The sequence below is a fragment of the Amblyomma mixtum genome, chromosome 8, assembly GCF_055824585.1.
Source record: "Amblyomma mixtum isolate Tamu chromosome 8, ASM5582458v1, whole genome shotgun sequence".
In the NCBI taxonomy this organism is placed as follows: domain Eukaryota; kingdom Metazoa; phylum Arthropoda; class Arachnida; order Ixodida; family Ixodidae; genus Amblyomma; species Amblyomma mixtum.
The window spans coordinates 104216834-104288922 of NC_143019.1; the positions used below are offsets into that span (position 1 = coordinate 104216834).

The 72089-nt window shown below is 46.2% G+C and overlaps 2 protein-coding genes across 2 annotated transcripts; both read right to left on the bottom strand.

Moving 5' to 3' along the window:
- Nucleotides 1–3740: 3740 nt before the first annotated feature.
- Nucleotides 3741–7948, bottom strand: LOC149333753 (uncharacterized). Its single transcript, XM_089557794.1, has 4 exons — nucleotides 7189–7948; nucleotides 6407–6604; nucleotides 4758–4762; nucleotides 3741–4001 (listed from the first exon to the last, which is right to left on the bottom strand). The coding sequence occupies exons 1-4, from the start codon at nucleotides 7499–7501 to the stop codon at nucleotides 3741–3743; spliced, it is 777 nt and encodes a 258-aa protein (XP_089413920.1). The 5' UTR covers nucleotides 7502–7948.
- Nucleotides 7949–12725: 4777 nt separating this feature from the next.
- LOC149333754 (uncharacterized) lies at nucleotides 12726–40395 on the bottom strand. The gene is made up of 3 exons (XM_089557795.1): nucleotides 39674–40395; nucleotides 39211–39391; nucleotides 12726–13203 (listed from the first exon to the last, which is right to left on the bottom strand). Exons 1-3 carry the CDS (start codon nucleotides 40371–40373, stop codon nucleotides 12726–12728), a joined length of 1359 nt encoding a protein of 452 aa, XP_089413921.1. The 5' UTR covers nucleotides 40374–40395.
- Nucleotides 40396–72089: the final 31694 nt, after the last annotated feature.

Below are 72089 nucleotides of genomic sequence, written 5' to 3' on the forward strand. Positions count from 1 at the left end.
CGTTGCCCAGCTTTCGCTGGTCGCAAGCCAGAGAATGGGTCGGAGCCAAAGGTTCACAAAACAAAACAAGGTTTATACAGCGATGAGACGATACAGAGGTTTAAACAATCACTAGTACAAACACATACAAAGTGATTAACAGAACAATGCAACTCGTGCAAAGTTAAACTCGAGAGAGAATACAATTCAAAGGAAATATTACCCCTAAAGTGCACTAAAACAAGAGAGAGAGGTAAACAAACAAAACACAATTTGTTCACCGGGCACTGCGGCAGTCCGATGACCAGAGTTCCACGACGATGCCGTCCCGCAGACTGGCGAACGTTGCCTCGTTGGTCCGTGGCTGGCCGAGTGGTGTTTTCCCCGGGAGTCGAACGGGCGCGCTTCTCCGAAGCTTAAACGGCGGTCCAGACTGACTGATAGCTGTCAGCGTCCTTCTTTTATAGGCTCGCTCTCACGTCTGTTCGTTCTACGCGCCAAAGTAGGCGCGCACATACACGCAGGATCTCCCGTGTAGTTTCCCTTCCTTTCTCTCGCCGGCCGCGCGTCCTCATTGGTTAAAGTCAGGAGTCGTTTCACGAAGGTTCCAGCGTGTTCTAGCGTGGCGCCGTCGTGGCGGCGTCGCTGTCGTCCGAGTGCAGAGGAGGGGGACGTGGCTTAGTGCACGCAAGGCTACGCCCTTTTCCTCCGGTCAGCAGAAGAACCGACTCGCATGTTCGAGAATCTTCGGCGCGGATGACTCATTCCTTCGGCGCACGCCGCGGCGGCGAGCGGCGGTGGAGGGGAGAGAGAGGCACGTGCTCAGCGGGGGCCTTCCCTCTCTCCCGCCGGGCCCGCGCCGGCTAGACGCCCTGCGCGCGGCGGTTTTTCTTTATTTGTTTTTAAAATGCGCCGAATTTTGTGACAGTAGGAGATACGTGATCTCATGGACCACTAGGCGCGTCAAACATGCTTATACTTGCACCGCATAATTTTCCGCAGCTTCCGCAGCTTCCAAGATTGCCATAAGTTTACTTCACTGCCCGCCACTATGCATCGAAGCAATCCATAATCGTGAATATTTTTTTTTAGATTATTTTTATTCATGAGTCATTACTACAGACGACTCGCTTTATCAGCACTTTTCCTTGCTAACCAAAGTGTCAGTTTTGATGAGGTACAACCGTACAGGCCACTGCGTAATACTCCTTTATTCACACAGGTACCAGAAGGCCCACATAAAGACACGCAACAGCATCGAAAGGGCCTTTGGAGTGTGGAAGCGCCGTTTCCCTTGCCTCGACATGGGGCTGCAGCATAAGCCAGAGAATGTGGCCTGCATAATAACAGCCTGTGCAGCACTTCATAACTTTGGCTGCTCTATGAAGGAGCCGCAGCCCCCTGTCACCAGAGCTGCGCTCAGCCCTACCACCACGACAACGGCAAGGAGACCATTGTACCTGCCACCTGTGGACGACCTCATCGACAGTGCAACGGGCATGCAGGCACGGCGGCTGCTGATTCAAAAGAGCTTCACATAGGTAAAAAATACAGAATTCTCCACAATGTTTCGTGCAACTGGAGTCAAACATGCTTGTAAAGTGGACCTTTGTGTACCTACATCATAAATTTCATTCTGCAATGATTAAAAAGCATTGAGCGTCTCAGCTTGTGAGGATCTTGAGTATCAAGCTTGTCCCACTTTACAAAGCGATTGTTCCTTGTTAGTGTTCCTTGACATTTTTCTAATGTCATCATTCAAGAGTGTTGCATTGACCTTGCAGGAGGCGAGTACAAGCATACTGCTTGCATCATCGTCATCATCAGCCTGACTACACCCACTGCAGGGCAAAGGCCTCTCCCATGTCTCTCCAGTTAACCCTGTCCTTTGTCAGTTGCCGCCACTGTATCCCCGCAAACTTCTTAATCTCATCCGCCCACCTAACTTTCTGCCGTCCCCTGCTATGCGCTTGCTTTCTCTTGGAATCCACTCCGTTACCCTTAAGGACCAGCGATTATTTTCCTTGCACAGAAGGCCAAATTGATGCTTCAAGCTACTGAAATCCATGCTGTCATCTTGCGATGTGCTGCATTTTTTTTTATCGTGCCATTCATCTTGTAACGACCGACGTTTCTGGATAGGGCCTTGGTATGGTGCTTCAGCAAAATAATGGCCATTCCCTGTAAACCGCAGCGTTTGCCTCCTGTACGTTGACAATGTGGTTTGTGACTTGATCCGCATACCTTTTCCAGTTCGGTCTTGTATGACAAAGGTGCATTACAGGCAGTGGCTAGTCATACACAGAAGATTGCTGTCATTGCTATGTTGTGGTGAAGCCATGGTTTGTGGTCAGTGGAACTTGTTAATTTTCAAATGAAAGGTGGAGGATGTGAGGGTATATTTCTATTTTGTTGAGTTCTCTCGGCGTCATGAGAGGCAATACGACTGCCAGTTTTTGTCGAACATCGATCAGTCATGATGTACCACCATAGGCTAAGTTGAAGCCTCTGGAGTATGAGTGAAATTGTCTTTTGTAGGGCAATCAGTGATTTGCGATCCGACTAGACAGTTACTTCTTTCACATCTTTCAGGTTCAAGCACTTCGACTGGCTGTTCTTGTGACTTGTACCTGCAGGTACTGGCTGGCTGTCAGCTGCTATAAAAGCACAGATTTTGCCTTTTGGTCTGCCTTCTTGCATTCCACTCCACAGGAACGACCAGCTGCTTAAATTGTTACTGATTTTGGTCGATAAAAATAATGAAACATGGGTGCTGTCAACAAGAATTCGACGTTGTATACTTTAGAGTCGGCTCATGCCTGGTGCGGTTTGTCGTAGAAGTGCACTGGCTGTGTTTGCAGGGATTTTGTCACTTCGACATCATATAATATTTGGGCCTTATGTTGGACAGACTCAAGAGATGGGCCCGCACAGTAACAAGCACAGAACGAACTTTCCTAGTTACATATGAAGTGCTGGCTGCAGGACCTGGGTTCGATGGAGAGGTGATGCCACATTTACATTGATTTGCAACTGCCTTACTTGTGCACGTTCACAGTATGCATGACATGTTTTTGTGCACATGTGCAATGTTCCCTTTCACGTGCCTTCACTTGTTAGCTGTGATGCCCACTTTTGGCTATGTGACGTGCAATGTTACCTAGAGCCTGGTTTCGGAAGCTGATTTTTACGAGCACAGTGCCGTTTGAACACGGTGAGCTGTACGCTCCACATAGCCGTACCAGCAGGAGGCAGAGTACTGCACAACAATCCTACCTCTTGCCTGTTGTGCAATAGCTTGTCAGACACGCAAGGAGGTGAGTGACAGGACTGAGTGTTTGTGCACATTGAGGCATTCATTTTAAACCATGTATGCATGTAAACAAACTGCAGTTGTGTATATTTGCCGCACGCAATACTTGTGCAAGGATTCAGTCAGCATACCAATTTCCTTCATTGTGGGGACACTGTTTATTTTGCAGCGTCTCTCAGCCTGCGCAGCTGCTCAATTTTTATATCCCTCCCGATCTCGAGAATTTCTGCCTCTAATCTTTTTTTCTGCACCTCGAGGTGCTGGATTGTTTCAACCTCCACCTTCTTTTTCTGGAGTTCGAGTTTATGTATTTCTTCAGCGAAGAACATTTTTTGCTCTCTTTTTTTGAGGACACTGTCATGATCCTCCCGAAGTAGCTGCAATCTCACTTCATGCTCTTCACGGAAGAGAGCAGCTCTGGTGATATTCTCATCTTCCAGAGTTTTTTCTAGAAGGGCCATCCGCTCTCTTGGCACTCTGCCACTGTCGCCAGCAGCCACTGCTCCAGCAGTGGTGTGGCTAGCAGTAGCTCCAGAAGCAGCAGGAGCATTGCTGGAGACTGCTGCAGCAGTGTCGCAATCAGCATCAGCCTGCACAAAGGCACTGTAGTCGTCGGCTGCTTGCGAACCTGGCGCAACTGTGCAAGCAACAGCCGCTGATGGCTGGCTGTCAATGCAGCTGTAGTCATCCCACTGGTCATCTTGGTCATCTGTAATAAACACAGCAAATGCAATGCAAAATAACTATAAGCTCATAAAAATACTACCTGTCTGGTTTACTGGGGTTTAACGCCCCGAAGCAACTCAGGCTACCTTGTTATCTGCACGTATGTGATACAACCGCTATGGTGGGGCACACAAAAGAGAGTGAAAAATAAAAGTACGCAACCCATGCCACAGTCTGTAACAGGCGCATATGTTGCTGTTTCTCGTGAGCTAACATGGCAGTCCTGAACCAAAAAGTGACTGGAAACTGCTGCAGTGTACTTTTGATATGCTACCATAAGCAGTGTCATTTCTGTAGCCAGTATTTCAGCTATCAAACAGTGCATTGCACAAATAAAGTATGCATAACTGGCAGTTGTGTACTTTCATGATTATATGTCAGTGAAATAAAGGACAATAACAGATGTTTTGCTGCCTACATGAATGGTACTGCACAGTTTGCCTGAGTGCACACCATTGTCAGCGCAAAGGTTTTCCAAGCTCATTGTACATACACAAGATAAGCAGCAGCCTGCTACAGAAACAAGTACACTTGCCGTCAAAAGTTAATGAAAGGCGACTTTGTCAAAAAATTTAATTTCTTTGAATCTAAATCGTAATGGTTCATGTTTGTTGGTGCACAGTGCAATTTGCACAGTCACAATTAGGCGGCACATATGTATTCAAGGATGCATGAATGGGGGGGGGGGGGGCAATGATTTAAATTTCTTCATTAATATTGCTTTCCATTTACTTCTGACGGCACCTGTGCATACACAGGCAACAAAATTCAAAGCCACAAAAAATACGGATCTTTTGAGGAAACCAACACCACGTGCTTGAAACTAGCAGCCGGAAAGGGTGAGCATTGCAAACAAGGTTAGCTTGCCTGTGAAGCCGCATGTTGTACAAGCACATAAAGATGTCACAATGTATGTGGAGGAGTGGACGCATAATGAAACTACATTTAGGTTGGAATTTGTGGAAAGTGATGCAAAGATGCCAAAACCGAATGCAAAAATGACAAATCTGGTGAGAATATTGCAGTGGATGCAGTTAAGACTGCAGCACTGGGAAGACCTGCTACCACACCACCACCCGAAAGCTTGCTCTCTCCTTTCCACGGCAGAGAAACAGCATACCACTTACAAACATGGCGTTTACACAAAATTTCATTTCATTTCATTTATTTCATGTACTGAAAGGACATGAGGGGGCGAGAGAAAAAAGCTGCCTTACGGGCAGCTTGACAAGCCCGCACCCCCTATTACATATGGACAAGGGCAGACACAGTACATGCGCGAAACATCAGGAATTACATATTTTGTAAAGCCATTAGAGTAACTATATAACAATTATTACCAAAACAAATGACAACTCTATAAATACTGTAATAACATACAAATTTGACAAACCAGAGAGTGGCAATTTTCCATTGCCGTGTAAAAAAATGTCGACATAATACCACTTTCACACACACATATACACATTAACTGCATTCATCATAATTCATATACCATAAATAAAATCAACTGTACAAGACGTCAAGGTTTCTAATATGTTCATGCATTGTATGGCCTTTATTAAGATTATTTAACAGTCTTGGAATTACATTACACAACATTTGCATTCCATAGTTTGTTCGGGATGAGGGAAATTCCCAGAGTTCTGTGTGCCTTGTGTGATATGGGTGAATGTTGTGACCTATATTTGCTAACTGCAAGAGGAAGTTACTTTGTTTCTTATCTTTCACTAGGGCCTTGCATAAACAGAAATCATAATAGTGTTCCACGTTTACTAAGGTAAGTTCTTTAAGGAGTGCAATAGATGAACATATTGGAGGTGAGTTTGTTATAATTCTTACAATTTTCTTTTGAACGCGACCAAGTTTAGCAATATTTTTACATGTACAATTTCCCCACACGAGAAAACAGTAACGTACAGTGGACATGAAAAGTGTGTGGTATAGCAAAATTCTGACGTTAAATGGAAGTACGCCGCGATGGCGATAAAGCAAACCTGTGGTGCGAGCTAGTTTAGTTGTTATGAAGTCGAATTGCAAGTCCCACAGCATGTGCTCGGAAAATATAATTCCTAGAGTTTTGAAGTTACTCACGATATCTATAGGTTTTCCATAATGCCCTCAAATGCTATCAGATTCGGATGCAGCTTGAAGCGAATCATCCTCTACCTGCAAAAACATTCAGCAACCCGGTGTACACGGTGTTATAAGTTATCTCAGTTTTATACTATCCACCGCAGATGCAAGCTTATAATCCGCACAGTAGCCCAGAACAAACTTGAAATGCAGCGTCGGGAAATTGTGCACTGACATCGAAAAAAGACATTCAGAGGAGAGAAATCCTTTTCTTCCTACAATGGTTTATTCCAGATATTCAAAACACCCTACCTGTGTACTCGTAAGCAGTGCCACCGGATCCATCTACCATGGGCTGCAGAAGCCGCACAACTGGCAAAGTTTCGACTGGTGGCAAGCCAACTGCCCCATCTGAATCGTAATCATTTCTGATACGAGTGGCAATATGGCTTGCAATGGCCACCACCCGCTCACTCTGGGGAGAACGGGGGGAGGCTGCTGGTCCTCCTCCTAAACAGAAAAAAAAACTATATTAGCATAAAGTGAAGCCAGTTTCTATCATTACAAGAATTTTCTCCATTGCGTTTGCTTCCTTATGAATTGTTCCTAAACTAGTCCCACACAAAAGCTATTCAGGACACACCAGTGTGAGTTTTCGCTAAATTTTTCTGCCACTCGTAAGTGCCTACCCGACAGCATCGGGAACCAGTAAAGGCCCATTTGCTCTATCTACAGCCTCCCGGACCTTTGGGCGAGAATATCACGCAGCAGTCGATCGCGCGGCATAATGCCTCAAGAGCACGATGTCCGCGTCGTTTTAACTACGGTGCAGCACGATATTGAAAACTGCTCGAGACTGCTGGAATAATTAACGCAGGTTGCATGCGTCTGCAACGCGGCCTACATTATACAGTAGGTCACGGTCTGCAATCGTAAATAAAGTAGAAACAGTACACTTCGCAGAAAGCGTGATTCCGAGCGCACCTGCTGCTTGAACCCAGTTTATGCAAAACAAGCGGAATTTTCACGCACTTTTATCCATGGCGTACAAAGCATGCAGAAGGATTAGTGCACGACTTGCAAGCTGCGCATACCTGTCTTGTGGCAGTCCCTCTGTTGCTTTGAGAGATGGTCTTTTGATTTTTGTTTCATATTGTTCCAGCACTTTTTTAGCTGGCCGGGGTCGCGCCGGGTCACTCCATGATGCGAATTGTATCGCCTAGCAACCTCGATCCACGTCGCGTTCTTCTTCGCTAGGGAGGACACGTCGGTTTTCTTGCACTCCAAAATGTGCTTCTGCTCATCCACCAAATTGGTGACCAGGGTATTCTCCTCTGGAGTGAAGCGAGGCGCTGCCTTCCGCTGGGAGGGGACATCTTCTTGCGATGACGCCGACAGTAAAGACATTTTTTAGAATCAAGGGCACCAACGATAAACTCGCAAATGATGCTGCTGTTGCCGATGAGACGGAATGCACGGGAGCACGGGCTTTGTTGAACTTCGCGACTCGGCTTGTCTGTGGTGCAGGTTGCTAACCAAACACATCATTCGGGCGAAAGCGGCAGGCAGCACTGATATGTACTTTTCGTTGATGGTATTTTTTCAGCATAACCAACTCGCATACAGAGTTCATTTATAAATTCTAAGCGAAATAGTTAGTTTTATTGGCGTACAGTGCGCATAAAAGAATAAATTGTTCGTTAATCTCGGCCACAGACGAGCCATGTGCCTTCGCGTTCAAGCAAGTGCTTGACTTGGCGAAGCAAGTCAGCCTGAGCATCTATGAAACGCGAACGCCGACTTCGGCGTTTTGAAGTCAATTTTGTACTTCGGGCCTACTTCCCCAAGCCAAGCTTAAGCCCGAGCCAAGTTACATTTCTGCATTCGGGGGCAAGTGTGGCGCGCGTGTGCGGCGCGCGTGTGTGGCGCGCGTTGTTCGTGCGCGTTGTTCGTGCGCGTTGTTCGTGCGCGTTGTTCGTGCGCGTTGTTCGTGCGCGTTGTTCGTGCGCGTTGTTCGTGCGCGTTGTTCGTGCGCGTTGTTAGTGCGCGGTTTTCAACCCGGCATGCTTCCCCCGCGTATGGACCCACCAGAACTTTCTTGGATACTTTTCGTTTTTGGACACTTACGTTCCCTGTGAGTGTGTGTGCATAGGGCGACATCAGTTGCCGCAATGTATCTTGTTTTGTAGAGGGACGGATGTCCCTTTTTTATCGGCAGTCCAAATAAACTTCTCTTATGTGCATTACAGTGGGATTGAGCTCGAGCATCTTATATCTCCTGAGTAGAGCGCTCGGATCTCGAAATCTCCTTTAAATTGATTAGTTTTTATTGAGGCGAGAAAAAGGTGCCGCCGGCTCCGTTACTTCCTAATGCGAAATTTCAAATTCAAATTCAAATTCAAATTCACTTTATTTCTGGTAGAAAGCAAGTATACATCATGAGCAAGAGAGTTTAAAAGGGGATTATTCTACCAAGGAAGACGAGGCAAAAGGCGTTTCATCTACGCCTGACAAGGCCTCGCCTCCTGGCGAGATACATTGCACTCTCTATGCTACAAAAGCCGTTGAAAAAAAAATATATTGCACCATTCATTACGTGCAGAAAACAGAAGCATTGCGGACAAGCATTATATGAAATTAAAACCGTAAGTACTACAGAAAACAAAAAAATGTTTCCTAAAAAAAAAAGCTTACATCACAACCTGTTAGTTATTATTGTGTCAAAAGGTAAGAACCACAGTTGCATAAATATTTATCTCAACAAAAGATTAGCTCCTAACCAGAAAATTATTAGTGTCAAAAGCATGAAAAAGCAACATTTGTATCGACATATTTCAATAATCTAACAAGGAACACAGCAATACAAACGAAACACAAACCTAAATGAGATAACAAGGAGACAGGTCATTTTTTTTCTACCAGGAGTATTTTTTTTATCCGTGCTTTATAAGTATACGGTGACTGTACATTCACTGCGATGTCAATAAGCTCTGGAAACAAATTTAAAAGGACAGGAATCTGGTAGTCTAACGATTGTGTACCATAGGAAGTTCTGACTTTTTTCTTAGCAAATGAATTTGCCCTAAAGTTATAGCCGCATTCTTGACGTCGGTGCTTCCCAAGAAATGAATTTAGGTTACTTTTTATATGAGTGAATATGTTCAGTGCCAAGCGCGGTCGAAATATACTTGTAATTGCAAGTATTTCATTTTTTACGAACAGTGGAGCTGTGTGTTCTCGCAACGCTGCATTTTCTATGAATCGGATGCATTTCTTTTGAAGAATATGAAGACGTTCCAAATTACCAGTGGTAGTGGTGCCCCAAACTAGTATGCAGTATCGCAATCTTGAATTAATCATGGTATAATAAAGCTGGCGTTTGAACCACGCTGGGAGCATAAACTTAAATCTATTTAGCATTCCAATAGTTTTCGCGAGGTCCATAGTCAAATAGTTTATGTGGTGTGTCCAGTTCAAGTTTTCGTGGAAATGTACACCCAGAAATTTCTGAGCGCTAACACGGTTTAATGTTTGCCCCTCGAAGACTAGTTTAAGTTTAGTGTCAATCGCCTTATTTTTAGCCCGAAAGATAATGTAGTTCGTTTTGTCTGTATTGAGTCTTAACTGGCTATGCTGCAACCACGTCGATAATTCTTCGAGCCATGTATTGGCATTCTTCATTAGGGTTATTAGACAATTGCCATGGAAAAACACATTAGTATCATCAGCATACAACACTATTTCGGGGGTTTGGGGTATTGATAGAATGTCATTAATATATAAGAGAAACAGGAGAGGACCTAAGATGGAGCCTTGGGGTACGCCATATTTAATTACCTGTGCTGTTGATCTGCTGTTATGAATGCTAACGAACTGGAGGCGGTTGTATAAATAACTTTTTATCAAATGAAGAGCTGTGCCGCGGATTCCATAGTCGTAAAGTTTACTAAACAATATATCGTGTTTAATGGAGTCAAATGCCTTCCTGAAATCTAGGAATATACCTAGAGTATATAGCTGTCTCTCTATGTTTGTTATTATTTTTTCCTTAATATTCAGTAGTGCTGATTCAACGGATTTTCCTTTTTGGAAACCATACTGTTGGTTTGAAATTATACCCTTAGAGGACAAAAAACTACTGATTCTAGTGTTGATTATTTTTTCCGCCACCTTCGCGAAAACTGGAAGCACGGATATCGGGCGATAGTTACCAAGATTGTTCTTTGCCCCGCTCTTATGTATTGCGCACACTCGGGCGATCTTCATTTCATCAGGGAATGACGCATGACGCATTATGCAGTTGCAGATATGACAAAGTGGTACGCTCAAAATGTCGCATGATCCTTTCACCGGACGGACTGCAATATCGTCATGACCACATGCGCAAGTATCTTTGAGGCTTTTGATGACTGTTTCGATTTCACTTGGCGTGGTTGGAGACAAGAATATAGAACTAATTTCTATCTTGGTTATGTAACTCCTAGATGAACAGCTCTGCGTGCTCTGTGACGCACCAGATGCTAGAAAATGACCATTAAATTTATCTGCCAGTGAAGGACCTGAATAGGTTTTGCCATCAATGACTATTTGCTGGGGAACAAAATCTTGATTTTTACACACAAGAGAGCGCATAAGTGCCCATGTTTCTTTCGGACAGGTATAAGCTGCTGTAAACTTGTTCATGTAGTACGATGTACGGGCTTTCTTTAAGTCAGCGTTTAACTTATTCCTAACCTTTTTGAACTCTAGGAATTTAGAGCTATCTTTAGTCGCAATAAATGAGTGGAACAGGTTATTTCTATAGTTCAGTCTATTGATGTATTCATCTGTAATCCATGGTTTTCTCCCTTTCTTATTTCTTTTTATTTGCTTGAGAAGGAAAGCAATATTATATAATTCTTTTACTGTACGAATGAATGAGTTATACGCATCGTTCGGGTCGTCGGTGCGCAAGACGTCATACCATGTTGTTTCTGATAGAAGGTTACGGAATTGCGCAATGCCATTATCGCTGATAAATCTGCGCGATGTTTCAGTTTGGGGCCCGCTATGTCTTTGGATGATAGGTAAAAGACAAAAAAATGGCATGTGGTCACTAATGTTCACTGAAAACACTCCAGAGCACACGGTGTCCTCTAAACAGTTTGTAGGGCATAGATCAATTAACGTCTCGCTGTCTGGTGTTACGCGTGTTGGGATACCAATCACATTAATAAGTCCTATCGAATGCATCGTCGCGAGGAAAGCATTGCAAGAATTGTCGAAAGAAAGCATGTTTATGTTGAAATCGCCAGGCATGACGAATGGAATATGTAATGAGAGCAGGTATTCGCCGAGTTCTTCAAAGAAGCTTAAGAATGCGGAAACAGACCCTGAAGGTGGACGGTAAATAACAGCTACTGCAAAAGCATGACTTACAACTTTTAGACATTCGTAGTCTTCTGTGATAAGTGTATATTCTGGAATAACAGTGTACACGGTCGTCCACTTCTAGTTTGAACACGGCTCCGGGCGGCCGGCGCTCCGCGCTGCGCCTCTCTCGGTCGCCTGGGTAACTAGCGCACAGGCGCAGTGGAATCCATAGGCGTGGCTTTCGCCGCGTCGTCTGCTACAGCGCGCCAGCATCGCCGGGTGAACCTCGCCTTGCGGTGAAGAGCACTTTCGCACTGAGCGCGCAAAGCGCCCGTATGATTACAGTTTCCGACGCAGCAGCAACTCAGAAGCACAGCACCTGCGCGTGGTCGAGAACTGCATCCGCGGTGGCTAAGGCTTTTCCTTGTCGCTGTCGGCTTACTCTGGCTGCTGTGGACGAATAGCTTAAAATGATAAAATGTCGCAGCTAAGTAATGGTAGTGGCCTCAAAGTAAACCGCTTGAACTCCCACTTGCACGATGTCTTTCTCCGTATCAGCGTATTATTATGTGTTGATTGCAAGAAGGAACGATAAGGAAAAGCCTTAGCCACCGCGGATGCAGTTCTCGACCACGCGCAGGTGCTGTGCTTCTGAGTTGCTGCTGCGTCGGAAACTGTAATCATCCGGGCGCATTGCGCGCTCAGTGCGAAAGTGCTCTTCACCGCAAGGTAAAGTTCACCCGGCGATGCTGGCGCACTGTAGCAGACGACGCGGCGAAAGCCACGCCTATGGATTCCACTGCGCCTGTGCGCTAGTTACCCAGGCGACCGAGAGAGGCGCTGCGCGGAGCGCCGGCCGCCCGGAGCCGTGTTCAAACTAGAAGTGGACGACCGTGTACATAATATCTCTGCTGATATAAAGTGCCACACCGCCACCCCTTTGCCGCTGACGACACAGTGTTTCGCAGTTATAGTTGTCGAAGTGCACAGCATCTTGTGCGTTTTCGAACCAAGTTTCCGTGAACGCTAGTATGGAAAAATTGTGATTCAGTGCGTCCAAATATGTACCAACATCGATATGCTTATTTTGCAAACTTCGGGTGTTAAGATGGAATAGAGATATAGATTTCCTCCGTGGTTTCTCTTTTATAAATTTGTTGAAAGAGTTTGTGCCATGATAACAGCAGTTACAAGACTGTCCAGCCATGATATAGGCGCTCCTCTAGACACGTGACTTATTCAAGCGATCAAGCGATTTGCGTGATGTCATCTTCTGACTTTATGTGGATGGCCGCTTCACCTTGCTTTTTCCTGACACGGATCCTGCCATTTTTTGCCAAGCAAACTGGTACGAACGTTCCTTTGCCCTCATCTTAGCCAGCCGCAGCAGTTTCCGGTTTTGTGAAGTCATGTTGTCAAAAAAACTGAGGTCGGGAAGTTTTGTTCGGAGAAGTGCTTTTCGTTCGGACCATTGTTCTTTTACGGCGCGTGAAGCAAACCGCACAAGGACAATGGGTGTCTTCGGGGGTTTGGACGGCAGCCTGTGTACGGCTCCTATGTCCCTGGGTGTGACTTCTTCAATGTTCAGCTCTCGTGCAATGTCGTTCAACTTGCTCAACAAATTCTCATCATCAGTCTGTTTGAGGCCCTGAATTTCAAGGTTCTGTCGGCGGTTATATTGGTCCAGGTCGTTTAGTTGCTGTTTAAGTTCTTTGATTTCTTCAGTGTTGTTTGTGCTTCTATTTTTTCCACTCTTTCTTTGAGGTCGTCAATGTCCTTTTTTTGTGAGTCAACCATTTCGATAACCTTGTCGTACTTATCAGACAAAAAGCTGATGCTTGTCTCAATGCTTTCGACAGTTTCTTTGACTGACATGAGATCATCAATTTTCTCAAGAAGTGGGAGTAGGGTGGTGATGTTCCAATTCATCACGATTAGTCTAGCCGCAATATCAGCATCTTGTTCAGGTTTACCCTTTGCAGAGCTTGGGCCCCCCCTCAGTTTAGAAGCTTTACATGTCGGGCAGAGCCACGACTTTCCTATATCCGGTTTGGATTTCACTGCTGCTTCCCCCACTCCTGAGCAGTTGCCAGCATGATAAGAGACTGAACACTCAGAACATTTTATAGCCGTAGATTCCTTCGAAATAGTCTGCTGGCAAGCCAGGCATACGTCACAAGGCATAGCGTCTAGGAAAACACCGCAACACAGCAAACAGAAAACACAGCAGCAGCAGCGGCAGCAGAAAAAATTTCGCAACTACTTTGTCGTTTAGAGCTTATTTCTATCTGAGCAAAAAAAAAGAAAAAGAGCACCAACCTGTAAAACACGGTTTGAAAGGATTATGTATAGTCGGTCACAGGCCGTTGCTGCCGCTGCCACTACGTGCAATGATGCGAAGCTCGGTGCGTCAACCGCTTCTTATAGCCGTCCATGTGCTGTCACTGATGACGTTGCTCCGGACGGGCCAATCGGGATACAGGCAAAGATGCAGGTCATGCAGTGTTGTCGGGCCACACCGCCAAGCAGCTGTAAAACACGGTTTGAATGGATTATGTATAGTCGGTCACAGGCCGTTGCTGCCGCTGCCACTACGTGCAATGATCAGCCAGCTCATCAGCTCTTCCAGCTTTTCGATAGATTGATGGAAAGAATTCGAGCCAGACATGTATGTACAGTTACAGACAATTTATTTTTCACACATTTTCCTTCATCAAGAAACACTCCACTAACAGTTCTTGATTTTCATGAAGGAAGCTTTGTGGTCGGAGAAATAGATGAATATATGCTCTACTTGCTGCACCAATGATTGGTTCTCAAACACAAGGTCAGTGCAAGTATTTCGCGAGGTTGTCGCAGCTTTGAGAAGCGTTACGAGCGAAAGGAGGCTTTACGAGCTAGAGGAACGGGGTGTTCTCTCGCATAAGGGGTTGTTTCTCTTTATATGTACATTAAAGTCCCCACCCACCCTACCATCCTGCCAGGTGGCACTTAATGGTTGATCGCAATAGTTAGCTCGCCGTTGTGAGCACATGCACATGTTCTTATGATTCTTGATGCTTCCAGCAAGCAGCACAATATTTTTACGAGACACAAACGAGATCATGACTATGAGCTATAGCGCAATAAACAAGATAACAAATAACGACAAAAGTGAGAGCGCAAAAACAGCTACCGTGGAAATCAGTAAAAAAAGCTCGTTTGAACCTAAGCGCCCCTCGCCAAGTATAACACAAGCAAAAGAAACGAAATAGAGTATTTCTTCTCTGCCACTTGTCTCACTTCGGCAAGCTTTAGACCTTCTGCTGAAGTCTGAGCCAAACTCGATTATCAAGCTCTGAACATTATCCTTTATTTCGCCATCTCTCTGTCCAATGAATCGTTTTCTATTCTTTCGCCATAAGCGTCGTCCCGCCTTCACTTTTATTTGCGTACGAAATTAATGCCTGCATGCAAAAGATTTCCTACGTCGTCAAGCTTAAATGTTGTGTTATTTGCGGCCACATATTCATTCACATTGCTCCAAATTTGCTCTCTAGGATTGAATTCGCAGTGATATGGCGCCATTCTTAACGCATCATGACGAGCTGCTTCGGCGGGGCTTTCAATTTTGTATCCTTGTGTTTCTTCCCCGCAGGGAGGCGTCTGCAGCATGCAGACGTTGGTGAGTGGCGACACCACGGGGTTAACCCGAGCATCCGCAGGGACATTCCCGCAGGGGGATGATGGTGAACAATGCGTCACCACGGACCCGAGCATCCGCGCTTAGCCGTGCGTGGCATCGCCGTGTCCGGGGAAAAGGGAATCCTGGTGGTTGAGCCGATGCCGAGCGTTTGGACCCTTAAGGCCCCTCGGCGGAGGCAACACACCACTTTGGCCCCAGCTTCCTGTAGACGGCACCTCCGGCCTGACCCGACCGGGGGAAATCGGCAGTCGCCTTTTCCTGTTCTCCTCTCCATCTTTCACTGTCCTATCTCCTTTCTTACAACTTTCCTGTATCCTCCTCTCTTCTTCATTTTTTCCTCTTTTTCCTGGCGGCGAGGGTTAACCGTGTGTGACCAACTACCCTGGGTTGAGTCATATTAGGTTATAGTTAAGGTGTACAGCTGGCGTGGGCAGGACTTTCTTTCAAGTTCCTGTCGCGTCCCCTTGTTGGACTCCGTGGTGGGTGGCTGGCACCATGACCGAAAAACATCAATTTTTATGGCTCCCCCCCTTTCCAAACTTGATCGCTCTCTTAAAAGAGTGCGGAAGGAAGCAGCAGACTTTTTCATGAAAAAGAAACCGACTTTCACTAAGTTCCATGTTATACACAGTAACTGTGAAGAAAAGCAAGCCCGAATCATATCCCCATTTCTTGTTACCAAATGCCTAACAGATACCTTAGGGCCTGGCTACAAGGTATCCAAAATGTCCAGCGGCGACCTACTCCTCGAACTACGCGAGAGCATCCAGTGCTCGAAACTTGCAAACATTGCTTCTATAGGGGACATCTCTGTCTCCGTGACTCGCCACCGATCCCTCAACTCAGTCAAAGGCGTTATCTCAGAGGCTGACTTTATCCACCTCACAGAAACCGAAATGCTTCAAGGACTCTCCGACCAAAATGTAATTGACGTCCACAGGATCAAAATCCACAAGGATAACAAGGAAATAGACACTAAACACATGGTCCTTACATTTAACACCAGCACCTTACCCGAAACAATCGAAGTAGGATACCTGAAAGTCAACGTAAGACACTGCATACCCAATCCCCGTCGCTGTTTCAATTGCCAGAAATTTGGCCATGGCTCACAAAGCTGCCGCGGCCGCAAAACCTGCGCGAAATGCGCATCAAAGGACCACCAGTCTGAGGAATGCGACGCAGCACTACGCTGCGCAAACTGCGAAGCCGACCACGCTGCGTACTCCAGGGCGTGTCCGTCCTGGAAAAAGGAAAAAGAAATCATCACCATTAAGACCAAAGAAAACATTTCATTCAAAGAAGCCAGAAGGCGTTTTGCACTTAACAACACATTCTCCTTCACAGCGAAACCAAACTTCGCTGATGTGGTGCGCAGGGGCGTAGCACCACACAGCACGCCGGCACCTGCCGCGGCCACTTCCACCGCGCCTGTGGCAGTGCCATCCACGCCCCAGGCAGAGGCAGCGAAAGCTGCTCTGCCAATTACAAGCCAGGGAGTGCCGGCCCACGGGTCAACACCCCGCAGGACTTCCCCCCGTCGGGGGAGGCCCGACACCCACACACCTGCGGAATCTCCGCGGTCGTCCAGCACCTCTTGCGAGGTGATGGACCAAACTCCCAGCCCGCCTGCTTTACAGCGGCGGAACAGCTCTCTTGAGCGGAAAAAAGGCAGGGCCACCATAACGGCCCCAGAACATAAGTAAACTCTCAATCGTTCCTATCCCAAACATAAATATGGCTTTCCTAGTTCAGTGGAACTGTAGAGGAATGTTGAGGAACTACAATGACATAAAAGATATCCTAGGGTCAATCTCGCCCGTAGTCTTATGTAGTCAAGAAACAAATCTAGGTCCACAACATACAAATATCCTGAAACATTATAAAACTTTTAGACGCGATCGTGAGCAGGCAAATAGACTATCTGGAGGCGTTGCGATCGTCGTGCAAAGCGGCGTCCCTGCTCGAGAAGTCACACTCAAAACAAAACTTGAAGCCGCCGCGGTCAGTGTCGTCAGCCATAAAACAATTTCTATCTGTTCTGTATATATTCCTCCACATTTTACATTAACAGTCCACGATTTACAAGAACTTATCAATGAACTTCCAGAACCGTACCTAGTAGTTGGGGACTTCAACGCTCACTCTCCTTTTTGGGGAAGCGAGCGCTGTGACTCTAGAGGTCAAATAATAGAAGATTTTATCATCACAAACAATGTATGTCTTTTAAATACAGGAAAAGCCACCTACTGCTCCCCTACCTCGGGAAAAATGTCCTTTTTAGATTTGTCATTTAGCTCACCTTCTGTTTTTAATGATTTTAAATGGGATATCATAGATAACCCATATGGCAGTGACCACCTCCCTATACTAATCACTTTAACATCCCCACCGGAAATAATCCCCACAAGGCCACGGCGCTGGAAGCTTCATCTTGCCGACTGGTCACTTTTTAGAGCAAAGGCAAATTTAGAAAATATACTTTTAGATAATCTCTTCATCGACCAGATAAATGAAAAGTTCACTAATTGTATCATATCTGCCGCCCTCACAGCTATTCCACAGTCGTCAGGAGTGGTGCAACAAAATCATAAAATATGGTGGACAAAAGAGTGCAAGGAAGCAAAAAAACTACAAAACAGAGCTTGGGGTAAATTTCGCAGGTATCCGACACATGAGAATCTCATAAATTTTAAAAAAGCAAGAGCTAAAGCTCGGTACGTCCGTCGTAGTGCCGAGAAAAAATCATGGCAAACTTACGTCTCTTCTATAAACAGTCACATCACATCTAAAAAAATGTGGGAACATGTGCGAAAATTAAATGGTAACTTTTCACCATTCACAATTCCTTTATTGACAACACCTGGCACACAAACAAGCATAGGGGAACAGGCAGACATATTGGGGGAACATTTCGCAGCAGTTTCAAGTTCATCACACTATGCACAGTCTTTTTTAAAATACAAAAACACAGCCGAAAAACAAAGACTTCCAACTAGTGGAGGGGCAAACCAAAAATATAACAGTGTGATTACCCTCCAAGAAATAAATACAGTACTGTCTGCTGGTAAAAAAACCGCTCCAGGATCCGACCGAATCCACTACGAAATGCTGGCCCATCTCTCTCAACCTGCCGTAGAAGCACTTTTAAAGTTCTTTAACACAGTTTGGATATCGGGAAAAATACCTGAGGCCTGGAAAAAAGCTATTATTGTGCCGCTTCTTAAACCTAGTAAACCCCCAACCTCTCCTAGCAGTTATAGACCCATAGCCCTGACCAGTTGCCTCGCCAAATCCTTCGAAAGTGTCCTAAATATACGACTAACATTTGTTCTTCAATCCTGTGAACTTATTGATATCCACCAGTGTGGTTTTAAAAAGGGATGCTCAACTACAGATCACCTAGTCCGTCTCGAAAATACAGTCAGACAAGCTTTTATGCACAAACAACACTGTCTTAGCGTCTTTTTTGATTTAGAAAAAGCATATGATACAACCTGGAGGTTCGGAATTCTTCAGGACTTAGCTGAACTTGGCATCCGGGGCAGAATGCTGAACTGCATTAAAGACTTTTTATCTAACCGCTCATTTAATGTCCGTCTAGGCTCAACCCTTTCGAGGGATTTTATTCAGGAAAATGGAGTGCCTCAAGGATGTATTTTAAGCACAACTCTTTTTATTGTAAAAATGAATTCTCTTAACAAAATAATACCAAGGTCTGTTATGTATTCACTTTATGTAGATGACCTCCAGATAGCTTACACATCCTCGAACATATCAACATGTGAAAGACAAATACAGCTAACAATAAATAAACTGACAACATGGGCAGACAAAAATGGTTTCCGATTTTCCCCACAGAAAACAGTGGCCATTCTGTTTTCACTCAAACGAGGCTTACAGGCAGACCCCAACCTACACCTTAACGAAATAGATTTACCAGTAGAAAATGAACATAAATTTCTAGGCATAACATTTGACAGAAAACTCACTTTCCTGCCTCATATTAACACGTTAAAAAAGAAAACTTCCCGATCACTGAACATACTCAAAGTCCTTTCACATAAACACTGGGGTTCTGACAGGGCAGGCCTTCTAAATATTTATCGCTCTGTGGTACGATCCTCATTAGACTATGGTAGTATAGTATATGGTTCAGCAAGGCCATCGTACCTGAAACGACTGGACCCAGTGCACAATTTAGGTTTACGTCTTGCAACTGGCGCTTACAGGACATCACCCATAAATAGTCTTTACGTTGAAACAAATGAACCATCTCTTACAGATAGAAGAAGCATACTTACATGCTCATACGTTCTAAAAATCCGTTCCCTACCAAAACATATCTGTTACCCTATTGTTACAAATTGCCCATTGAGAACACTGTTTAATAGCAAACCACTAGCTATCAGACCACTCCTCCTGCGTTTTGAAGAGATGTGCCAAAACCTCGGCCTACAAGATGCATTACCCGACATTGCTCGAAGACAAGACCCACTGCCTCCATGGTAGAATTTTCCTAAAATCTGTGATTTCACCCTTACTCAATTTCATAAAAAACAAACTCCACGACAACATATACTACAAGAATTTCTTGCACTCGAGCAAAAATACAGTAAGTTCACAGATTTTTATACAGATGGCTCAAAAACAGATTTTTACATAGGAAGTGCAGTGGAGCGAGGTAATTCGGAGAAAACAGTAAGACTTCCAAATTGCGCATCCATCTTCACTGCAGAATGTTACGCAGTCTGGCTGGCCATCGACAAAATATTAAAGGAGCACCTCACAAAACAGTATAATCTACACAGATTCCTTAAGTGTGCTTACAGCTCTCCACGCTAGAAACGCTACCACTCCTATTCTTGGTGACATTATACACAGCATAGTAACAGCCGCAGCTAAAAGACAAAATATAAAACTCTGCTGGGTCCCGAGTCATATCGGAATAAAAGGGAACGAGAAAGCAGACTTGTGCGCTGCTCAAGCTCGTAGGATGGAAACAAAAAAAGTAAACATACCTTTTAACGATTGCATAAAATTAGTACAACGGAAATTAAGGAAGAAATGGCAGTCGTCTTGGAACAGTGAAGTCAATAATAAACTACACTTAGTAAAGCCGGTTTTAGGGGAATGGAGGTCGTGTGACCACCAGGAACGCTTCAAGGAAGGGATTCTCTGCCGTCTCCGAATAGGCCACACTCACCTTACACATAACTTCCTGCTAACAAAACAAAACAAACCTGTTTGCGAAGAATGCGGAGATGAACTTACCGTTAACCACATTTTATTCTCTTGTGCGAAACTGGAAAAACTAAGAAAAAAATACTTCACTGAATTTTATAATGAATGCATTCCTTTTCACCCAGCACTGCTTTTAGATGATAATGCCATTGTTAACATACCTTCTCTTTTTAGCTTTTTAAAAGAAGCAGGCGTGCTTGAAAAACTGTAAATTTCGATCCGCTAGTTCACTTTATTAGGTGATACACTTCAGCTACTTTCTCATTCATGAGAAGAAGGCTGAGGTTTTTATTTGTCTGGTTGGGAGCCTCGGGATCCTTGCCCAGGCAAGGATAGGCGCTGAGACTACCTGACCTTCTTGATGTTTTTAACATTAGCCATGTCTAAATTTCGTTTCTTCCATTATTACTAGGTAGTACAGTATTATTAGGCCATCTACACCAGCGATGATGTTTAACATTTTTGAAAATTATACAGAAAACTCATTCTATACCTTGAGCTTGGCGCATGATGGCCTTAGCTGCCTATGTGCCATAAAACCCAACACAACACAACACAACGCCTTGTGTTTCTGCTCATTCACAAGCGCAAGCATCCAAGCCTACAGCTGCTCAGTATTAAAAAGAATGCCCTTGCTTCTAAACTACGACTGAATAGCGCCCTTTCTAGTTGACGAAGGTGGCACCCTTTCAAGCTGAACGCTATGGTAACTGCAACTGTCGACGACACTAACAACTGCCGGTTAAATGTCGGTAGGTGGTGGTGGTGGTGACAATATTTATTAGGAAGAGACCGGAGGTATGCTGGGATGAGCCCGTAAGGAACCAATCTTTACAAGCACTAGGTGGAGGTCCTCTCCAGTCCTCCCTGGTTGGATTGGGGATGGGAGGATGGTACACGGTCGCGGTAGTTCACAACAGCAACACAGTTAACAGCCTCAACACAATTGGCCAAACCCCGTAAAGCGGGGGACAAGGTGGGCCGCATGGTCCGCCGGGTTTCCAACAAACGCGGGGGGTTACGAAGTAAGGATGCCTTGCGGCTGGCAAACGCCTCTGTAACCAGTCAAATTCTCTATTCGAATCCTTATCTCTGCCTACAGAAACAAGAGGAGGATGCCTTTGAGATCATCCTTCGCAAAAATTGGCGGAGGCTTCGCTTTGGTTAAGCCTGGTAGGTTGCGAAAGTAAAAGCGCAGCGCCTCCAACTGAAGTAACGCAGTGCGCCGCGTCTACAGGTCACGCGTGGCTACCGGCCGCCGCTGCGCGACAACTCAAAGCGTCTTCAGTAATTTTTTTATATTTTGCTTTTGATGTTGTTGCGACTGAGAGAAAGAAAACATAATCTACAGCTGGTATGACGTCACAGCGGCGGCAGCGCCACAGGTGCGCGGCGCGGCGTAACTGCAGCCAAGCTACCTGAAGGAGCGAGTTGGTCGCCCATATTCACTCCGCTAAAGGTCAAACGTAACTGCGGCCGGCTCACGCGGGTCGCTTCAACGAATTCTTCTTCTGGCTCTTACTGGTGCCTATCATACTACGCGAACCGCTGCTCTTCATGTTCTTGCAAACGTTCTTCCTCTGCCTATCTATCTGGACCAGTTATGCGCAGAGCTCATGCCTTTCACGTTACGGCAATCCGTAGTGTACGGCAATACTTTTTATGACCCCTCTCACATTCAACCTTTATTTGATCCCTGGTCAGACCATCCCTCATTGAAATTTAAATTTTCTTTTGTTCAACTTAGTTCTCAAGAAGCTGTATTCTTTTCTTGTCAACGTGCCCTCCATATTTACACTGATGGGTCTTACACTCCTCGCTCAGCTGGTGCTGCATTTGTTGTTCTTAGCTCAACGCAAAATATTGTCCATGTACATCGTCTCTCTTTTGAACCACCCTCTAGCGCCTATGCCGCTGAGCTTGTAGCCGTTCATTCTGCTGTTGTTTATGCTATTCACAACCCTCCCTCTACGCCTGTTCATTTTTACACTGATTCTCTATCTCTGATTTCTGCGCTCTCTTCAGTTACTTCTTACAATCCGACTATTATTGCAATTAAGAAAGATCTCTATCGTTTGTCGTCTTTAGCCCCATTTCTTTTATTTCATATCCGGGGTCATTTCGGAATTTTTGGAGACGAGTTAGCCGACCAAGCTGCTGGTAGTGCCGGCCAGATTGGAAGTTTATATATTTCTACCCTTTCAGGCCGTTGTGTGCGTTTCCGTTTCCATCATCCTTCACTTCTTTTGTGGAGCATTTTTTGGCGCGAGAATAATAGTGGCACTGAACTATTCAACTGGATCCCTGATACACTTAATATTCCCCTTATTCGTCTACACAGGAATCCTCTAATCACTTTACTTACTGGGGCATGGTAGATTTCCGTTCTATTTTAAAGGATTTGGCCTGTCTCCGTCTTCAACTTGTTCCTGTGGATTGTTATGTGAAAATATCCGTCATTCCTTCCGGGACTGTTCCGTTACTGCTTCTTTAGTTTCTCGTTTAAAATCTCTTTGCTCATCGGACATCACACCATCTGTTTACCCCTCCTTTCTCCAAAACCCTGCTGCTTGTGCTCTTCTCCTTCAAATGGTTCACCTCAGAAGTAGTACAATTCCAAATTATTCACGCTGATTTCTCTCTTTCCTCTAATCTCTCTTCCCCAAGCTTTGCACAGCGGAGCGCCCCGTGCTCCTTTATTGAGCATAGGTGGCTTTGTCGTGGCGTGACTGTGACTGTGACTGCGTCCTTGACTGTGTGACTGTGACTCTGTCTTGACTGTGTGACTGTGACTTTGTCCTTGACTGTGTGACTGTGACTTCGTTTTTTTTTCTTTTGTCTTGATTATGTTTTTATTTTTCTGATTTTTAGTTTGTGGCCGCAGCTCAGTGCTTTCTTCGACTGTTACGGTGACAATGACTTTGCGGTGACTTGGGTTTTCTCTTTTTTTTTACTATTATTTATTCCGCGGTCTGCACGCTGTGCTTTGGCTATCTGCTTGCGTCTAACTTTTATTGTGACGAGACTTTTGTTTTCTTCTCTTTTGAGTTTTTTTAATGCTCAGTTTTTCGCTTAATTTTTTTTCTGCTTTGGAACATTTAGTTATTTTTCATTTATTTTAAATTGGCGTTAAGCCTGGCAAAGCATTGCTGGTCCAGGCATCCTCTCTCTTTCTTTTATGTTTCTTTTACCTCTTTTTTGAGAGGAGCAATAAAAGGATAAAAGGGTCACGCGAAGGCTTGAAAGTGCGACTAGTATTGGTTTCGCAATGAAATAGTCAAACGCGCCCTTGACCTCCCCATCACTACTTCAAACAGCCGCCTCAAGGCCCTTCGGGTGGTGAATACTTTCCGGGAGCTCCGGGAGGCGCCCCTTACAAACCAGTACACGCGCTTGTCGCTAAAGGGGTCGCGTCGCCGCTTTCTTGCTCGACTCCATATCCAACGCACCACTCCCATGGAATGCAGGTTTCACATTCCAGAACTGTGCAGACACGCCGTCCATGTGCGACCTCTTCTAGCCAACATGTCACACGAAGACCATAATGGTCTGCGCCTGGCACAAGCGGAAGCCATAGCTCTAGATAATGGCAGCAAAACGAGTGCATACTAGACACCTCGGCCCTCACCACAGGGGATGGTACACGGTCGCGGTAGTTAACAACAGCAACACAGTTAACGGCCTCACCTTGAGAGCCCCCAGTGCAATACAAGCAAAAGAGGTCGCGATTGCTCTCACGGCCTCACACTCCGATTCAAAATACATAATCACCGACTGGCGAGGGGCCTGTCGGAACGTCGAACAAGGCTGCACTCCGTTCCTAGCCCATCGAATCTACTAAAACTGCATACGGGAAACGGACCCCGCACACCGTTATCTTATATGGGCCCCTGCACATCAGGGTTTGGCAGGAAACGGAGCAGCAGACGCAGCCGGCCGCGCGCTCTCTCACTGGGGCTGTTTTCTCCTCCCCATCCGACCAGGAGCTCCATTTTAATCCGGTCTGTTTCAAAGATATTGCAACCTACTATTAAGATAGTCATAGCTTTTACCCCCGCCCATGTAAAGGTCTCAAGAAGGTGGATGAGCGGCTCCTTCTCCGTCTTCTCACCAATATGTTGCTGCGCCCGGCAGCAGTAAAGCATTTTTACCCCTCCTTTAACGGCAGCTGCCCGCACTGCAGAGCGGCGTATTCGGACACCTATCACATGGTGGTGGTGGTGGTGAAAACTTTTAATTCATGAGATAGAGTTTGGGAGCCACAGTGTGGCCCCGCTACATGGTCGGCGTCCCTACTCCGGGACACCGCACGACAAGGCCCCGTCTCTCGCCCGTTTCACCAGAGCCCTTTGGGACTCAAGCGAGGAGCAGTTGAGGAGGGCAGTCTCCCATGCCTCTCTGGAATGGGTAGGGGAAGGGGGGAGTTGGGGATTTTGAGTACATGCCCACACCATGTGGAAGATATCACAAGTCTCCCCACAGTGAGGGCATCACCCATTCGTATTAGGATCGTAATGTTTTATGATTGCAGGACATTGTAGAGTACCTGTCTGCAGGCGCCTTAAAGTTCGCTCCTCCGTCTTACTTAGCCCCTTTGCAGGGGCCAGGAAAAGGCGGTGGTTGTCGCTATAATGCGTTATTATTTCCATGAATCGCAGCCGGTTAATCTCCGAGCCAGAAGAGCTGGGAGGAAGAGCCCGGTGAATAAGCGCTCGGGCAGCCGCGTCAGCGGCCTCATTAGAGAGTTTCAGTATAGCGCATGAGCGCCTACGTACGCTATACGCAAGCATTTAGCGGGAGGTTACTGTGGAAGTCGCAAGAGCACTTTTAGTTTACCGTAGAACCGCACGAACGCAACGATAGCCAAGGCCGCAGTGGCGCCATCTAGTGTGATAATGTGAAAACAATTTGTGTCGTATTTTTCGCGGTTAGCCAACGCATTGGCCAAGCTGATCCAAGTCGTATAACGTAGATAGCCGGTTGCATGGCGTCCCCGATGAGTCGCGCACTGCGCAGTCGAGGCAGGGCCTAGCTTTTTTTTAAATTTTTTTAGGTAATCGAACCGAGCAAGGTTTTTTTAAGAACGTCATTGTATGTACTACTATTCTCTCGGACCCCTACTGCCCTACAGCCGAAACTACCGAAACGGCTACTTTTGGCAAGGCTAAGACTATTTTGGCATAAAAATCCAAATCAAGCCAATCCACAGTCGGCGGTGTTTTGATAGGGTTAGGAACGGCGGAATCGTTACACAGAAACCAAAATAGGGCAAGTTTATCACTTATTCGTTCTGCTGTCGGCGAGAGGAGGCATAGCGAATATCACACGTTCCATTTAAGGGCAACGAATGTGCCGAAAAACCCAATAACATGACATCTTCTCTCCGAAGCGGGCGACGTGGGTGCCGCCATGTTTACAACGCTATTTTTCTTGGCGTACGCAAGAGCACGCACGCTAAATTCGAAAAATAGCTTACGTAACGCGAACGTACGTAAGCCATCGGTTTGAAATAAGGTTTGGCGCATGCGCAGTACGACTGACGCTATTTTATAGCGTACGCTATGCCTTTGCGTATGTCTACGTACGCTATACTAAAACTCTCTAATACCTCGTAAGCCCTGGTGGCCAGGAGCCCAAATGATTCTGGACCTGCCCCTCCAATGTTCAGTAGTAACTGTTCAACAAACCAACAAATCACCTCTTTCTCTCTTTCTTCTTTCAATTCCACCTTCCTCCTTTCCCTTACGGCGCGGTTCAGGTGTCCACCGATATATGTGAGACAGATACTGCGTCATTTCCTTTTCTCAAATCCGATTTACAATTTGTTTTTTGCGTGGGGTGGTGAGAGAGAGATGTGGGTTGCATGCTTTAGCGCTGACATTGTTGTGGCAAAGCTGCAGCAACGTTGCATACAACATTGCAGCAATTGGCCGCAGCGTTCATTGGGTGAGCGAACTCTTGCATTCAACCATTGTTTACCGCCTGCCGGGGTGGCAGAGTGGGTGTATTGGTAGTGGTAAATATTTATTGACTATGTACAAAAGGAGGTGTTTGGGCCCACGCCCTATTGGCCAAGGTCCTCACAAATCTAGGTGGAGCTCCTATTCCGGAGCCCCAATGGCGTCTAACGTCATGGCAGCTGAGCAGCGCCGCCGCCCATGCCTCCCTAGAAGGTTTGCAGATGAAGGATAGGGATGGGTAGGGATCGGAAGGGCAGGCCCAGACCACGTGGAAAACGTCCGAGAACTTCGCTCCGCACACGTTGCCGCCCCCATGAAATTCTGTGTTGAAGCGTTTAAATACTACAGGGTGGGCGCGCTGGCTATCCAGTGTCCGGAATATACTCAATGTTGCAGACGCCAAGCGGCGTATAGTTGCCCGATCCAGGCTCGAGCTAGGCTCTAACTACAACTAGAAGGCCGATGGCTTTTCGACTGAACGAGCTGTATACGCTGAGGCGTGATATGTTTAGGTTGGGGGGTATTAACGTCCCAAAGCGACTCAGGATATAAGGGGTGCCGTAGTAAAGGGCTCCTTAAATTTCGTCCATCTTGGGTTCTTTAACGTGCACTGGCATCGCACAATACACGGGCGTCTAGAATTTCTCCTCCATCAAAATTCTGCCACCGCGGCCGACAGCACAGCTCATAACAACACCTTTCGCTTGCATAACGGAGCTAAACTGCAACCATTTTTTAGTTGTTTTAATTAATGAATTGATTAATTGCACGTTCATCATCATAGTCAACTTCACTACGCCCGCTGCAGAGCAGAGGTCTCTCCCGTGTCTCTCCAATTATCGCTGCGCTTAACCACCTGCGCTCACCATGTCACGAAAACAAATTGGCTTTTTACCCAGGGTTCGATCCCGGCCGCGGCGGTCGAATTTCGATGGAGGCTAAATTCTTGAGGCCCGCGTACTGTGCGATTTCAGTGCACGTTAAAGAACCCCAGGTAATCGAAATTTCCGGAGCCACTCACTGCGGCATGCCTCATAGCCCGAGTCGCTTTGGGACGCTAAACCACATAGACCAAACCAAGCCAAACCTAATTGCAAACTTCTTAATTAAGGACTAAATTTTCTGAATCAGCATCATCAAGCTTTGTCTTTTCATTCTGACATTTTGGTGCCTTTAAGGCCACCTTTTCTCTTTTTTATTTCTTTAAATAATGAAAATATTTACAATAATTTTTTTAAAACTCGTATTCGGCTATCACACACCAATCATCAATCACTAGAACTAAAAATTACCGAGCTACAATTTTTTTTACGCAGGGCCCGATTACTTCATACACGTGGTGTCTACTACTACTACGCCGATGGCTTTTTGACCGGACGGGCTCTACACGCTGTCGCGTAATAGCTAATAGCGTAATTTGGCACCGGATTAAAAAAAAGTTCGCAACCCTGCGCTCACGGTTTTCCTCGCGGTCAGTTGATGGCTAGATTTTAACCTTCATTTTCGATAATATTTGTTAATTTTTCTTTCAGACTGCTCACTGCTCGACTGCACACCTAATAAGTGCTTCAGAAAAATTCCAAACATGTAAATAACAAGGAAGACTAAAGTGTTCGGATTGTATTTGAAGTCCTCTAACCACTTTTATTCACGGATGCAAAGAAAAATGCATAACACACAGCAGTTACTGTTACAAGTGTTCTTTCATGAAATGTCTCGGTATGTCCAACATATTAAGAATACTCCTTAATGCCCTCGAGGACCAAGATGTTATGCTCTCAGACACTTCCCGGCAATTCCCGATTTCATTTATATATTTTCTTGAGCAGTCATATCATCTTTGATATCATGTTCATATGCACTGCTTGTTGAATTATTTTTCAATATTGAATATTGTGTGTATGTCTCAATTCTGTGTTCTCGCGCTATGCTTGCTGCCAAAATTACCGAAGACATTTTGTAAATTATAAGGTGTGCTTGGCGAAAACCTTGTGGTCAACCCACTGCCGCTTCCCCCGAACTTTGTCGTGCGGAAACACGGGGCCGCTTCGGAGCCATGCGTCTGACTCCCTCGACTGCAACGAGACGTCGAGCGTAGAAGCGGCGGTGTGGCTGCCACCGCCGACGCGCGCGCGCTCTCGTTCTACCGCTACTGTGTGACGTCACGGTTGCTATGCACAGCTGCACCCCCAGTTGCTAAGGGGGTGACGAGGTAGCGCCGCTGCGCGGTGGAGAAGCCAACATTGGCACCATTCCAGCGCATGGACGGACACCGCGAGCATGAGCCATTAAAGGCTTTCGCCTTAAAACTCTCGGCACAATGGGACTCCAAGAGCAAACCACAGATTTTTTCGTTGTGTCTTCTCTTGAGGATGGTGCAGTGCTGCGAGAAGATTAAAGGATTTTTAGTTTAAATTTAATTTAAATTGCCACTCTAATATTTCATGAGAACTTTTTTCTTTCACCGCCGGCTACTGGAAAACAAAAGGAGGCGTGGATATGCGGTGTCCTAGGACACTACTACCAACAACAAATGCTTAGCCCAGGAAGGCAGGCATGGCCAGGTGAAGTTTTTTTAGAAGTCGGTAGCACATCGTTTTTCTCTGCCACTGAAAATTAAAAGCTTAGGCCACCGAAAAGCCATTATTTTCGCCCAATTCAGAAGAATAAAATGGCGAGAAATATCAATGGCACCAAGGATATTTCTGTTCATATCGAGAAAATGAAAATATTCTAATAATCTTCACTAAATTACGCATTTCCGCGATTTTATTATGACGCAAACGCGTGGTCACAATAGCGATTGGGTACTAAAAGCCTGGTGAGAATTTTCACAAAAACCCATAGCTCTTTCTAGCCCGGCGTTGCACATTTCCTGTATACTTTTGAATTCCATTTTTAGTCTGTTCAGCCCACTGTTTTCAAAACAAATTTCTCGACCACTATTTGCAATTTTCGAACCTCTCAATGCACAGAAGAAATCGAAGTCTTAATTCGCTATGATAAACAATAGGGTCATGCGTAAGATATGATGCAATTTTAGTGCACCGCTCTCTCGTGTTTAATGTAATTAAATTCATTCTTGTGTTTCATGTTCTCAATGGGAACAAGGCAATGTAAGTGCGCTGAAGTGGATGGTCTCGGAAAAAATTTAGACTCCTTAACGTGCCCCGAAATTACGCAGCGAATGGGCCCACTTAGCGCTTCACATCCATCGAGACGCGGCTAGCGCGGCCCAGAAGTGAATGTAGTCCTCCCGCTCAGTAGGCGAGCGCCCTAACCACCGAGTCATCGCGGGGGGTTTGTTGATATAGCGTACACAATCATGCAGCTTGACTGCCGGAAGAACTCGCACCGCTGATCTACAAAGAAGCGTGAGACTATTTCTGGGTGATTTTATCTTCGTCTCGCTTACCTTAGTCACTAAATTCAGCTCGTAGATGCAAGCGATTACACATGTGAAAAGCGACATTACAACTCGTTTCTGGATAAAATGCAAGGCCGCATTTCGTTTACGTTTCCGGAGTGGGAGCATTCCAGCAGCTAAGTGGCACGAAAAGTAGCCCATATTTTCGCTTATCAAGCGAAATGGGGTAACAATCAGAAATATTATAGGTGAGCGCATATTCTGATAGTCGTTCTTATTTCTCTGTGACACCGGAACTCTAGTAAATAGCGTTGGCGATCACGCGCTCCACTATTGGGCCGCTACTGAAAGACTGCAAACAAGCTATTTTTTATCTATGTATTTCCATCTTCAGTGGCTACAATGATCACTGTTATTGGACCACAGGAATGAGTTGCAACACAACTCGATACGAAAAATGCACCACCGTTTTCCAATAGGGTGCTTTTGTGCCAGCAGATACGGCAGATACAAAAGACAAAGACCCTTCTTGTCCCCCTTGCTAGTCCGGAATCCATTACCGGACCGTCTTCACGCGTCACCGATTTCTGGCGACCAGTTTGTTCCCTGTCTACCGGCTCTTTCAGCAAGTGCCAAGTGCGGTATGGTTGTCGCGCTTTCTGCTGCGTGCAGCGCTACCCGGAATGCATTCTTTGTCTCCAGTGTGCAGCTGGCAGAAGTTGGCAGCCATAGAATTTCTAAAAACGGATGTGTTTACATCTAATTATAGACAAAACTACGCATATAGAGATAGGGAACACAGAAAATAATATGCTAACTAAGATACCGTCTCTTCAACAAACCACAAAATGTTCGTAGAAGAAACAAAAAGCATGTATTTTTCAATTTTAAAAATCAGGAAAACCACCGACCACTCATAGCAGCTATAGGCCCATAGTTCTAACCAGCTGCCATGCTAAATCCATCGAAACTCTCCTGAATATAAAATTAATTTTTGTCCATCAATCTTGCGAACTACTTGGCATCCATCAGTTGAGTTTCAAAAAAGTATGTTCCACAACCGACCATATGGTTTGCCTTTAAAACACAGTCAGAGAACCTTGTGCGTGCAAACAATACTGTCTTACTGTATTTTTCGACTTAGAGAAGGCATACGGCCTGAGGTGCAGGATCCTTCAAGACCTTGCTTAGCTTGGAATCCGCCACGCCATGTTTCATACGTAAAAGCCTTTTTGAATTGTTCATTCAATGTACGCCTAGGTCAAAGCCTTTCACGGAGTTTTATTTAAGAGAATGGAGTTCCTCGGAGTTGTATTTTAAACACAGCACTATATATTCAAAAGACGAATGGTATTAGCAAAGTAATCTGAGAGTCAATGTATTGAGTCTACGTAGAGGATCTTCACATAGCTTGGACATCCTCCATCATATCAACAAGCAAAAGACAAGTACAGTTAAAAATAAATAAACTTACAACTTTAGCGGACAGAAATGGCTTCCGCTTTTCTTCACAGCAAGCAGTAGCCTTCCTTTTCTCACTCAAAAGAGGTTGCACACAGATCCCACATTACCCCTGAACGAAACAGAATTAGCGATAAAAAATTAACATAAATTTCTAGGCATAACTTTTGAGAAAAGCTCGCTTTCCCGCATTGCATAAACACATCGAAAAAAATTAGGGGACACTTTGGCTATTAGAGTGCGCTAGGCGAAAGCATTTTCGCGCCGATCTCACTGCCTCTGTTGCTGGTTCCACGCTGCGAATGAGACTACACTTCGGTTGCCAATTCTTCTAGTGACTTTTAATGAATGATTACTAACTAATGACTGATTACTGATTATTGACTAACTACTTATTGATGACCAATTACTAATAATGTATAATTCCTAATTAATGGTTACAACATTCTATGCCTCGATGTATTCATCGATCTTTGGTTACGGCGTATACACCACTTATGACGTCATCACGATAATTCACAGCTACAGTGTGACAGTTTTCGCGGACTGATGGACGAACAACGATGCGGAATTAAAGGCTTCCCCTTAAAAGAAAGCTCCACAATCTCTCAACATACTTTGAGTCCTTTCAGGCAAACACTCGGGTTCTAATAGGGCATGCCTTTTGCAGATTTATTGCTCTGCTGTACTCTCCTGCTTAGACTACGCTTGCATAGTGTGTTGTTTATCAAGGCCGTCATACTTGACACGACTGGACCCAATACATAATTTAGGTTTGCGTCTTTGAACTGGTGCATACAGGACTTCACCCACAAGCAGACTTTTGTGTAGCAACTAATGGAAAACCACATGCAGACAGCAAAAAATGCTCACATGCTCAATCGTTTAAAATTAATTCATTGCCGAAACCTATCCCTTACCCAGTAGTTACAAAGTTACCATCTTGAACACTGTTTCGAAACAAGCCCCAAACAATCCGACCAGTTCTGCTTCGCTTTGAAAAGAAATGCCAAGAATGGTGCGTAATTGACTCATTGCCTAATATTGCCCGGAAACCTGGCCGGTTGCTGCCTTGGCACTGTGTGCCTTCTATGTGCGACTTCACATTAACATCATTTCAAAAAACAAAGGCCAGATGAACATATATTACAAGAATTTTCAGCACTGGAAGAAAAGTACCGGGAAAACTGCATATTATACAGACTTTTTAAAATCAGCCCACTACATTGGAAGTGCACTAATACAAAACAAATGTGAGAAGTCAGTAAGGCCGCCACCGTCTCTATCCATTCTCACAGACGGGTGTTATAGAGTCTCTGCGGCTGCAGAAAAAAATAATAAAGGCGAACATCGTGCACAGCAAAAGTTACACCGATTCCTAAAGCTTCCTCACTGCAATTCACCCCATGAATGCAGTCATGCCAGTAATCGGCGATATCATACACAACATAACAGCCACAAGACAGAGAAAAGGCATGAAATTTTGCTGCGTTCTGAGCGGAAACCCTTTTACGTGACAGGAGGCAGTGGCACCAGTTCAACGGCGTCGCCGTGCTGCTTTTTGCATGTGTATGCGCTCAATGTATTCCAGTTGTGTCAAATATCCTCCCATTTCATTGTTTTCATCCCCGTCGGTAAACTGGAGAAACAGAGGGTCTAGCAGAGCTTAGATACGGTCATTTAACGCCATGTTCCCTCTCGAAATATTTGAAACGGCATATACTTGAGCGCCTCCTACTTCCGAGCAAGTAGAACATTAAAGGTTGCCTAACAGAGCGCAGCTTGCCCACTTGACGAAACAGTGTGGTGCAGCAACGTCGCTAAGCGGGATGTACGCCAGTTCTCGCCACTTGTTCTTACCAGCGTGGTGAAGCCCGCGAGGAAAGTGTAGCCCGCGAAGGCGTCGAACATAGGTGCATGTTACGGGCGGTCGGATGTCTTCTCCAATACCTGGCCGATTATAATCCAACAACCGTAGCGATTCCTAGGCTGCTTAACTAATATTGTCACCTTTTAGTGACGGCAGTCCAGCGCTCAGGAAGACAACAGAAATACTTGCAAACGAAGCTCTTTATTAGGGCTGACTTGCGCCCGCAAAACAACTGAATCACTCGGTGGCGGCGTAAGCAACAAGCGTGCTCGTCAATCCTCGATCTACGAATGTCCGCCGCTCGCGGCATCGCTCAATTTAAAGCCGGCAAGGAAACTTCCAGATAACAAGACAAGATCATCTACAGAAATCTGGAAAAACCTAGAGGCAGCCTTTCATGGCTGCGATCAATCGAGATTAGTGTGGTCGCTCCTCGCGTCACGAACAAAAGTGATAACAACCCTTTCCTGCAGCCTTGAGCGTGAACGAACAAACACTACAATGATACGTGGCATTACCCCCACTCCAAAGAAGCATCGTCTTGATGCTTTAAAATGAAAATAAACAAGGAGAATGAAACTTCGAGTCCTTTAGCGTTCATAATATGGCTGCAGGCGTACGACATGTACAGGGTCCGTCAAAAGTTCCAAGGCCACAGGGTCTGCTTTCAAGCGGCGTATACTGCCACTTACTATAGCATCAAAGTCATCAAGGTTCTCAGAGGTGAGAATAGTACTTCTACTATCCTCTGCAGAGATTTTTGGGTCCAGGGGTGTCGTAGCTGCCCAACTATAGCGCTCTAAAGCAGACCCTGTGGCCTGGGAACTTTTGGAGGACCCTGTACGACATCCGGGCGTGGGCGGCGTCGCTGAGATGCTGTCGTGCCGTCGGGGATGACTTCATAGTCGAGGTGACCGATGCGACGGAGAACCCTGTACGGGCCAAAGTAGCGTCGCAGCAACTTTTCGCTCAGTCCGCGGCGGCGAACTGGCGTCCATATCCAAACACGATCACCTGGCTTGTAATGCGTGTCTCGTCGGCACAGATTGCAGCGTCGGGCGTCGGTGTGCTGCTGGTCTTGAATGCGAAGCCGCGCAAGTCTTCGGGCTTCCTCGGCGCGATGAAGGTAGGCGGCGACGTCGAGGTTGTCTTCGTCGGAAACGTGCGGGAGCATTGCGTCGAGTGTTGTCGTGGGCTTCCTGCCGTATACCAGCTGGAATGGAGTAAACCTGGTTGTCTCCTGGGCGGCAGTATTATAGGCGAAGGTCACGTAGGGCAGAATAGAATCCCACGTCTTGTGTTCGGCGTCGATGTACATGGAGAGCATGTCTGCGATGGTCTTGTTCAGATGCTCTGTGAGTCCGTTGGTTTGCGGATGATAGGCAGTTGTCATCCGATGGCTTGTCTGGCTGTACTTTAAAATGGCTTGCGTCAGCTCCGCTGTAAATGCTGTTCCTCTGTCTGTGATGAGCACTTCGGGTGCGCCGTGTCGAAGGATAATTTGTTCGACAAAAAATTTTGCAACTTCTGTTGCGGTACCACTAGGCAAAGCTTTTGCTTCGGCGTAGCGGGTCATGTGGCCACGACGATCCAATTGTTACCTGATGATGAAGTCGGAAAGCAGCCGAGGAGGTTCATCCCGATTTGCTGAAAGGTCTTAGTTGGCGGTGGTATGGGGTTCAGGAGTCCGGCTGGTCTAGTCGGAGGTGTTTTGCGTCGCTGACACTCACGTCACGTTTTCATGTAATGGGAAACGTCGTAAGCTAGCCGCGGCCAATAGTACTTCTCCTGGATGCGGTGCAACGTGCGAGCAATCCCGAGATGCCCTGCAGTCGGCTCATCATGACATGCCTGCATAATTTCTTCCCTGAGATTTTTGGGCACGCAAGAAGATGCACTGTCCTGTTGGGCGCGAAGTTCTTCTTCAGAAGCACATTATTGTGAAGGACGAAGGACGACAGTTGGCGCTTGAACAACCAGGGAGGCGATGCGGTCTTGCCTTTCAGTAGTAGTAGTAGTAAAAGACTTTTATTGGACCAAAATTTATAGGCCGAGCATTTCGACCGCCTGGGCGACCAGAAGCCGCTGTTCTTCTTCCCCTTCAGCGCCAAGCCAGTCGAGCCAGGTGGTGATGGATAGAGAGGGTGGGGGGAAGGAACCCGACTGCTGAGCAGCCGGGCAATAGAAGAGGCAATGGGCCAGGTCCGCATAGATACAGGGGCAGTTGGGACAGGAAGGGTCCGATCGATAGCGATAGAGGAAGAGGCGGGACGGGGTGATAACTGCATTCATCTGAATGTGCCGAAGAAGGCGAGACTCCGGCACCGTGAATTATGGATGAGGGGGAGGGTAAAGGCGTTTGTCGAGGCGGAGCTCAAGGTAGACCTCTTTTATGGTGCGGCGAAGAGTGAGTCTCCCACCGTCCTCCGAGGGCTTGGGCCAGGGGATCAACGGTGCCCGGAAAAGTGTGTCGCGGGCGAGCTGATGGGCCAGCTCATTGCCGTCAATCTCTGAATGCCCAGGGACCCAGCGGAGGAAAACGATGGAAGGCTGCAGTGCGGAGACCGCTCGTTCGACCTCCTGTTGGAGAGAAGGGGTCAGGGTGCGTTTCTGTATGTGGTGTATAGCGGCTTGTGAGTCTGAATAGACTGTGTACTCTTGGAGAGAGGGAAGGAGAGCAAATGACTGGAGGGCATGCGCAATGGCGAGGACCTCGAGGGACAATGCGTCTGGAGGGTGTAGATACGGCGCGCTGGTGTGGGTTTCAGGAGCAGGGAGGTGTGGATGGTACAGGGCGTAGCCGCAGGAACCTCGAGGAGCCACGAAAGAGGCATCCGTGTAAGCTACACCCTGGGTATCAAAGAGAGGGGAATGGTGCTGTGCGGCCGCATGACGACGTCCGGCGTGCAGGACGGGGGACATGTTGGTCGGAAGGGGAAGGATACGAAGATTGGGAGCGGGGGTGGGAATAGGAGAGGTAAACGGGGAGATTGGAATGGGCGAGATACCCGCTTGAGTCAATAACCACTGACCCTGACGGGTAAGGGAAAGCCGGGCAAGCTGCGAGTCACGATGGAGACTGAGAAGAGAACGAAGAGGATGGAAGAGGCCTGTGGCAAAAAGCTTAGTGGCAGAGGTAGTGATAGGGAGGTTGAGAGCTGCCTTGTAGAGGCCCACAAGGGCAGTCTCGAGAGCGTTAAGTTGAGTCTGAGTGAAGGAAGCGTAGGGTGCAAAGTACGAGACCTTGTTGAGGGCCAGCGCGTGGGCAACTCGGCACGCGTGAGCCTCGTGGAGACCTGAGCGTCGAGTGACCACGCGCCGCAGGAGGTGAGTTACAGAGTGGCAGGTGGTGACAGCGCGGTGGAGGGCTTGCACATTCTTAGCCGCATGCAAAGGGAAGCCAAGAACTTTGCACTGTGTGACGACAGGAATAGGAGAGCCAGAAAGGTGGAGAGAGACGAAGTGGTTGTGTGAGCGCTGGTAGGAGGAATGGTTGAGAAGGAGAAGCTCGGATTTCTCAGGAGCAGGAGAGAGGCCAGCGGTGGTGAGAAAGGAGTCGATGAGATCTAGGCCACGTTGCAGGGTGTCCTGTACGTGACCGGGAGAGCCAGATGAACACCATAGTGTAATGTCATCGGCGTAAAATATATGATGCAGATCGTGAATTTCAGCTAGCTGGGAGGCGAGAGGGGCCATAGCGAGATTGAAAAGGGTAGGAGAGAGAACAGCACCTTGAGGAGTGCCACGGGTGAGGTGGTGTGGGTTAGACAAGTGGGTATCTACTCGAAAGCGAACCACACGTTTAGAGAGGAATGAGCGGATATAGGAGTACATGCGGGAGCCACAATCTAGAGAGGCGAGTTGAGAAATGATGTGATCGTGGCAAACACCGTCAAAGGCCTTGCGAACATCGACGGTCACAAGTGCGTAAATTTGAGTGGGTGTAGGGGACAGAAACGTTTGCTGGAGAATCAGAAACATGTCCTGTGCACAGACGCGGCGTCGGAAGCCAATGAGAGAATGGGGGAAGAACTCCCGTGCCTCAAGAAAATCAGAGAGGCGAGTCAGAGCCATTCGCTCAAGGGTCTTACCAACGCACGACGTCAGGGAGATTGGGCGGAGGTTAGAGAGAGAGGGAGGTTTGCCCGGCTTTGGAATCATAGAAATAAGGGAGGATGTCCAGGAGCTCGGCAAGCAGCCGCTCTGCCAGGCCTCATTGTAGGTTTGAAGGAGGAATTCTTTGGCGCAGTCAGGAAGGTTGCGAAGTGTGGTGTATGTAATGGCATCCTCACCGGGAGCCGAGCGTGTAGCTTTAGCAGCCAGAGCAGATTCGAGCTCCCGGAGAGTGAAGCATTGGTCCAGATCGTGGTTAGGTCCACCTGAGTACACCGGGTAGGAGGGTGCCAGAGGGGGCGGGAGGTAGAGAGAGGCGAGTTGATCAAAAACTTCGGAGGGAGTCCCCTGAGTGAGGGCTTTAGCTAGAGTGGGAGCAAGGGCAGGCTTAGTGCCAAGGAGGGATTTAAAGAGAGACCATGCGGATCGCGAGTGCAAAGAAGAATCAAGGCCATCACAAAGAGCACTCCAACGAGAGTGCTCGAGGGAGGCCCAGTGGGCGACGATCTCGGCCCGCAGAGCAGTGATCCGGAAGGAAAGTTCGGCATTGTGTGGTTGGGAGCGAAAGGAGCGTTGAAGACGTTTACGGCGATGCCATAAACGGAGAAGGTGAGGATCTGGGTCTTGGATTGGGTAACGAGAGCGAACGCGACGGCTACTGGACGTGAGCGCTGCAGAGATGCGCGACGTCCAGTCGTCGTAGGATTGAAAGGAGTCGGAGGCGAGATTAGTGCGAAAAGCATGCCAGTCAGTGTGAATAACCGGATGACAGCGAGGGATGTGGGAAAGAGAAGCGGTGATGTGGATGAGAAAGTGGTCACTTAGAAGAGTTTCGGCTGTCACCTGCCAGTGAAAGGAAAGTGAACCCCGAGAAAAAGTGAGGTCGGGTGTCGTGGGGCGTTGTGAGGCAGTGCCCGCTCGAGTAGGAGAGCCAGGAGTATTAAGAAGGGTGAGGTGGCGTTCCTGGGACAGACAATGGAGGAGGCGGCCGGGTTTGAGGGTTTGTGGGTAGCCCCAGAGTGTTTGAGGGGCATTAAAGTCACCACCAAGGAGGAGATGGGAGATAGAAGAAAGAGAGTGAAGGAATTTGCCCAGAGCAGAGAATAAAGAGGAAGTGACAGGGGGGTTGTAAAAAGACAAAAGAACGAGTGAGATGCGGGAAGATGGGTGGTAATAACCCACACCAACTAAATATTTAAGGAGGGTGGAGGGGATGTCAATTTGCTCTACGAGCACGTCACTGCGTACATAAATAGACGCAAGTGGTGTGGCCGTAGTGGCATGGTAGGCGCGGTAGCCTGGGACATTGCGGGCCGTCCGGGTCTCCTGGAGAAGGAGAAAATGAGGCAGAGAGGGGCGGGTGAGTAGATACTGGTGGAGGGGGGTCTTATTGTGGCAAAGATTTCGGCAGTTCCACTGCACAATCTCGAGGTCCTCGCCAAACGCCATTATGATAGTGGAGAGGAACGCGATGGTACGCGTTCCTTCTTTTTTACCGGGGGCAGTGACTCATGGACGGATTGGAGCATAGATGTGAAGGATTCCAATTGCTTTGATTGTGCTTGGAGGGTGGTAAGAATCTGGAGAACCGAAGTTTCCAGCTGAACCAAGCGAGTGTGATGTGCCTGTGTGGTGGTTTCGACAATCTCAGCCAAAGGGGCGACCTGGGCGCTGGAGGAGGGAGTGGTGAACGTGGCAAGATGCTCATTTAGCTTGCTAAGCTGGGAGGTAAGAGAGGAGGTGGTTGTCTGGAGGGTTTGAGTCAAGGCATGTATCTGTTGTTGTAGATCGTGGGAAATGCGCTGCTGCTCTCGCTGTTGGCGTTCCAGCATTGCCAGCTGGAGGTCGAAGGAGCGGCTCTCGTCAATCAAGGATGGAGAGGGTGGTTTAGTGGAAGAGAGGGACGCTGGCACCGAGGATCCTTTAACTATGGCGGCGTAGGAGCCTGGTGGTGACGTGATCGGAGCTGATGGAGATTCATGATTAGAGGAGGAGGAGGACGGGGTGGTGGGTTGAGTGGCCCGGCGCAAAGCTAGGCGTCGGAGGTATGCAGTTTTAGCACACTCGCGTTGTTTAGCAAGGAGAAAGGGGCAAGTGGGGTCCAGGGAGGGGTGGGTGTTCACCTTGCAATGAACGCACCAGGGCTGGGCACACACATGAGCGGAAGGGTCAGCGGGTAGAGGAGCAGCACAGCGACGGCACTTGGCCGGAACGCTGTGCTGGGGGCATTGGTGGGCGCGGTGGCCTAGAGTGAGACAACGGGTGCAGGTGGGAGGCTTAGGTTTATGAGGACGGCACCGGAAGGCAACGCGTTTGAAATAAACAAAGTGGGGGATGACGGTACCAGCGAACGTAATGAGCACTGACTGAGTGGATCCCATCATGCGAGCAGCGAGAATATCTGTTTTGAAAGACTCTAGATCATGCATGAGCTCATCAGGAGTGAAGTGGCCACCGACGTTATGGATGACGCCGAGGCATGAGATGGGAGGATGGGGGGAATAAGTTTTGATGCTGACAGGCTTACCGTGAAGGTGAAGGTGCGTGATCGAAAGTAGGAGGTGGGCGGTGAGAGGAGAATGAGTTTTTAAAAACACAAGGCTTTGGGCTGGCTTGGCCTGAAGGGTGATGTCTGCACTGGTCTTGGAGGAAAGTTGTGCAGCTGAGGTGACTGCGGCGAGCACGTCGTAGAGAGGCAGCTTGGGATTGAGGGTACCAGGAGGGAGTTGTATTCCAACAGTGATGAGCTCGGAGCGGGGTCGGGTGGCGGAAGCAGGCTTACGGCTGGCACCGATGGTGCTCCAGCCGATTTCCGGTGATGGAGTGTCGTCTACCAGGGACGCCATGAAGTCCATGTCTGCCGACGAATCGTCAGCCTGAGGCGCAATCTGCGACGCTGGTGCCGGGCTGCAGGTCTTGGTGTCAGCGGGTAATGTGGCAGGTGTAGGCGCGGCGGCACCGGCGGCGTCGACGAAAGCAGGCGGCTGCGACGCGTCTATGGGCCCAAAGGTGTTGGCGTCCCTTAGAGCGTGGAGTTGGCTAGCAGTGGACGCTGCGGCGACGACGAACGCTGCCGGCTGCGCCGCGGCCGTCGATCCGGAGCTCCCAGCGTCGCTCACAGTGTTGGTTGCAACAGGATTTTGCGCGGTGACGTGGGCGGTTGGAGTAGGCCCCGCGGTGGCGGCATCAGTGGGTCTGGGCTGCAGGGGCTTCGTCAGACGCTGCATTGCAGAGGTGCAGGCGCGGCGCGTTAGGGTTACCGAGGCGCCGCGCCGCATCAGACTTTTGGAGGCGCTTGGAGGGCCAGCTCGGCAGCGGGCCGTGATGACGATGGTATCCACGTGCTTTGGAAGCCTTCCTGAATCGATGGAGAGGAAATCCAGGGGCGGGCGAAGCCCTGGACTAGGCCAGGGGCAGGTGAAAGCGGGCCTTTCAAATAATCAACTAGGCTTTGCAACTCAGGATACGAGCTATTCTGCTGCGCGAAACTGTTGTTGTGGCGCTTACCGGTCCTAAGAAAGCGTCGTCGTCTTCCTCTTCTGGTGCTGCGTCTACGGGGGCTCGCGATAGGCAGTCTGCATCGGAATGCTTGCGGCCAGATTTGTAGACTATAGTTATGTCGAATTCTTGAAGACGCAGGCTCCAACGAGCAAGGCGGCCGGAGGGATCTTTCAAATTGACCATCCAGCACAGAGCGTGGTGATCGCTCAGAACCTTGAATGGTCGTCCGTATAGGTAGGGGCGAAATTTGGACGTGGCCCAAATAATGGCGAGACATTCTTTCTCTGTCGTCGAATAGTTGGCTTCGGCTTTTGACAGTGAACGGCTAGCATACGCGATAATTTTCTCCTGTCTGCCATTTTTCTGAACGACGACCGCTCCTAAGCCCACCCCGCTTGCATCGGTATGAACTTCGGTTTCGGCGTTTTCATCAAAGTGCCCGAGCACAGGAAGGGACTGTAGAGCGGCGCTTCAGCTCGTTGAAAGCTTCCTCTTGCGGCCTATCCCATTTAAAAGGCACGTCAGCCTTGGTAAGTTGGGTCAAAGGTTCAGCGATGCGCGAAAATTTCTTGGCGAATCTCCGGTAATAAGCGCACAACCAAAGGAATTTGCGTATAGCCTTCTTGTCATTAGGCTGTGGAAACTCCGCGATCGCAGCCGTCTTCTTGGGTCTGGGCGAACTCCATCCTTGCTTACGAAGTGACCAACGAACAGCAGCTCCTCGTAGGCGAAGTGGCACTTCTCTGGTTTCAGTGTCAGGCCTGAAGACTTGATCGTTTCCAGCACTATCGGAAGCCTTCTGAGGTGGTCTTCAAAGCTTGAGGAGAAGACAAGAACGTCATCTAAGTAGACTAGGCAAATCTGCGACTTCAAGCCTGCGAGCACCGTATCCATTACTCGCTGGAACGTCGCTGGGCAGAGCAGAGGCCGAATGGCATCACCTTGAACTCGAAGAGTCCGTCTGGCGTGATGAACGCAGTCTTCTCGCGATCTCTTTCGTCGACTTCAATTTGCCAGTAGCCGCTCTTCAGGTCCATCGATGAGAAGTACTTAGCGTCGTACAGCCGGTCCAGTGTATCGTCGATGCGGGGGAGGGGGTAGACATCCTTCTTCGTAATGTTGTTCAGGCGGCGGTAATCGACGCAAAAGCGAAGGGTGCCGTCTTTTTTTTTTCACTAGGACGACCGGTGCTGCCCAGTGGCTCCTCGATGGCTGTATGACGCCGTCACGAAGCATTTCCTCAACTTGCTTGCGGATAGCTTGGCGTTCTAGCGGCGATACGCGGTAGGGGCTCTGTCGCAGTGGTCGTGCGTGTTCGTCTGTGACAATGCGGTGCTTGGCAAGCCGGGTTCGTCGCACATTCGATGCTGATGAGAAGCAATCGGTGTACCTTTGAAGAAGACTGCGTATTTGGTCTTGTCTGCTCCGGGGTAACGCCGGGTTGATGTCGAACGTGGGTTGATGGCCTTGGTCAGATAGTTCTGCGAGTTCGTCGGGTAGGGCAAATACGTCTCTGATGTCTGCCAGCTCGTCGAAGAAAGCGATCGTTGTACCTTTGTTTAGATGCCGGTATTCTTCGGTGAAGTTGGTTAGCAACACCTGGGCTTGGCCATTTCGGATTTCGGCGACTCCCCTCGCGACGCCCAATCCTCGATCCAGGAGTAACTGGGTGTTCTCCTCGATAACGCCTTTGGCATTTTCGATGTCTCCAGTACCTATGCCGACGAGAACATTTGATCGGTGCGGCACGCTCAATGCTTCGTCGAGGACATTTAAGGCAACGTGATGAGTCGAGCTCGTCGCAACAGATATGGCTTTTTCCGTGGAAAGCTTGATCGACTTAGATCGAAGGTCGATGATCGCCCGATGTTCGTTCAGGAAGTCCATTCCCAAAATAACGTCTCTCGAGCATTGCTGTAGGATCAGGAAGGTTGTCGCATAGGTTCTCCCATTTACAGTAACTCTCGCGGTGCAACGTCCTGACGGCGTAATCAGGTTGCCACCTGCAGTGCGGATCAGCGGGCCATCCCAGGTTGTTGTTACCTTCCTGAGTCGAACAGCGAGTGGGCCACTCATGGCAGAGTAGTCAGCTCCCGTGTCCACCAAGGCAGTAACCGCGTGACCGTCGACCGTAACTTCAAGGTCACTTGTTCGTGTTCTGGTATTGTACGTTGTCTTCGGTGTCCGATCTCGGCTTCGTCGAGTAGTGAGCCTGCGGTGGGCGTACTGCGACGTTACTTCACTGGGCAGCGGTAAAAGCTTCAAGTCTGGCCACGTCGTCGGTGTCGTCGGTGTCGTCGTCGTCGGTGTCGTCGTCGTCGGTGTTGTCGTCGTCGGTGTTGTCGTCGTCGGTGTTGTCGTCGTCGGTGTTGTCGTCGTCGGTGTTGTCGTCGTAGCTGAGGCATGGTCTTGAGTACTCGTCGATGGAGGATCTTTGTCATTGCGCTTAGAAGCAACCTCACCTCCAGAGGCTGCTTTATTTAGTTTAACCTTCGGGGGCTGGGGGAGCGTCCACGCACGGCGTAACCTCGGCTAGGAGAAACAAAGCGCGGGGACGATGGCGACGGGGAACGTGATAGGCGGCTCGGCGATGAGTATTCTTCCCGATGCAAAAACTCCTCGATTTCGGCTGGTCGCTGGCCGGGTCGAGGTCGTGGAGCGTCGTAAGAGAACCCTCGGATGCCCAGTCTTCTGTATGGGCAGTGCCGGAGGACGTGACCGGCTTCTCCACAGTGGAAGCATAGTGGTCGGCGCTGGTCGGGAGTTCTCCACTCGTCGCATTTCCTCGGCTGCGCGCGTCGTTCGTAGGACGGGCGGCTTGGGGCGAGTGGGCGGCGGTCGAAAGCAGCTGGCTGAGGGCGATAGGGGCTTGGGTCCCGTCGTCGAGGTGCAGGACGGCGCACAGCTGCGGCGTAAGTCATGGCTGGGGGCTGCAGAGGCTGCGTGGGTGTCGGCGTCACACCCAAGGCCTGTTGAACCTCGTCCCGGATGACGTCAGTGAGCGATGAAAGTTGCGGCTGCGTTCCCGTTGGCAGCAATAGTCGGATCTCTTCTCGCACAACTTCACGTATAACCTCCCGCAGGTTATCGTTGTTACCGGTGTCCATGCAGCTTGCTGACAAAAAGCGCTGCTGGCGGTCATACTGGCGGGCTCGGGCGTCAAGAGTTTTCTCCATTGTGGATGCCTCTTCCACGAATTCCACGAAGGTTTTCGGTGGGTTGCGAACGAGGCCGGCAAATAGTTGCTCTCTAACTCCTCGCATGAGCAACTTCACCTTCTCTTCTTCCTTCATGCTCGCGTCGGCACGCCGGAAGAGACGCTTCATTTCCTCAGTGTACACAGCAACGGTCTCGTTTGGGTGTTGTATGCGAGACTGTAGCAGCTGCTGGGCTCTCTCATTTCGCATGACGTTCGTGAAGGTCTTTAGAAGCCGCTCCTTGAAGGTTTCGCAGTTCGTGAGGTTAGCTTCCTCATTCTCAAACCAGACTTTTGCTGGTCCCTCCAAGGCGAAGAAGGCGTACCTAAGTTTCGTGGCATCGACCCAGTTGTTGAAGATAGCCACACGGTCGAACTGCTCAAGCCATTCTTCGGGGTCGGCGCCAGGCGAAGCGTCGAAGGTTGGTGGCACCCGGGGCTGCTGAAGAATGATTGGAGTCGTCGTCTGGGGCAAGCTCATGGTAGACGTTGCTGCTGGCTTCCGCTTCCGGGTAGGGTCCGGCAGATTCCCGAATTCTGGTGCGTCCCCTTGCAGGCGTCGGCTAGCGCGGTGGACTGGACTCAGGTCCTGCCGTTGATGACTCAGAGGGCTGGCGTCACGGCTTGTACGGGGTGAACGGTACATGGAAGGCCACCCCGCACCTCCACCAGATGTCACGTTTTAGTGACGGCAGTCCAGCGGTCAGGAAGACACCAGAAATACTTGCAAACGAAGCTCTTTATTAGGGCTGACTTGCGCCCGCAAAAGAACTGAATCACTCGGTGGCGGCGTAAGCAACAAGCGTGCTCGTCAATCGTCGATATACGAATGTCCGCCGCTCGCGGCATCGCTCAATTTAAAGCCGGCAAGGAAACTTCCAGATAACAAGACAAGATCATCTACAGAAATCTGGAAAAACCTAGATGCCGCCTTTCATGGCTGCGATCAATCGAGATTAGTGTGGTCGCTTCTCGCGTCGTGAACAAAAGTGGTAACAACCCTTTCCTGCAGCCTTGAGCGTGAACGGTTTGGTTTGGTTTATGGGGTTTAACGTCCCAAAGAGACTAAGGCTATGAGAGACGCCGTAGTGGAGGGCTCCGGAAATTTCGACCACCTGGGGTTCTTTAACGTGCACTGACATCGCACAGTACACGCGCCTCGAATTTCCCCACCAAAGAAATTCAGCCCCCGCGGCCGGGATCGAACCCGCGTCTTTCGGGACAGCAGCCGAGCACCACAGCCACTGAGCCATCGCGGCGGCTGAGCGTGAACGAACAAACACTACAATGATACGTGGCAATATTCCGGACACCCTCTACTATTACTATTGGTCCTCTTATTTCATGTCCAGTTAAATTCGACCGCGGCGAATGAATTTTCAGGGAAGCGAAATTCTAGAACCCTGGGTACTGTGCGATTTCAGTCCATGTTAAAGAACCCGAGGTGGACGAATTTCAGGAGCCCTTCACTACGGCGTACCTCATAGCCTTAGTTGCTTTGGGACGTTAAACCGGCGTAAAAATTTATTGAGAGGCGTGTAGCCAATGCTAAGTAATATATCTATTGTTATAATTTAGAAAATGCTGTTACCCTCGGCGCTGTGGCTCAGCAGATATAAAATATATACACTGGAGGTTTTGCTTGCCTGAAAGCTTCTAGAGAGCGTATGTTATTTGACGCGATGTGTCCAAAATTAGTTTGGATAAAGCGTGAGGGAAAGTGCGTTTTTCGAATTCTAGAACTAGTTCGGATATTACGGTAGGCTACATTCCTCTAAATCAATAAGTAGACTGCAATACCTATCAAGTTACCTATTCAGCATTAGTCATCCCGCACACTATTAGTCTGTCTCAGCTGCATTCTAATGTGGTTCACTACTGACAATGTTTTGCCGAAAAGATGCTCTGTTCGAACTGAAAACATCATTTCTAAAAATTTCGGACCGTCTGAGGTGAAGCACCCGGTACTCGGCTACGACCCAAAGAGAGTCAGATAATTTTCGACCACTCAGGCATTCGAGGTCGCTAGAAGAGCCGGTTGGATGCGGGGCCAGAGCACTCTGTAGAATACTACAGGGATGCCGTCCGGCTTCTTTAATTTGCTACATAATACTTTAAAGAAGGAAACACGAGTTGAATGAAATATGAGAAATGAAGATTCCAATGAGTAGAATAGTCTTCCGAGGCTACAATGGCTACTGTTATTGGACCACAAGAATGAGTCGCAACAAAACTCGACACGAAGAATGCACTACAGTTTTCCACGGCAATTACATCCGAAGAGGGATACTTGATGTCGGTTCATGGTCGACTGGAAGAAAATGGGGTGCTTATGTGTCAGCGGATACGCAAAGTGCAAAAGACAAAGACCCTTCTAGTCCCCTTTGCTAGGCCGGAATTCATTATCGGACCGTCTTCACGGGTCACCGATTTCTGGCGACCAGTTTGTTGCCTCTCTCCTGGCTCCTGCAGCACGTGCCAAGTGACGTATGGTTGTCGCGTTTTTTGCTGCGTGCAGTATTGCCCGGCATACATTCTTTGACTCTAGTGTTCAGCTGGCAGAAGTTGGGAGTCATAGAATTTCTGCAAACGGATACGTTTAGATATAGATATACGCCAAACTACACATATAGAGATAGGGAACACTGAAAACAATATGCTAACGCAGATACCGTCTCTCCAAGACAGCATAAAATTTTCGTAGAAGAAAAGAAAAAGCATTTTTCCTATATTTAAAAATCAGGAAAACCACCTACTACTCATACCAGTTATAGGCCCATATATCTAACCAGCTCTCATGCGAAGTCCTTCGAAACAGTCCTGAATATAAGATTGCCTTCAGTATTGTGAACTTCTCGACATCCAACAGTGGGGTTTCAAAAAAGTATTTTCCAGAACCGACCACCTGGATCGTCCATAAAACACAGTGCGAGAAGCTTTTGCGCACCAACAACTCTGTCTTGCTGTCTTTATCGACTTAGAGAAGGCATACGACACAAGGCGCGGGATCCTTCAAAACCTTGCTGAGCTTGGCATCCGCGACAGGATGTTAAAATACCTAAAAGATTTTTCGACCTTTTCATTCAATGTACACCTAGGTGCAACCCTTTCGAGGAGTTTTATTCAAGAGAACGGAGTTCCTCAGAGGTGCATTTTAAGCACAACACTCTTTATTCAAAGGATGAATGCTATTAGTAAAGTAATCGGAAGGTCAATGTATTGTGTCCATTGATGCAGAGGATATTCACATAGCTTGGACGTCCTCCACCATATCAACAAGCGAAAGACAAGTACAGTTAACAATAAATAAACTTGCAACTTTGGCGGAGACAAATGGTTTCCGCTTTTCTCCAGAGAAAACAGTTACCATCCTTTTCTCACTCAAACGATGTTACACACAGATCCCACTTTGCACCTGAACATAACCGAATTAGCAATAAAAAATAAGCATAAATTTATTTGCTTAATTTTTTAGAAAAGCTCGCTTTTCTGCCTCACATAAACACATTGAAAAAAATTAGGGGTCACTTTGGATTGCGCGACGCGAAAGCCTTTCCGCGCCGATTGGGCTGCCTCTGTTCCTGATTGCACGCTGTTTGCGAACAGAAGACTGCGCTTCTGTTGCCAATTCTTCTAGTGACTTTTAATGACTAATTAATAACTAATGACTAATCACTAATTAATGACTAAACACTGACAATGTATAATTACTAATTAATTGTTACGACATTCTATGCCATGATGAATTCATTGACTTTTGGTTATGGCGTATTATACCACTGATGATGTCATCAGTATGATTGACAGCTATAGTGTGACAGTTTTCGCGGACGGAGGAACGACAAAAGTTGAATAATTAAAGGATTTCGCCTTAAAAGAAAGCTTCCGACTCTCAACATACTTAGCGTCCTTTCACGCAAACAGGGGGGCTCTAATTGGGCATGCCTTTTGCAAATTATCGCTTAGTTGTGCTCTCCGGTTTAGACCTCGGTTGCATAGTGAGTTGTTCAATAAGGCCGTCATACTTGACACGAATGGGCCCAATACACAATTTAGGTTTGCGTCTCTCAGCTGGTGCATACAGGACGTCGTCCATAAGCGGAGTTTGCGTATAAAAAATGAAAAGCCACTTGCAGACCGAACAAAATGCTCACATCCTCATACGTTCTAAAATTCCGTTCATTGCCGAAACATATCTATTACCGAAAGTTACAAAGCGCCCATCTTGAACACTGTTTACCAATAAGCCCCAAACAATCCGACCAGTTCTTCGTTTTGAAAAGAAATGCCAAGAATTGTGCGTAATGGATGCATTGCCTAATAATGCCCGGAAACCTGAACCGTTCCCGCCTTGGTACTATGTGCTCTTTGTGTGAGACTTCACATTAACATCATTTCAGAAAGAAGAAACGCCACATGAACATATCTTACAAGAATTTTCAGCACATAATGAAACGTACAGGGAAATCACTGCATTTTTTAGAGATTGCTCAAAATCAGTCCACTACATTGGAAGTGCCTGATACAAAACAACTGTGAGACGTCAGTAAGGCTGCCACAGTCTCCATCCATTTTCACAGCCGAGTGTTATGGAGTCTCTGTGGCTGCAGAAAAAATAATAAATGAGAACACTGTGAACAGCAAACTTTACACCGATTCTTTAAGCATACACACTGCAAATCACCCTATGAATACTGTCATGCCAGTAATCTGCGTTATCATACACAACATAACAAGAGCCACAAGCAAGGGAAAACGCGCAAAATTTTGCAGCGTTCTGAGCGGAAATCTTTTTACGTGACAGGAGACAGCGGCATCAGTTTAGCGGTGTCGTCGTGCTGCTTTTTGCATGTGTATGCGCTCAATGTTATCCATTTGTGTCAAATTTCCTGCCTATTCATTATTTTCATCCCCGTCGGTAAACTGGAGAAACAGAGGGTCTAGCAGACCTTAGATGCGGTCATGTAACGTCATGTCCCCTCTCGAAGCATTAGCAACTGCATATACTTGAGCGTCTCCTACTTCCGAGCCAGTAGAACATTAAAGGTTGCCTAACACTTGCCCACTTGACGAAACAGTTTGGTGCAGCACCGTCGCTAAGCGGGATGTCCCCCAGTTCTCGCCACTTGTTCTTAGCAGCGTGGTGAAGCCCGCGAAGAAAGTGTGTCCCGCGAAGGCGTAAAACATAGGTGCATGGTACGGGCAGTCGGATGTCTTCTCCAAGACCTGGCCGATTATAATCCAACAACCGTAGCGATTCCTAGGCTGCTTAACTAATATTCCGGACACTCTGTACTATTACTATTGGTACTCTTATTTCATCTCCATCGAAATTGGACCGCGGCTGACTAATTTTGTTGGAGGCGAAATTCTAGAACCCTGGGTACTGTGCGAAGTCACTGCACGTTCAAAAACCCCACGTGGTAGAAATTTCAGGAGCCCTTCACTACGGCGTACCTCATAGCCTGAGTTGCTTTGGGACGTTAAATCCGCGTAAAAATTTATTGAGTGGCGTGTAGCCAATGGTAAGTAATATATCTATTGTTAGAATTTAGAAAATGCCGTTACACTCGGCGCTGTGGCTGAGCAGATTTAAAATATTTCGAAGAGTTACGTACACTGGAGGGTTTGCTTGCCCGAAAGCTTCTAGAGAGCGTATGTTATTTTACGCGATGTATCCAAAATTAGTTTGGATAAAGCGTGAGGGAAAATGCGTTTTACGAATTCTAGAACAAGTTCGGATATTACTTACGGTAGGCTACACTCCTCTAAATCAATAAGCAGACTGCAATTGTTATCAAGTTACCTTTAACTACTCAGCATGAGTCAACCCGCGCACTATTAGCCTGTCCTAGCTGCATTCTGATGTGGTTCACTGCTGACAATGTTTTGTCGAAAAGATACTCTGTTCTAACTCAAAACGCTATTTCTAAAAATTTCGGACCATCTTAGGTGAAACACCCGGTACACGGCTAGGACCAAAAGTGAGTCAGATAACTTTCGGCTACTCAGGCGTTGAAAGTCGCTACAAGAGGCAGTTGGATGCGGGGCCAGATCAATCGGTAGAATACTACTGGAATGCCGTCCGGCTTCTTTTAGTTTGCTACATAATACTTTAAAGATGGAAACACGAGTTGAATGAAATATGAGAAATGATGATTGAAGAAAAAAAATTCAATTTGGAAATAATGGTGTTGAATTTGTGTAGTGCATGCTATTTTCTTCATGACTGTTCCCCAGAAGTCCGGAGTTCTTTTTAAGCATTGCGATATTGCTTTAACCACACAGTAGATGCAATAGTCGCATTGGGCCAACTCTTTCGCTGTGCCCTTTAAGCGCACAAATCACTTCAGTCCTAGAGAAGCGAAATCCTGCCTTCTACTCGCGGGTAAACACCACTGGGAAATCGGGACAGTGACGAGACACAAGCGACGACACACATAGACACAAGCGCTTGTGTCTATATGTCGTCTTATCGCGGTGCCGTTTTCCACGCGGTATTTTCGCTGCAATCATGCACTAACTGGCCCGCGTGCTTTGCGTAATGGCTCGTACTGCTTTCCTTGCAATTTAAACGGGGATTTTTTAACCTGTGTCCCAAAATTTCAAAAAATTGCGCCCATTCAGAGCGCCCCAGACGTCTCCCAGCCATGACTAACTTGCCCAGCTGCAGGCGCGACGTCTGCGCTGGCACAAATATGGCGGCCACGGCGATGCGCCTCCGGCGATTAGGCTACTTTCCCAGTTCCAGTGAGTTTACACCTGCACTCGACGCAGAGCTACACCCGGGCGCCTCGATTACTAGCGCCTGGGCGCAGTGGTAGCCATAGCCGTGCCCGTAGCCGCGTTATCTGCTGCAACGCGCCAGCGTCGCTCGCCTTGCGATGAAGGTCACTTTCAAATTGAGCGCGAAAAGTGTTAGGGGTACTACCGTTTCCTACAGCTCCACTTACAAGCCCAGCATGTGAGCGCTAGCGGTTGACAGCTGCATCCGTGGTTGCAATGGCTCTTGCTTATGGTTACTTTTTCAATCAACAGGTAATTAGAGGCTGCTATGAGAAATAGTTCGTGAAAGTTTGAGTCGGAGCAGTTTTCTCCGAGGCCACCACTGAAATGCAATCTTTTATAGATTACAGCAGTTCGTGCCAAGCAGCTGGAATAAACCGGTGACCCACAGCTGCTTTCATCCACTTAAAGGTCGGTGGAGCAGCATAACCGCTAAATACATTATACTGACTGCCAATACAGGTAGTGTAGCTGAAAGTTATTTCTCCTGCCCGAGCCGCCGCGGCGGCCTAGTGGTTATGGCGCTCGGCTGCTGACCCAAAAGACAAGGGTTCGATCCCGGCCGCGGTGGTCGAATTTCGGTGGAGGAGAAATTCTAGAGGCCACGCGAGTGCACGTTAAAGAACCCAAGGTGGATGAAATTCCGAAGCCCTCCGCTACGGCGTCCCTGATAGCCTGAGTCGCTTTGGCACGTTAAACCCCACAAACCACAAACCACATTTGCTCGTTAGCCGCTTTGTTTCGAAAACGTAAACCTGAGCCTGATTCGCAAAACCGAGGACCAACGTTTAGGGTAGAACGTTTAGTCGTCTTTTCTTTCCTCTCAGGTATAGAGCTTCACAAAATGTGTTGCTCGTGTTATTTTCTTCAATCAACACTAAGAGCGCAAATTCCACGTACAAAGCAAAGAATAGTGGCCGCCAAGCGTTTAACGTCATGAGTTCAGCGCTTGTCGGTTTCCCTTTTTTATCTTGCGTTCCTTTTTTGCGCTCTTAACATTGTTTCATTATGCAGTACTACCTCACTCTCTACAATATGCGCATATAGTGCTTTTCTTATTCACATACCATAAAGACACGCTTAACGACTGCTAACAAATTGTATTCCGGCATTGTAACTTAGGTTAAAGTAGCGACTACCGTTCTGTCTTATCAGTGTGGCACTGGCTTCCTTATTACAGCGCTTTCAATGTCAGTGAAACTCAGCACGCGAGCATATCGGTACAAATGAGGGAGAGCATGTTTTTTTTTTTAACTTGTATCAATTATAACAGCAGATGAGTGCAGCTTTATAATAAATTTTTATTGTCAAGTGCGAACAGCTCACAAGAAAAAACTATGGCTGCTATTCGATGTGTGCTTATACTTTCTTTCTTGATTATACGGTTAAAATAATTACGCGACAACGTTTCTACCCTAACCGGCGCCATGGCTTGCTGTTTTCCACAAACGTTATCTATATAGCCCAACAGACGGCATAGCTCACAAAAGCTGTGTTTGTGCAAAACGTACGCATCTCCTTGTTCTTGATATATTGCACTTTACCCCATAAAGAAACATAAAAATTTGCGAAGAACACATTAACGTTCCTCTGATGAAACGCGCAAGTTCTGACGAAGTGAAACGTGTTTTTGACATCGCTTGTACTGCTTGGAGCTCGATGTGGAAAAGCATGGAAGCGCTAACTTCAATTCATCGACACTTCAGGGGCTGTGAAGTTTGTCAACCACTCTAAAACTTTTACCCAAGATTTCGCCGGTCGTAACTAAACTTCGAAAAGCGCTGAAAGCGTTTCTCAGCTTTTTCAAGAACCTGGTCTAGTCTGCCACTTCTCCCTACCCTCCCACCTGTTCGATACCGCCTGTCGGGCGCTCTTGGTTTGTTTTGACAGCTACTTTCATTTCAGTGTTCACTGATATCGTGATGTGCCTAGAATATTGCTTTTAGAGGTGCGACGTGGAGGCGGCTGCCTAAACGCCCTTTCAGCCTGAGAAAGAAGAAAATTTATTCTTCGCTAAAGAAAAACATTGAGCCTTCAAGGCGCCAGTACTAGACGATCAGAATATGAGAGGCAGAGGAGATGATAGCAACGGTATTCTGGAGACCTTTCGGAACTGGGTAAGTCTCAGTTGGACGATCTCACTCGTGTTTTGCTGCTCCATACGCCTAAATCACTAGACGCGTGAAAGCTAAAATTCAAATTAGGCCCGTGATAAAATTAAACTCCAGTATCAAACATTGACCTCGCACCTAATTAAAGCTTTTTGTTATCTACGACTTCTCGAAAGGCCTCAAGGGGGAACGTAAACTGAGCGCAGCTATTATGTCGTTTTCTCTGCGACCCGAAAGTGCGAAGATGATGTCACTGAAAACCACTATAACAAATTATTCACAGGCTATTCATGTTTACCAAAAAGCCAAATTGTAGCTCTTCTGTTTAAACCAGTTTCGTCTAAACTTAGTGCTGATTGAACGACTTGTCTTTCGAGTTCGACATAAATATGCCCAATGTACCGCCCCCCGCACACTTACCCCGAACGCTGCAGTGCGTGCCCTAGACCAACATTAGCAATTGCTCAGAGCTGGTTGCTGTTTCCTATACCGCGCTACAGAGTGTTTGCAATGGAAGGTGATAGCGGGCACCCTGCAGGCACTCCAGCTTAACGTCGAACCCAGCAGCCGGCGTTGAGCAGCGCTCATGTTCGCTCAAGCCAAGTGCTCGAGCGTTCGTGTTCAGTTTGTGGTTGACGGTACGCATTCTAGATATGTCGTTTTTTTTTAATACGGTATAATTTTTAAGGTATACAAATAAGATTTTACCGCGGGAATCTATGCGCGCGTATCAACTTTTTAAGCCAAAGGATAGCACTACCAAAAAGAGTGATGAAAACAACAATATTATTGAAGAAAATGAAAAGTTGTCATTCTAATATCCTCTTCTGAGTCAGCTACACTATAGTCCGCTTCCGAAGACTGGCAGAAGGTACGGCGAGACATCACTGCTACCGAGTTTCACTCCTTCACCCCTGCCCATCATATGTCATCGGCCGATCACCTGTAAACACCTGCTGTGGCGCTGCGGTGTCTCCTTTCGTGTGCTTTTCATCTATTGGTGTTGGAGCATATAGCATCCTCTCTTCGATGTTTTCAACCGTCAGGTTCAAAGAAACTGACTCAGCGCACAGCGTGAGCGCACTGCTGTGGTCTTAAATTCGAAAATAGCATCCCAGCCTATCCTGGGCAGCGCATTTCGGCGCTCTCCAAAAGCTACACCCAGCCTGCGTATTGCTGACTAAGCGTTGTCGGGAGCACAAAACTGGAAAATAGTTTGTTATACACACCTCCCTATTATATGAAAATGTGGTCTTGCTTACGCCGGGGCCCACAGACCTCTCCGCAGTGCCTTTTGGATGCGGAGTAAAATAACTCTAGCGAAGCCTCACCAGCACTGATTCGGTAAGAAACCAACGAACCAGCTTTCAGCAACCAATCCAATTGGCTATGGAATTTGCATTCGATTTCCCGAAATAAATAGCACATAAGCTCAGCATGATTGTTGGAGTGCACGCCCAGATCCTTGATATTAAACAGCGGTTAATACTGATCATGCTGCTGGCCCCAGTTCCGCAGTAGTTTAGTTAGTGACTGCGACTGCCCCTCGTCCGTGTTGCTTGAAGACGCGGAGGATATTTTCGCTTCTCCATTCCACACCGTTGGTTTTGTGGTGACACCACACCTGCTACTTGTCGCCACGGTGCCTCAGTGGTTATCGTGTTCGGCTGCTGAGCAGAAAGACGTAGGTTCGATCCTGGCCGCGGCGGTCGAGTTTCGATGGAGGCAAAACTCTGGAGGCCCGTGTACTGTGCGATGTGATGCACTTTAAAGGACGACAGGTAGTCGAAATTTCCGAAGGCCTTCACTACGGCATCCCTCACAGCCTGAGTCGTTTTGGGACGTTAAATCGCGGTAAACCATAAACACCTGAGTCTTAATACTCCATTATGAATTCAGCCTCAGTGGTGCTTGCCTATAGCTAAGCTTGTGAAGTCCTGCACAGATGGTGAAAGAAATCGCAAGTGCCACCTGAACGCTTACTTGCGGCTACCAGTGGGCGGGACAATATCTGCTGGCTTCACGTGAAAGAAAGAGGCGCAGGTTCTTAAAACTTCAAGCAAGATATTTCAATCAGGTACAAATTATATACAAACAATGCCTGTACGCATGCGCAATCCTTCGTGGAATGTGTATTTTTTTCTTCCACTAATTTTATTTGATACTCATTAATAAATTTTTAATAATTGCTTGAAAAGGCTCCCCAGGAAACATCTGCCTTCTTGTACTTCAATACAACTAAAACATTAATAGAATAAAATGTTTTTGTTAGCTATTATGGAGTGGCCATGGTGCTGTTGTATTCCACGAGGTCTTTTATATCTTTTTACGTCAACGATGCGTAGTAGAACGGTGGATGTCAGTGTCAGAGCCTTTAATAAACATGAAAACTAATATAAATAGAACGGTATAAGTTAGCCTACTGAGACTGCGGAGCTCTATGTTCTAAACAAGGGAACAGCACACACAAAGGAAGAACACGAGACACCAGCGCAAACTTACAACTGAGTTTATTTTCGACGTGGCGTAAATTTATACGCATCTAATCATCGGACACAAACATAAAAGTGTTGATAGCCAAGCAATCGTAAACTACGCAATATACAAGCCATCCTCGCAAGTCATGAATTTTAGAACCGACCAGCTAAAAACAATCTTTTTTTTTTGTTAAAACCACGGACGCGTCACTAACGTACCCGCCACCGCCCCTTACTGAAGATATGCAAAATGCTTCCCACAGCTCCCTTGAGATCTTCTAAAGACCATGGCTTCAGTAAAGGACGGTGGCGTGTACTTCAGTGTTCCGTCCGGGGTGTCCGGAATTTCGATGGAGGCGAAATTCTAGAGAGCCGTGTACTGTGCGACGTCAGTGCGCGTTAAAAAACCCCAGGTGGTCGAAATTTCCAAATTCCTTCACTACGGCGTCCCTCACTGCCTGAGTCGCTTTGGGACGTTATGACCCCATAAACTAAACCAAACTATTGCATGATTTAGTGTGGAAGATAAAGGTAAAGGGACACTGAGCACGAATGGAAATTCAACTGTATGCGAAGATTATCGTGTTCTGTACGTGTGTGGTTTGTTGTGATTTTGTACGTTCTTGCGAAGAAAATAATTTTGACAGTTCTGGCTCTCTTAAACCAGCAATTAATCAATTCTATTTCGATGCACGCCCTGTGTCTGTGATCAAAACTTTGCCTTTGAAAACAAAAACTTCTGGTATAACCAAGTACTAGTAAACTTTCTCAGTTTTTGTTAAAAATACCGAACGCAGCAAAGGTCAACCATGAAAATTTATCGCTAAATGAACTTTCCGGTCTGCCAGCTGCAGGTGCCACTAATGAGAGGAAAGCACTTTGCCGCTCTGAGAATGCGCCCAGACTCGGTACGGCTATCGTTATGTACACTCGACGTTAAAAGTTCCTGTCGGACAGAAGTTAGAAAACAAAAAAAAATCTACTGTGACCAAAAACCGCCAGTGGGTTCGGTTGCACTAGACATCTCAGAAAAGGCCGCGTAAAATCTTCGCACAGATGGCTTTGAAAGCACGGCCTGAGTGAGCCGCTATTACAACGCCAAGGAGAATAATATCGCGAGGAATTTATATTACCTTGTCATTAGTTTTATATGAAGCCAAGCTTACTTCATGCAGCTTTAATTATTTCAGCGAAGAGAGCCTACTGATAATGAAGACACGATTTATCCATCAGTTTAGAGTTTCTGGTAGACCTTACCCCATTCCTGTGCAGCAAACAGACAACGTTGTTTGTTTTCACCGTTTACTGGAGTACTGAAAGTACCCTCGAAACATGATTATCTTAAATTCCAAGAAAACCCTTACTATCACCTTTCCAAGCCTATTCATAATTTAGGCTGCCATCAGCACAGTACTACCCAGTTGAAATGCGAGCCATTAGTCTTTAGAACAAAGCATAGCAGTGAGTTGACTTCTTGTGTTGGGTAAATGGGACAAACGGATCCTTTACCATAATTTGTAGCGTTTTTGATGGCATTTTTAACAATCTTGTGGTAAGCTGCTCAATAAAAAGTAGTAATGACAGACATGCTAAGATGGCTAGCCCGACATGCACAAATTGATTGCACTCGATACGTGTACTAACATATTGTCCAACAAATGGTCTCCTCATGAATCCAATGGAACCCAAAATTCAAGCATTTCCAGCCTTCACAACTAATACGTAATGGCCGGCTAGTCTGCGCATCCGCCTCGCATTTGGGTGGTGCAAGCTTCGATCCCCAGTGCCATCAGGTACCCACAGGTGATACAATGGGTACAGGCTTTCTTATGCCTGGTACTAGGCTTCGTTTGGGTGAAATGCTTGGGAAAGAGATCCTTGACCCCACCTTGAGTAAGAACGAAAAATACCTTGTGTCATGGCACTCTTTGGCCACAGTTGACCTTGCAACAGGTACCACACAAGAAAATAATGCGAACGTAGGCGCAAACTATCTATCGCGTTGATTGCCTCGACCTTACTTGTGCAGGCAGCAAGTCTGTGAAAGTACAAGGAAAGGAAATAACTCAAGCCCCCATGGCTCGGTTATGTGTCTTCGAATCTTCCCTCCAACCATTCAAGTTGTCATTGTCATTCAGAAACAACAGCTGTAATTTTTTTTCAGCCGTACGGAGACCATGCTTCCAGATCTAGCAGAGAATTTATAAATGGCATGAGCTTCTATGAAGAACATTGTGGTGGTGTCCGGACATTTGCGTACTACAGCTGTTCTTCAACAGGAAGGTTTCGCACTCTTTGCAGAGGCTGCAATATTTGCTTATTTCCCCTGTGTTTTTACACGATTAAATTTGTTTGTTGTACTTATAGTGCCCGAATACACGATTGAAAGCACACAAAAGGAATCTTAAGAAAGAACTCCTCTGCGGAAGTGCCTGGATATCATCAGAAAGTCAATAATAGAAGGTGGTGCTACTTTGAAATTCGCTGATGGATCTGTCTTCAAGGCATCCTTACGTCTCAGCAAACAAGAGCTCTTTCGGAATGACAATAGCAAAGTGAATGGTTCGACCGAAAGGAGAGAACCGTAAGATAATCATTTCATTGATACATATTTTTTTCTTTTCATGAGGTTTCAGGGACCTGGTGGACATATAAGCTAGGTTAAGGAAGTAAAATCAATTGTTAGTCAGCGCCTGTGTTTGCGCGTTTCTCTTAGCGAACCGTGTCGCTTACGTGCTGTAGTACTAACTACACAGCTACGTTCCATGTAGTTGGTCAATTATTTTTTCGGTGTGCAATTTCAGTCCACAGTAAAGGAGTTCATTATATTACTTGCATTCGCACAATGCATCAAAACCAACTCGCATTACTTCTGTGCCTGAGCACAAAACTAAAGAAAGATGAGCGTGGAGTAGAACGCATCGTGTAACATTGCAACTACGTTTTTTTTCCTTCTCCCTAGGAATGAATGGAGCGTCTCTGATGGGGATAGCGCTATGCTTGGTCATACCGTGGGCAACATGTTCAGCTGCGGATTGTCCTAGTAAGCCACTGATTAATATAAAGTAGGCTACAATGTTTAGAAATGATAGCATTAGGCAGCATAAAAGTGTTCTTACAGCATCTTTTTTCACCTTTTGGTGCAAGAGCGCTTCATAATAGTAATTTTCCTGCTTGCACTTCCCATAGCGGTAAGGAAACCATACGTAACGTTGAGCTGTATACGAGGTCATGTTACTGTTGTGTGAAGAGTGCATTTATAATCTTCATTGCGAAAGTATCAATTATTCACCCATTAAGAATTTATCTAAGGAGTGCAGATATGACTAAACATATAAGAAGGAACGGAATCGATGTTAAGTGCACTCTCATTTTGGAAAAGCGGACGAAAACATTTTATATAAACGCCAAGCGATGGCCCTAAAAATGAGGTAGTTGTATTCTGTTCCAATAAATAATTAGGGAATACCGAAACTAAACAAAAAGTTTCTAATATAAAGAACAAAATATCTACAAAGAAAACTACGTGTCAAAAATTAAAAAAAGAGAATGAAGGTATTCCTGTCGGCAGTCGGCTTTCTGTCACAAGTGAATATAGACATCGCTTCTGCCGTCTCAATAGTTCGCGTGGTACTGAACAATACGCTTACTTGACGGCAGGGCCACCACGGTTACTCACTGGTTATAGCACACGGCTGCTGGCCCGACAGACGCGGGTTCGATCCCAACCGCGGCTGCTGAATTTTTACGGCACTGTGCGATGTCAGTGCACGTAAAAGAACCCCAGGTGGTCGAAATTTCCGGTGCGCTCCCCGATACGGCGTTTCCTATAGCCTGGTTCACTTTGAGACATTAAACCCCCATCAACCAAACTAAAGAAAACAAAACTTGACGGCAGTAAACAACCCTACTTAGACGCAATTAAAGAGTACCTAATATTATGGCCAATATTTTTCTGTAAACTAATCGTTGTTTACAGCAAGCAAAACAAACAGCTAGCTGCACAGCTTTCTTTTCCGCCATGAACGAATGTGGTTCATCATCATGAGCGTCCGCTTAATTACGTCCACTGCGAGAAAAAGGTCTCAAATAAACCTCTCTTGTGTCCGCTGCTGCCGCTGCAACCCCACAAACTTAATAATCGCATCCGCCGAGTGACATTCTGCCGCACATTGCAACACTAGCCTTCATTCGGAATCCAGTCCGTTACCCGTTACTTCATAATTTACCTTGCCTTCGCATGAAAGCCCTTCCCGTGCGGATTTCTTCATCTTGATTTAAACTAAAATGTCAATAACTAGCATTGATCCCTGACCTATTCTCCCCTCTTTCTCTCCCTTAGCGTTCTACCTCTAATTTTTCTTTCTGTAGCTCCCGACGTTGTTCTTAATTTTTTTTAAGCATTTTTGTTAACCTCCACGTTTCTGCCTCATAAATGAATACGTTTGAATTGCTACCGGCAGATGCAAACTTTATAAGGCTACCAGGAACATTTTACGATGATTTAATTGACCGAAGGGCTTCTCAGGCCACAGCTCATCAAGGCGATATACGTAAGATAATGGAAAATATTACGCGCTTTGAAGGCATCATTTCTAGGAAAAAGAAGTAGTCGAGCATTCGCGTGTATAACAACCTCACAGACAAGGTTTCTTCGAGAAATACAGATGTCTCTTCAACGTTCTGGCCGAAGCGGCAAGAACGCCCTATGAAAACAGCTGGTGCCTGAAAGGGCTCTACAAGCAACGATAAATAAATTGGCTACTCCGCGCTCTTCGAGGACTATGCGAAAGCTCATCTTAGGAACATAATTTAAATGCACCATTAAAGCTTCTGCGCTTCCAGGCTATAATTTAAATGTAATGGGTACCGCGTTCCCATAGATTTCCGAAGAGTCTGTTCAGAGGAATAAATAATAATATTCCACTTATGTTTCGTCTACATTACCTGCTTACAAAGATACATTTCTGTCGTACAGTGCTAGAGAAAATGTTAGAGGCCTTTGTCTTGAGGCAACAAGGCGCTGTGACTCAGTAGCTTTGGCGTTCGGGTGCTCAGCCCTTACAAGTCGGCCGCATTTTGATGACGTCGAAATTCAAAAGCCCCCGTGCGCTGTGCAATGACAGCGTATGTTAAGGAAGCCCAGGTGGTTTATACTACACCGGAGCCGTCCACTGCAGCGTTCTTCATGACCCGTGCGTCCCAGCGGAGTGTTTGGCCCTGCATATTGCAAGCGACTACCGACTTCCACTTTCTCTTGAAATCAATATTCCTGCCACTATAATTTGGTTGTGACTGCATAGATTTAGGCACATAAAGGAAATATGTTTGTCTGAGTTTGCATAATCATCGCCCTTATCAGACCAGCTACGCCCGCTGTGGAAGCATGGCTTACCTAATTGACGTGCAAGTGATACTCATATTCAGTTGAGATTCAATATTATGTTGCTAAGAAAGGCGCTCTATTTAATTTCCTTCCAGGAGTCAGAAATGAAAACACCTATTTGCGTGCCTACTTCAAAAGAATTCCTCGCGGTTTTGAACGATGCTACCTTGCGAAGAAAAGAAATCGCTCTTAAAGCCATGTGGCTCATGAAGTGGTTTAGACCCCCATTCAAATTTTTAAGGAACATTCAGCATGCTATTTTTAAGGAACATTCAATCACTACAATCCATCATGTTCTCTATATTATTTAGCAAGGTAGATTATCTAATCACGCAGACTCTTAACTATACGCCTAATATGGTATCTGAATTCCTGACCTGCTATATTTCGCTTGTATTTTCTTTGTTTGCCTCCCGCTTACAAAACTCGCAACCCTGGTCTCCGCAGCTCGTGCTCTTGTAAGCGACGTCGTCGTAGGAAATGTGCTACAAGTGTTCCGAAAGCAAGAACGGGTTCGCATCGAGGTCCCTGCGGTGAAGGGTAACATTCGAGGGTTCGAATACGACGAAGCAACGGCTGCCAAGTTCAACATGACACCAGTTAATGGCAACCCACCCTTTCGACGCTACTGCAGAGCTGGTGGAGCGGACGCTATTGAAATGGACTATATATTTGCTGTGAAACTTTCGGCCTTGTGGTGGCGAAAAGGCAAGTCAACAGTAAGCGACAGATTGTAAATACCATAGCTCTTTCTCGAAAAAAAGCATTTTCGTGCTAAGACGGCTCTAGTCACTGACCGTCCTTTTATAACAAAGCTCTTAAGAAGTGGTGTGGGAATGCACAGAGCAGTAGTGGCAATTCACTTTTGCTCGATATTTTATAGATACTAACCCGCCAGCTAGAACAAAATATTCATATTTCCCAGCAAGTTTTACCACTAGGTCAACATATAATGTGGTGCTGCACCATGCACTAATGGATGCCTAGGAGCTTCTTGAATTTATATGTACAGAAACCCGCCACCATCCTCAGACTATAATTACAACGCAAAAATCGCAAGACATATTAATAAGTTGCGCATACTAGAACTCAGGCTTGGTAATGTAAAATCTGGCAGAAAGAAAGTAGACGCGGCATTCAATACCGTATCAAAGGCGCACCATTTGTCTTGAAGGGGGCGGGGTAGGCTTCATACATCCCATGTATTTACGCCACCTTTGAGAACCTGTTGCTCAGTATCTGACAGGATTCAAGCAGTCTCATTGAAGCCGTTGTAATCAAGTTTTCATGCTGTCTTATATCAGCTAGAGATACAGATAGCTAGATCAGTTAGAGATATCTTTTTGTCGCTCCTTTACTGGATCTTCCCAACTTTAAAGCCGAAATGGTAAGTAAATATCCTGGAAAATAAAGGTATTTATCTTAATTTATATGAGTCAAGTTCAGTAGTCATCCTTTCATACGTTACGTACTGGTCAAATATAATGTTTCTAGCGCTGCCGGTTTCCAAGAAAAAGGGTAAAATGTTCCAGAAAGTGATGTTTTGAGATAAATGCTTTGAAGTGAAAAAATTTACTTCGTTACGACATTACAGTGAAAACGCACTTGGATATATTATTTCAATAGCCACTACTCAGCTTGCGATGCCTAAAATGACTACTTTTCATCTTTATTTGCTTTCCAGGCTTCTTTTGCGATGACCTGAGTAGCCGTTTCCTCAAAGTAGTCATCGCCGTCAACTTTAAGTAGCTAATACGTAGTGTATCTTGTTGGCCAAACATCAAATGTCATGATAATGTCCTCTTGAGCAATGCAGTCATCATTAAAACTAACCATAGCATTCATCCTCTATATACCCATGAGAATATTCTTTCCAGCACACTCTAACAAAATTCCTGAAAACTCATTTTCACCTGTTACTTTCTTCCCATGGAGGCATTTCTTTTTCTTCCTCAACCAGAGTACACCGCGGTCAGTAGGTGACCTCGAGCTCCTCTCTGTGCAATGCCGACAACAATAGTTTTGAAGAACACCGTATTTACTCGTGTCAGGCTCTAGCCATTATATACGAACTGAGTCCTGCATCCGGCGGCGCTGCCGGAATTGAAAAGAATGATGGCCAACGTAGTCTGATTGGCGCAAAATGAGTGCGCCCGGAAGATATTCTCAGACATTAGGCACTCAATTGCCTGTCAGACTCGACCCGCAGGGTCAGACCAAAAATCTATATCGCTCGTGAAATAGCACTGAAGCCACGCATAAGCGTTAACAACGCGCTTCAAGCAAGTCGCACTAACTCTGGACCTAAATCTGGCTGAAAAAAAGTTAGAGGAAGCTTTTCGTTGCAGCCAAACGAGCACCAATAACCTATCTAAGCCTAGAGGACTACTTTTTCCTCACCACGTTTCGTCTACACATTGCTGACTGCAAGCTTGGATACCATCCAAGTTTCTAACAACTTCATTTTTCGCTATAAAGAAATTTTTCACACGCAAGGTACAGTCTTTGTCAGAAGTTTAGAGCCCAGGGGGTTTGCTTGTAAGCCTTGTAGTGGGACTCCTGAAGCATTCGTGGCAGCCCGACCCATTGGAGGAGGCAGGACCAGAAATGTTTTTACCTTCAGGAAATTTGGAGCGCTGGAGATGCATTACGAACCACACAGTGTGGCTCAGAAGCAAACCCCCTGGGCTCCAAACTTTTGACAAAGGCTGTACATATTATGCCTTGTTCAAAAAAAAAAACAAACGTATGATAACACGACAAATCGGAAACTGGATTTTTTATTTCAATATAACCTATCCTGTTCGCATAAGTTAGCCTTACCGGTTAGAAGAAATACTAAGGAAAGAAAACCTTTTGCAGACTACCTCCTTCACGAGGGCTGACGCAATCATTAAATGCAGTGCAGAAGAGGCGTAGCGCCTTAAAAGAAGGTGTTTTAGACCTTTCATGCTATAAAATTTTTAGATTCAAATATTGTTCTGTCACATCATTGTCTGCCAAAAATTTTTTTGTTCGCGTCGCCAGTAACAGAAACGCAATTTTCATTACAGGAAAAAGCGGTGCCTTTGACGCCGATGTGCGAAGCGTTGGTGCAACAGTGCGGTATGTTGTTGGCGTAAATGCTACCGACAAAAGTTCCTGGCTCTGCACGGATCGTGTTCTGCTGAAGAATCTTGGAACTCCCAACGTCACGGTGCGGGCTTACGATGGCCGCGCCGGCGTATCTGCTCAAAGAGCCGCTCAGCAGATGTATGACGTGGAAGAAGGACGATTCGTAACAATGATAAAAAAGGTACTTAGGCGAGAGATACTTGCTTGTAGCGGAACGCTGGCGACGAACAGCGAGGGTACACTTAAAAGTAAAGTTTCCATCAAACATTTAGGGTAATAGTAGATTCCCGAAGCTTCGCAATGTTTTGACGATACCAGCAACTCGGCCCACAGCCAAGCCATTGTCTTATTCCATTAGGCTCAGGCTAATTCGGCAACGGCGGCGAAGCCGTTTGGCAACTGACTGCTTCCGGCCCCAGTGAACGAGTAGGCAAGTTTTATGAGTGAGAGCATCGAACACTCATGCCCTTCGCGAATGTAGCCCCAGCTGAAGTCATTCAGCAGCACTTCAACATTGCTGCTGTACCCCTACTGCTTCCGGGCTTGTCGGCAGCGTGAAATCACGAAAAGGGTAAGCTCCAAATCTCAATATCCCAATGGCTGAGTGCTTCTTCGATCGTGGAATGCTTCCAAAGAAACCTGACGGCACTTTTGACTAGGACAACTGCACACGGATGTGGAGGTTATTCAGATGTTTCGCCTTGATTATCGTGATGCGACAGAAAGTGTGGAAAATGTGCTAACACTTTTATTTACCCTTTTTCATCAGCGGAAATTTTCTGCACCCAGCCAATTCACTCATGTTGCAACATAGCCAACAAACTAATATGTAGGTGGCAAGCAAACCTTAAAGTTATGGTGGCTCTAGACTCTTTGTAATCAGATTCTCAGATACATTATACATCATGTTTAAAAATGACTCCAAGAAATAATATTCAAAGCTTTTCCACAGTGTATTAATTAACAGATTACTTTGATAGGTGGTGTCTCCACTGTACCATCACTGCTGTAAAAATAAACTGTTCAGAAAGTAGCAGTTTGAGGTTTGGCTCTTTCACCCTGCACCATCCGATTAACGGAAACAGAATATTCTTCTGTACGAGTATTTAAACTCGGTTGAGTTGATCTGACACCTTCGTGAAACCGAACAGCGCCAGGTCAGAAGACAGCAAAGAGAGACGAAGCCAGTAACAGATTGATGTTTGATTACTTCTGGTTGCTTCTCTGAAATATTGCAACTTTTTCCTACTTATTCCAGAATTTTTGGCTTTTTATCCTTATCTCTTAACTCTTTAACGCCACAAGCACACTGTTGTGGACACAGCAGATTCGATACATTTGCTGAGAACATAAGCTTGGCCTAGAAGTAACGGTTTTTTTTTTCAGACGAATTTACCACATCTCTGTGTGCTTTTCTACGCACCTTTCGAACACAACAGCAAATGTTTTTCGAAATACTGAGCTTGCTGCACATCCCGGCGCCATCGCCTTGCAGTTTCATATCTCCACAAATAAAAGTGTGAATATTTCTTCCTGCACTTCTAGTGTGTTGTTCATGCTCGAAATACAACATATTTCCACACATTTTAATGCGTGGCCAAGCCCATGGGATTCCATCATTAGCTGCTGTAGTTTATCTTTATTGTAGCGAAAGCTACATTGCCCGCAAACTTGCGATTTCGCTGTGGCGGTGCTCCGAGGAGGCAGAGAGACCAACCAAGGTAGATGTACTATGGTAGCGTAGGCTGTATAGAAGCCCATACGTTCAAAACATGGCGGCTTGTGGTGCGCAGCCAGCGCCGTCTTCGAAATGCGTGGACAACTAAAAAGTGACGTCATAATTAAAACAAAAACGGACGTTGAAGTCACGTGTTTTAGTGACGTCATATTCGAGACGTCAGCGTCACGTGCTGCTTGGCGGGAAAAATAAACTGCTGAACGCCGCGACGCTTCAGCGCGACACCCGACACGAGAACGAAGAAAGAAGACACGACGAGTGCCGACCACCAACGCTATTTTTAGGTAGTCAGTTCTCGTTGTGCCTTTTTCCTTCGTCCTCGCCTCAGGTGTCGCGCTGAATGTCGCAGGTGTAGCGCTGAAGCGATGAAATTTGACGCCGCCAGACAGGTTATTGCTCGCACATCGTGCAACCGCACACCTTTTTTTTTTGCGTACGGGGGCCCCATGGCCACAGACGATGCCCTTTTGGGACAAAAGCGACAGAACCGCACCCAACCGAACGAAACTACACAGAAGCGCTGGCAAAAGGGAAAAGCGGAAACTGTACACGAACGATGCACACCAAGAACTCGAGCTACAAGCAATGAGGAAAAAGTAGGGCTAGCAAAATCGAGTTTCGAACAAAAGCAAGCAGAATGGTCAAAAGATATGACCTGGGTATTACATCAGAGCACCGTCAACCTTGGCATCGTCCCGCTACCATTGCCGCTGCTCTGAGCGAACGCTGTAATAAAATTTTTACAAAGCAAGCGCTATACTTTCTAACAAAATTCTCACAACTAAAACATTTTAAAACGAAATCACTGCAATTGTTTTTGAATGCTTTTGAAACACAAAATATGTCCTAATTATTTTCCTCTTCTAGTCGTGTTTGTCCACTCATTTCATTTTGGCGCTTTAGTTCCACCACTAATTTGATGTCGCTAGCCCTTGGTTCTGGACCGCATTCAAGCCCCGGCTTCGCCACCTATTTCAATTGACTTTGGACCAACCTTCAGCCGTTGCCTAGCAACCGCCGAAGCTGACGGACGCCGCGCGCTCACCGCGCCATCTGGCATGACGTCACACCGCGCGCCTCGCCATGGAACCGTCGCCGCCGTTTGGTATGCTTTCGCTACGTATATCCTGGCATAGCCGAGCTAACGTGACAAAGTGCCTGGCATCATCTGCCGTTTCACGAGACAGAGCATGAGGGACAAATGGTGGGCTAGCAGGCGGGAGTTGACAACTGCGGATGCCAATGTTCACATGTTGGAAAACCTGACCAGGCGAAATCGAGAACTGCTGAAGGAAGTGAAAGAATGGGCGAAAACAAATCAGTACAAGTATGTCTGGCACAGCAACTGTAAGATTCTGATAAGAAAGACTGATGGCGCGTCAGCAATGCTAGTGCAGCACTCTTGCGACCTTGGCAAGCTGCAATAAGAAGGGAGAATTGATTTTGAATTTTTATTTTGTTTCCTGCCAAAAATGCAGACTGTAAGAGAAAAGAATTATCTACTCCCAGAGAACTTCAAAGATTACCTTGGCCCGGTTTTCCAGACGTCATTCAAATGTCTTCATACCAATGCTCGATCTGTCAGACGTAAATAGCATATTTCGACACTTTCTTTCAACAACTAAATGGTCCCATTGACGCTATCATGATCAGCGAAGCTTGGTCTACAAGTGATTATGATGTCTTTCGAATTCCTGGTTATGAGACATTTTTCTGAATCGTTACGCTGGTATTGGTGGTGGCATATCCATATCATTTGAAAAGAAGTGGCGGCCTGAAATGTTAGAGCCGTTCACAGTTTCTGTGAAAGAATATGAAATCTTAACAATGTGTTTGAACAACACTATTTTTGCAGTGTGCTATCGTCCACCGAAGGGTTGCGTAGCTATTTTCTTGAATTTTCTTGAAAGCCTGATTTCATTTGCAACCAGTCAGCACTTAAACATTGTCCTTGGTGGTGACCTAAACATTAATATGTTATCGGTTGATGCATCCCAAATGAGTTTAGATTTATTGCTTAGAACATATGGACTTCTGAATGCAATCAAAATGCCAACGCGTGTTAGGGTCACGTCTTCATCGCTGATAGATTTGTTTATCACTAACCATGACCCTAGTATGATCACATCTGGAGTAATAATTTCTGACATCAGCGATCACTTGCCAATATTTATGTGTGTTAAAAACATGTCTAAAAAGAAACGTAGTTCAACATATTCTTTCCAACTTATATGTGAAAAAACACTGTCCACATTTAGAAACTCGGTAGAAAAGAACAACTGAAGGCCTGTCCTTTTAGAAAATGACGCCAATAATGCTTACGAGGCATTCTTAAGCATTCTGAAGCCGATTTACGAGGCCTGTTTCCCAATATTAACAAAAAAACAAAGGCGTCACAGTCGCAAACCATGGGTCACACCGGAGTTGGTGGCAAAGATAAACACAAAGAACATCCTATACCATAAGTTTATTAAGTCGAGAGCTGAATGTGGTCTGACAGCGCTTAAAAAATATCGAGACCGCTTGAATACTGAGCTCAAGAAAGCCAGAAAAGCCTATTACACAAATCAATTCACGTCAACTTGTGGTCGCGTCGACATTATGTGGAAGCGGCTAAACGCAATTTTGGGGAGAAATAGCAAATGAGGTGAATTAAATATGCTAAATATTGATGGTGTAAGTATAACTGCAAAGGAATTAGCAGATACGTTTAATACGCACTTTGTTTGTGCTTCTAGAAATCAAGTCCCGCATAACAATCTCAGTGATGTTGTTCATATAAGCGACACTGTATTTCTCAAACCGTTTGAAGAAGCAGATGTAACGGCAGCCTTCCACGAACTAAACAATAGCACATCCATTGATATTGATGGCCTCCAGATAAAGCCTATACGGTATATTTTTGACCTTATTTTACCATACATCACGCATATCTTAAACCTTTGTGTCAGTACCGCTGTATTTCCTCGTAAAATGGAGATTGCACGTGTAACAGTTATCTTTAAAAAGGGTGATAAAAACCAGCTCGGAAATTACAGGCCAATATATATCTTACCCGTGTTTTCTAAGCTACTAGAAAAAGTAATAATTAGAAACTTTTTGCAGTTTGAAGAAAAACACAAAATTATAACAGCGGCTCAGTATTGCTTCCGTAAGCACCGCTCTACTGAACTTGCACTATTAGATCAACGAGAATATATATTGAACGAACTCGAACATAATAGGATAGTCATTGGTATTTTTCTTGATTTTTCGAAGGCATTCGACTTATTAAACCATAGAATACTTCTTCGTAAACTTGAGCGTTGTGACTTCCGCGGCCATGCACTATCGCTTGTGCAGTCATACCTCATGGATCGCAAACAGGCAGTAGCAATAAATGGTCTCCTCTCAGATATGCAATCTGTAGGCCATGGCGTTCCACAAGGTAGCATTCTGGGTCCATTTCTGTTTAATCTCTACATCAATGACATTGTACATGCAACTCCATTCGTTAAATTTATGATCTATGCATATGACACCAGTATTTTTCTTGCCGGAGATAATGCAGCTGAACTCACAGATACTGCAAACAATGCACTGAAGCAAATAGAAAACTGGAGTAGCAGAAGTGCGTTGCGGATTAACACAGCAAAGACTAAAGTCGTTGTTTTCAGAGGTAGAAACAAGAAGGTCTGTCTCACTAAGAATATATTCCTTCATTCCGTACCCTTAGAAGTTGTGCCTTCATTCAAAACATTAGGTATAATATTTAATGCAAGAATGTCATGGGATGATCATGTTAGCTTTGTAATAAATAAATGTTCACATATTATTGGTCTTCTTTACAAGAACCGTGAGATACTGCCGCGAAAATTAATGCAAATGCTATATAATTCATTCATACAATCTCATTTCAGCTATTGCCATTTAACCTGGGGTGCAACAACAGCAGGCAATCTTCATAAACTACACTTGTTACAGAACGAAATTCTAAGAATTGTTGAAAATGTTTCGCATACCTGCCATACGGCCGCACTTTTCTTAAAGTATAACTTACTTCCAATTACTAAGCTTTATGACTATCGTCTGAGCAAGTGTGTGAAAAACGAGGTGTTGAAGAATATATCTTTTCTATCCAAATTAGCTGGTTTAGAAAAACGAGATGCAATGTGCAGCACAAGAAATATAGCGCAATGGAACGTAAAAACATACAGAACTTTCTATGGTAATCAAACATTAGAAAATAAACTACCACGGCTTCTTAACAAACTCGCACAAAACAATATTGATCTCCAAAACACAACACGCCACAAACTGTTCGACTATTTTTTACACTATACCTAACCTTTTTTTTCCTGTCATTTGTTTACCTAATTCTTCTTTCTTTCACCATCATTGTAAGTTTTCTCTCCAGCCAGGGCAATGCTGTTGATTTTATCCTGACTACTGTAACCTGATAACAGCTCTGCTATATGTATTTGTTTTTCCTTTGTTATCTGTATTTCCTGTATTTTCTTTTATTTTTCGTGTGTGTGAAAAAACAAAAACAAACCATTGCATTGCTGTCAAAGTGGAGGCCCGTGGCCTTGTCAAGCTGTCAAACGGCAGCTTTTACTACGTGTCTCCGCCATCATCTGTACCATGGTGGCAAAATAAAATTTGAATTTGACTTTAAATTTGAATTTGAAAGCCACTGGCAATTTTTTTCAGGGCCGCTAAGTCTGCAGAGTTAACGGAATATATAACTCAGAATTATCTGAACTGTATGGTTACCGCTGTAAGTGCAGTGTACTCAAGACAGTTTTGCTATCGCATTGCCCACAACATAGCAGGGATTTGCTAGCACATACATGTAAATTTCTTTGGACATACAAAGTGCGTCTCACGAGTCCGTGATTAAGAGCTCTTTCCCACGATGAAGCTTTTACTATTCCGACAACAGGCTCTTTCACATGCCCATGACTGGACAAAATGCCTGCGTCTTTGCTTCTCGTAGCTCCTCAAGCCGTGCCGGCTAGAGGCGGTAGCGACCGGTTCGAGAATTTTGCTTTCTCTTCTAATGTAAATCCCTTCAGCCTGATGACGCTTGGATAGCGTGAAAAGAGCTTGCTTATAGCTCAACCAGAAATAATCTGAAAACCGTTGCTGGGTTGCTCGATAGCCATTCAAGGCCGGATAGTTGTGGAATCAGTTGCAATTCGCTTTGAATTTTTTATTGCACATTGGCGGCTCTACAACCACTTTTTCATTGTTCCTTTTTCTCTCCTGCGTTTCTAATAAGCCCCCTCACTTCTAAGAGCAGGTCACCGTTGCCTGCGGCCTTAGGTCAGCAAACGGAACTGCTGCAAGGTATCACGCATGCTATGTACAAGCCCTTCTTCAGCGTCTGCCTTCGAAATTTCGCACGCGTAGAAGGATAAAGAACTGCGCAATAACGCTGTTTGAGTGGCTGGCAACAGTGCTCTATACATGCCTTCAGGAAGTGTCAGCATAAAGGTGTAACCGCAACCACAAGTTTATAACAACGCCATCTGCAAAAACCAGTTGTGTCTGTACATTTTTTTAATGAATCGGATAATCATGCTCGGTGAAATGCATAGCATATTCGTTCGACGTCTCGTCTAAATAGAGGAAAGTCGCAATGAAGTTCGCGGCGTGTGCATTGCATTGTGAACAAAAGAGCCGGCCGTGAAGATCTGAAAATGTCCTTATCATACGCAGCCTCCTGCGCTGTATCCTGCATTCGTCTTTCCGAAGTTTCCTTTAAGTTTTTACTGGTCTTCTTTTACACAGCTAAAGATGTGCGCTTTTGGAGCTTGGTATATGCGTGTCTTCTTTTCCTCCTGCGCACGCACCATTTGCGCTGTCGTGCTCACGGACGGTGGCTTCGTTCGCTGTATAAACGTCCTTTGGGGCAAAGAGCAACAAGCTTCAGGGAAACGTTAATCAATCTTGTTTTCGCAGAAATACATCTGCCGATTCTCGCAAATTCCTCGAGAAACACGTGATAGATTTCTCTGCAAGCGAGTTTTGCTTTCTTGCCCACGGAATTCGCTCGATCTACGTAGCGAAAACAAACTTAAGGAGGCTCTGGGTCGCGTATTAATCAACACCCACTGCCGGCGCTCTTCTATGCTGTCGCTTACCTAGAATTGACGCAAAAAATAATAAATGTCACTCGCTAGCAAACACGCAAGCTGGAGAACCATTTAATTGATCCAGGCATTGCTCTTGTTGACACTCGCATCATCGTCGCTCATCTTTTCTATTGGCTAGTGTTTCTCAGTGTCATTAGGGAAGCCCTTCGTGAATCACTTGTGTATTCGCCGGAAGCCAGATAAATAACCAGTCCCAAAATCAATCTCAGCTTTGAACCGTGACGGTTGATATCAGCAAATAAACGAAAGTCTGGCACTGCCAACGAAAAGTCAAGAAGAACAAGATGATAAAGTTTTTGAGATATCTAAAAAGTCGTTAAAATATTCCTTGCACCCGAGGTTCCACACATGAAGATATTGATGTGAATGAAATAGGGCTTCAATCTAGTGCATATATTTTTTTTTCAGGTTAGCACATTCATATGCAAGGTTAGATGTAAATGAAATAACCCGTCAGGTATTCTGTCGTCTTGGCATGAATAGGAAGTCTCTTC

What these genes read in the sequence shown, in the direction of transcription:
- LOC149333753 (XM_089557794.1), bottom strand. Translation starts at nt 7,501, where the DNA reads ATGTCTTTACTGTCGGCGTCATCGCAAGAAGATGTCCCCTCCCAGCGG. An exon ending in GAGGGACTGCCACAAGACAG is followed by an intron (nt 6,605 to 7,188) that starts GTATGCGCAGCT and finishes TTTTCTGTTTAG; the next exon opens with GAGGAGGACCAGCAGCCTCC.
- LOC149333754 (XM_089557795.1), bottom strand. Translation starts at nt 40,373, where the DNA reads ATGCAGCGTCTGACGAAGCCCCTGCAGCCCAGACCCACTGATGCCGCC. An exon ending in CACGCACCTTCACCTTCACG is followed by an intron (nt 39,392 to 39,673) that starts GTAAGCCTGTCA and finishes GTCTCACTCTAG; the next exon opens with GCCACCGCGCCCACCAATGC. An exon ending in CTCCTTGCTAAACAACGCGA is followed by an intron (nt 13,204 to 39,210) that starts GTGTGCTAAAAC and finishes ACGACCTCAAAG; the next exon opens with AAAGAGTGGAAAAAATAGAA.